The 72,089-nt window shown below is 41.6% G+C and overlaps 1 protein-coding gene and 1 long non-coding RNA gene across 3 annotated transcripts; both read right to left on the bottom strand.

Annotated features, from left to right (window-relative positions):
* Positions 1–12,138: 12,138 nt before the first annotated feature.
* LOC116691960 (ephrin type-B receptor 2) lies at positions 12,139–68,781 on the bottom strand. Of its 2 annotated transcripts, none has more exons than XM_032519895.1 (16): positions 68,567–68,781; positions 45,203–45,267; positions 40,560–41,244; positions 35,317–35,472; positions 30,119–30,454; positions 27,289–27,413; positions 27,028–27,190; positions 26,803–26,911; positions 21,055–21,122; positions 20,811–20,936; positions 20,203–20,450; positions 18,936–19,151; positions 18,561–18,710; positions 15,694–15,887; positions 15,439–15,594; positions 12,139–12,508 (listed from the first exon to the last, which is right to left on the bottom strand). In XM_032519895.1, the coding sequence occupies exons 1-16, from the start codon at positions 68,721–68,723 to the stop codon at positions 12,400–12,402; spliced, it is 3,063 nt and encodes a 1,020-aa protein (XP_032375786.1). In that variant the 5' UTR covers positions 68,724–68,781; the 3' UTR covers positions 12,139–12,399. The 2 variants fall into 2 exon arrangements, with proteins under 2 accessions (XP_032375786.1, XP_032375787.1); XM_032519896.1 differs by having other exon boundaries at positions 20,811–20,933.
* On the bottom strand, positions 57,833–64,279 carry LOC116691979 (uncharacterized). The gene is made up of 3 exons (XR_004332601.1): positions 64,230–64,279; positions 62,992–62,998; positions 57,833–57,844 (listed from the first exon to the last, which is right to left on the bottom strand). It is a non-coding gene; the product is annotated as an uncharacterized LOC116691979 (long non-coding RNA).
* Positions 68,782–72,089: the final 3,308 nt, after the last annotated feature.

The raw sequence follows: 72,089 nt of genomic DNA, 5'->3' as shown, positions 1-72,089 counted from the left end.
AGACCTATGCTCTGACCACAGGCAATGACAACACAGAGACCAAAGACACAAGGTAACGAGGGTGAAACAAGGGACAGGTGACACAAGGGCTCAGGAACAGGTGGAACACATCAGGACGGGGCAGACAATCACAGAGGCGGAAATAACACAAGGCAGGAACTAAAACAAGACATGACATGGGAGAACACCAACTACAAAATTAAACAGCAACATGACATCATCCACAAACAATCACAAATGAATAACGCTTTCAGAGACTTTTATTCTAAATATCAGACAGTCCCATAAACGAGAAGGATATGGAATATTTCCTTCAGGATATCTCCCTACCAAAAGAAGAACAGGGGGAGAAAGGTATAGAGGCACCTGTTACAGAACCAGAAATATCTAATTTATGCCGTTAGTAGGCCTATGTTAAACAATGACTATAAGCTAAACATTGATCAAGTAGGGTTTAGTAAACTTCGACTTGCCTCTAACAATATGAGTATGAGAAGACTCCTCCAGGTAATGGCGACAGCATCCAGCCATAGCCTGACTATGGATGCTGAGGATGCCTTTAACGGGGTAGAATGGCAATAACGGTTTTATGTTCTGTTTCAATTAGGTTTTGGACCCGCTATTATCAGCTGGGTGAAGACACTCTGTAACAATCCTATTGATTAAATTAAAACTAACAGCATTATATCGGAACCTTTCCAACTTCCAAGATCTACCCGGCAGGGTTGTCCCGCCTCACCATCCCTCTTCATTTTGGCCCTAGAACATCTAGCATGTACAATCCGAGCAGAGAGGAAAACCCCTGGCATCAAAATTGGGGGCTGCGGTTTTAAAGCCAATTTCTTTGCTGATGATTTGTCAATAACCTTATCCCAACCACAGCCAATTACGCAAGTGAGGAAATTAGCTGAGGAGTTTGGAAAGCTTTTAGGATATGAGGTAAATTTAATTAATTCAGTGAAGCCATCCCATTAAACAACCTATCCAACATGCCAAAGTGTTATAATGAACATTGTAGCTGACTGTTGATGTCAATAGCGCTAGTTTGTGTTGTCGTAGCAACATGCTCGTTCATGAGCTTCTTTCTTGTGTCTCTTACAAGTATAGCTAGTTGGTTCTCTTAATACAGCTATACCATGAACTCGCCGTTTCATTGTGTAAATTTTTTCCAAGTAAACATTGTTTTAATTGTTCCTGATCATTTACATACGTATCAAAATAAACAATGGATGTATTTAGACAGACCAAGTCAATATCTCGCAAAAGTATTTGTCCCCAGTGCATTTTTTTTTCTCATTTTTTCCCCCTCCATGTCACCTCCGGGGCTCCGTACATAACTGGTACAAGCATAACTCCTGAACTAATGAATTATATACACAATAAACACTGTGACTACCATCACTGTCCCCCTCATAAGGGACTGGTTCATGCAGGGTGCCACACATCTTTGTGGACATAATTCAATTCAATTCAATTCTATTTATAGTATCAATTCATAACAAGAGTTATCTTGAGACACTTTACAGATAGAGTAGGTCTAGACCACACTCCAAAATTTACAAGGACCCAACAGTTCTAGTAGTTTCCTCCAGAGCAAGCAACAGTGCGACAGTGGCGAGGAAAAACTTCCTTTTAGGCAGAAACCTCGGACAGACCCAGGCTCTTGGTAGTCGGCGTCTGGCGGGCTGGTTGGGGTTAGTGGAAATAACAAAAATAGAAAAAATAGTAGTTTGTAGCAGTTCTTTGTAGTAGTTCATGGCATAGCAGGGCACTGTGCGGCATTACAAGACACAGCAGGACGTAGCTGGGCACCGCAGAGTGTAGCAGATGGACCTGGCACCGCAGAACGTGTAGCGGGACCATGGCAACAGCTGCTACCATGATTTTGGAGCATCCCTATATCCGAGGGAACATGCTGGGGAAAAAAGAACATAAGGACTCCGGGGAATGACTCCCCAGAGCTAGGTTAGTAACACGCATTTCTGGGACATGGATGCACATAAATTAAAAGATTGGAAGATAGAGGAGAGAGGAACTCAGTGTGTCAAAGGAAGTCCCCAGCTGTCTAAAACTATTACAGCAAAACCAAGAGAGACAGGGTAAAGAGAGGAGCCTGGTCGGGCTAGAACTCTCCCCAACCGGATTGGGCTGTATGCCAAGTCTCCCTTTAGTTTTATTATATGCCTGATTATATGTTAGATAAATCTGACAACTATGACAAGAAGCAGGTGGGCCAGGTTAGGCGGACGCTGCGACTCCTCACTCCCTAACAATATTCAATTTTATGCCCTAACAATAAGCTTTATCAAAGAGTAAAGTCTTAAGCCTACTCTTAAATATGGAGACGGTGTCTGCCTCCCGAACCCCAACTGGAACCTGGTTCCACAGGAGAGGAGCCTGATAGGTGAACGCTCTGGCTCCCGTTCTACTTTTAGAGACTTGAGGAACCACAAGTAACCCTGCATTCTGGGAGCATAGTGCTCTTGTAGGGTTGTAAGGTACTATGAGCTCTTTAAGATAAGATGGTGCCTGACCATGAAGAGCTTTGTAGGTGAGAAGAAGGATTTTAAATTCTATTCTAGATTTTACAGGAAGCCAATGCAGAGAAGCTAAAACAGGAGAGATGTGATCTATTTTCCTGGTTCCTGTCAGAACACGTGCTGCAGCATTCTGGATCAGCTGTAGAGTCTTTATGGATTTTTTCGAGCAGCCTGATAACAAAGAATTGCAGTAATCCAGCCTAGAAGTAACAAATGCATGGACTAGTTTTTCTGCATCATTTTTAGACAGGATATTCCAGATTTTTGCAATATTATGTAGGTGAAAAAAGGCAATCCTTGAAATTTGCTTTATGTGGGAATTAAAGGACAGGTCCTGATCAAAGATAACTCCAAGATTCCTCACAGTGGTGCTGGAGGCCAGGGTGATGCCATCCAGAGTAACTATCTCTTTTGATATTGTGCGTCACGGAGGTGCTTGGGCCCCAGAGCAATAACTTCAGTTTTATCTGAGTTTAACATTAGAAAATTACAGGTCATCCAGGTTTTAATATCCTGAAGGCATAGACCTCAAACATACTATATGCTCGGGTTGTTGGGTTACATTAAAATACCTTTTTAATGACCCTGTTTCATGAGTCATTTACAGTAATTTGGTTTAAATATGCATGTGAATTTGGTCAATCAATTTATTCCTAATTCTAAATCCCTCAATCTTCTTTTAAAAAATGACGTCAGTCAAGCAGAAAAAAGAAAGGAAATATTACATAAATATCCCTAGAGTCTTACCAAATCATAGTCTCTGCTCTGAGAAAAGATGACAACAGAAATGCATGCACAACGTGCTCCCACTCTGATCTCTATCATGTAACTAGGTCACACCCGTGGCCACATTAGGAAGAGGCAGATGACTACAGTGAAGTCAATCTAGTCACGATAACTGTCATTTCATTGGCTGGCTCAGGAACAGCGTAAAAGGTGTAAAATGGTGAATACATTTTTCACAGGCACTCAGATTCCATTCCTTCTTTCTCCTGTTGCTGGCAAGGTGTTCTCTGGTGTCTTCTACATCCACACATCGGCCAAATCGTTGCTTTATCACCTTCTCCATTGTTGGCCAACTAGTTTGCTCATTCTGCAGTTGTAGGGATCTACTATGCTCTTCCTTCCGGGGAGAGAGAGACATGGACCACTGAGCTTTAGCTCGTAACTGCTGAGAAACCATCAGAAAATAAGGTTTTTATTTATTTTATTTAAAACACAGAAAGAACGAGATCCAGGGTACAAACGGCCGAAATGGGTTACCTCAGGAGGGTGGCTGGCGTCTCCCTTAGAAATAGGGTGAGAAGCTCAGTCATCCGAGAGGAGCTTGGGGTAGAACTGCTTCTTTGCGTCGACAAGAGCCAGTTTAGGTAGTTTGGGCATCTGGTAAGGACGCCCCTGGGCGCCTCCCTAGGGAGGTGTTCCAGGCATGCCCAGCTGGGAGGAGGCCTCGGGGAAGACCCAGGACTAGGTGGAGGGATTATATCTCCATACTGGCCTGGGAACACCTTGGGATCCCCCAGTCGGAGTTGGTTGATGTGGCTCGGGAAAGGGAAGTTTGGGGTCCCCTTCTGGAGCTGCTGCCCCCGCGACCCGACACCGGATAAGCGGACGAAGATCGATGGATTGAAAGCAACGCCATGCTCTTTCTCTCTCTCTCACTCTCTCTCTCCCCGAAAAACATGTCTGCAAGGCGTTGTCTCGCCCAGTCTCTAGCTCTCTTTCTCTCTCTCTTTTTTCAGAAGGCCGACAGCAAAGCCTATCTTTACTTTAAAATTCTTTATAAATCGAGATGAGCGTACATGAGCGTGCTTCCTTGTTTTAGGAATGAAGGGTTGGCGAGTTGTAGCAGCCATGCCTGTGTGTGTTTCACCAATCAGCATCAGCAACAGGTTATTATTGAACGCGTGAAACTTCGAGGAAAGGCCCTCCCTTCAATAGCATTGACAAACTACTATTGGCCAGATGTCCATGCTTACGCAAGGTAACGTAACCCGATTTATTCAGTTCCTACCCCCTGACCAATCAGCTGCCCCAACCATTAACCACTTGAAGTCAGTGCCTAACCCCAACCAATCGGGCTGCTTCATAGGGCAAGCCTTTCCTATAAATTACGTGGGTTCCATGACAACACATCAGTGACGGTCTGCAACCCCATCCTGAAGGTTCCTGCACTTTCAGAAAAACAATACGTTTCTCAGAGGTTTCCTCGGCCACCAGTGTGAGTGTGTGTGTGTGAATAGTGGTCATCTGGTTCTATGCCCTGGAGTCCATAAAGAGTCCATATATTTTGTGGACATTAAGCTTGTAGTTTTGATACACATAAGAATTTTAGTAGACAAATGGTAGGAGGACATTTGAAAAACGATCATGTCACATTCATTGAGTAATGTGTAAATGGAATTCACCTCTTCAACAGATTCATATGTATAAAATGTTTTATAGTTTGTATATCATATGTATATTGTCATTAGGTCAATGTGAGTTGTGTGTGCATGTTTTCATATGGGCCGCTGGGAGAATAGCTGCACACGGGGATCCACATGAACAAGCATGCAGCCATGTTGTCTTACCACTGCTGTTATGAACAAAGCAGAATAAAGTGAAAAACATTATAAAATGGGCTTCATAAAAGTTGTTACACAGGGACTCAAGAGATGAATCTTGCTTGATCTTTCTAACTGTGACCATATAGACTTAACCCATGAATATAGTTTGCATGTTTTAATGTTAAACATCTTTTTTTTTAAACTTTTTTTTTTACATAATTTGGCGGCCCCCCTGCACTAACTCTGAGGGCCCCCTAAGGGTCCCGGACGACCTGTTGAAGATCTCTGGTCTGTTGCATTTCTGTGACAATGAAACAGGCCTTTTGTTTCTCTACTTCCCTCTGGTGTCCAAAGCATGCATCACAGTGCAAAACCCACAATGTGGTGAATGCATCTGGGTGTTCAATCAGTTACAGTTTATCTGTGTATCTATGCATTTGAATTGCACAGCCCTAAAGAACATATAGAGTGTAGAATGGAATATGCCATCTTGTGTTGTGGGGTATTGCGTTTGATCACCACCATCTCTGGGAGGATTTGTTTTATCATAATCTGCTCATAATCCAAGCAGAACTCCATGAAGTCAGCTCATGTTAAAGAATGAAATACTGCATTTACTACAGGTCACCATTGTTTGTTTGTTTTTTATTGAAGACAGTGGCTACAAAACTCAGTTTGTTGTGTTTTCTTTTCTTTCTTTCCTTTTCTTACTTTTTTACAAAATAAACCAATTAACAGTATTACAAGTAATTAAAACTAATACATCATTCACAGGTATACCATCAAATATACATTTATACAGAAAAACATAAAATAGAAAAAAACACAAGTCCCAGTGAAATCACAGTGGTAAGGGCTGAGAAGAGAGGTGCGTTTGGCTGTCAGGGACACCTCTGGAATCTAACATTGACCCCTGTGTCCCATGTGCTTTGGACCAAAAAGGGTCCAGGAAATATATTTAAAATTCCTTTCCACACAGAATAGAAATGTTTTCAGGCAAAAAGGAAGGTTGTGCAGTAAAGGGAACAGGTACTCCATAAAGCTGAAATATTGGACTTGACACATAGCCATCACCTTGAAGACTGTAGACCAACTGCTCTCCACTGTATACAGAGTTGTGGAAGCCGCCAATTTGCTTTCAGTTGTTAAGTATGACACTTTTTTACCCTACCACTAGGGGTGCCATAGTTGCACATTTTTTTTTCAATTGTGCACATAGTGGATTAAAGTGCTCATATTATGCTTTTTGTTTTTTTCCCTTTTTCCTTTATTGTGTAACACACACACACACATATATATATATATATATATATATATATATAGTTGTGCACATTATAGGTTTAGAAACAGCTCTACAGTAGTCCAGCCTTTACTTCCTGGACAAACGTGCGTCACTTTGTAACACACATTATAATGCTCGCCTAGCTGCTAGTATGGCCCTCATACACCTTACCTAAGAACTGTCAGGGCACACCCTCATTCTTTGCTTCTGACTGGCTGGTAGTCCTTACCTAGTTACTGTCAGGGCACGCCCTCACACTCTCCTTTTGACTGGCTAGTCCTTACCTAGCTACTGCGCATGTGCGACTCCTAATAAAGATGGAACAGAAGTGAGATATATATATGGTATTATATATATAACACAAATATATGGTGTTTTTTGAAAATTAAACCATGAAAACCTATTCTGATATAACCTCTAAATACAATTATGAACCTGAAAATGAGCATAATATGGGCACTTTGAGTTCAACATTATGTAAAAAAGCTTATTCCCTTTCTTTTAGAGAGTGAGATGAAATGATGGATATCTCTCAATCAAAGAAAACTATTTACCAACACCCAATCCAAACGACCCCTTTAACATGTTGTATCTTGTTCAGGGGCGTAGCACAAACGTCTGGGCCCAGTAGAAAGGCATTCTCTATGGGCCCCTCCCTACATCCACACCTATTTATTCTAGCACCTTTTTGGGCCCTCATTACATGTGGGTACTCTGTCCCCTTCCCACCCCCAGTCCAACACACTGAATCTGTGTACAGACAGAAATGTGAAAGCGTCAATTTCAGGTGGCTGGGATCTATTTCTTGATGAACAACAGCGGGACCAGCTTACAGAAGTTGTATTGTCACATCGTGGTTGCCAGGTGTTTAGTTTTGGGGGACATTACCAGTTTAAAAAAAATCTGATAATGCTATCTATATTACATATTAGCTGACATACGTTGCAACACTGATATATATCTGTGGTAAGTTTATTTATCAGTTGGTTTCTATGTTGTACCATGGTGGCTGTACAGGGACCGACACCATGTGCTAACTGATAACATCTGGAAACATGCACTCTACCGGACAGATGGATGAACTATTTTTTATTGATATGACATTGTGGGTTTGAATCCATCTGAACACCTCACTCCCACCGAGAATGAAAACAAGCAAATTTCTCATCATGTTCCTCAAAAATCTAAATGTGAATGGTTTCAACTTGTACAGGAAAAATACAAAGGAAAGCTGCTGACTGACCTAGAAACAGGCCCATTTCAGCTCTATGTGAGTACTGAGAAGCTGCCACAGTGCAGCTCAGACATGGGCCAGCATATGGACGGAGCACAGCACACACACACATTGATTCACTTACAAAAAGAAAACTGTACATAGAGAGGTCATATTCAAGTGAGGTCATTCCTGTTCTCTCTGTTTGTGAATGAGCGCACATACATGATGAGACAGCCCGTGCTCATAGCAGTGCATCTGTGGTGGGCTCCAAACTCGCATGGTCATTTAATAATAATAAAAAACAACTATAAATGATATTGAGTAGAAGAAATACAACTCCATTAAGAGAGAATGTGTTGTGCAGTATCGTCTCTCACTGCTACCCTGAAAATCCAGAGTTCTAGCAAGAGCACAATTTTAATTTGCTCAGCGAGTTGCTCTGGCATCAAATAATGCTGCTCATTAACCATGCACTTGTAGCCAAGCTGCACCAATCACATTGGTGTATCTGATATAGGCGGGGCCAAAGGCGAGCTAAACAGATGACGGCAGTTTAATCTACCAGTTAGCTCTGCGGGTAGCTAAGCGTATGGGGCTCTGGATACGTCATCCCGTGTGTTGTTGGGATTGTTATTTAACTGCGTGCAGTGAGATTTTCAAATGTACGCTTGGTACTGCCCCTCGAGATGGACAACTTTCATTACTCAATGCCAGACCCTTAATCTTTCGGCTTTGGGTCTGGATTTCCAGGCTATCTCACTGCTACATAATAAGGAAATAAGGATCACATGCGCTGTCACTGAGGGCCACTTTGACTTTTATTGATTCTATTTTTTCCCCATAAGACCTGATTGTTTGGCTACTCTTATCAACAAAAGATAGTATATAAAATATGGGATAAAAGGTGCTTATGTACTATTTTAAAATGTTTTCATGTATTTAGACGGAAGATCACAAAGTTTACAATCCTGGCCACTAAGCCATCCTGATTATTGGCTCAGATTTGTAAAATAGACAGGAAGTACAGGAACTGAAACCAAACTGTTTTTCATACTAACTGGATTTCTCTAAAATAGATCAAACAGGGCCAATTTTAACAGGGTCAGCTGAAAACACTGCAATGTGCATACCATGCATATATACGGTGTAGTACAGTGTCTTTCTGCATCTGCAATACACCATTCAAAAAACGGCTACAGAGGAATATCGCTACCCTCGATGGAGAAGCGCGACCATGCGGTCATCTTGTTGAGGTCAAAGTAAGTAAACAAACTACGGCGTGTGCCCCCAGTGATACGTGAGGTCAGGAAACGGTCAAGCAAATCAGAGGCCACCCTACAGTCTACACTACACAACGCAGTCTGGAGCACGTTCCAGGACACCACTGTCAACATCAACAATGGATTCACTGAGTCTGTTGTAGATTATATTTGTGAACCAACAGAAATTACAAAACTACAGTTCAATCATTCCACAACAAGAAACAATGGATTGCCATAACCATCCGTAATGCCATAAACACACACACTGCAGCCTAGAAATTAGGACTGCAATCTGAAAACATGGTCAATTATAAAGAAGCAGCCTACAATGTAAGCAGAGCAGTAAAGGATGCAAAAAAGAATTACAGGAAGGGAAACCCCAGAAGGTTGTGTTAATTTGGGCCTGGGTGACTACTGGCAGACCATGAGGAGAAGAAATCCTTTACCATAGCACGTTTCCCTAAAGAAAAAAAAATTGTTTCAAGAGTAATAGAGAAGAGAGGTAAGCTTATGCTGTTAGTGCGCAATTGCCGTAAAGGACTCTTCCGCAATACTAGACCAATTTAAAAAAATGGTCCCATTAGTCACTAAGACATAAAAAAATGGGAAAATAGAGTCCAGGTTGAAAAAAAACCAAATTCCCCTTTAACATCATAGTTCCTCTGGGCTGGTCACAAAGTTCAAGGACTTGGGCTTAAACACCTCACTGTGCATGTGGATCCTTGACTTCCCAACAGGCAGAGCCATCTGGTAAGGGTGGGCGGACACACCTCTTCGACCCTCATCCTTAACACCGGAGCACCCCAGGGTTATGTTCCCTCTGCCAATCAACTCCAATACCATCATTAAGTGTGTTGACAACACAGCTGTGGTGGGCCTGATCACAGACAACATGAAAGGCCCACCTGAAAGAAGTGAAAAAAGAGGACAACAACCTGCTTGTGAATGTCAGTGAGACTAAAGAGATGATAGTGGACTTTGGGAAGAAACATGGAAGGAACTGCACCTCCCTAAGGTCTGACCTGTAAACTGACTCAGTGGTGATAAAAGCAAGGCAGAGACTGTTTCATCATCAACAGCATGCTGAGTGGGAACATCACCTGGATACCGGCCCTGACGGGGCGGCTGTGGCTCAGTGGTAGAGTGGTTACCTGCCAATCGGAAGGTTGGCAGGCATTTGCAGTATTTGTAAGTTGCTTTGGATAAAATTATCAGGTAAATGACATGTAATGTAATGGAACTCAACTGTCCACTGGAAGCTAATGTGATGGATTTAGGGGTTCTATTGGAGTGTTGTACCTCATCTGCATTGAGGCCATTCTGATCACTCACAAACAGGAGCAGGTACTACAGGTTTTGACTTGTGCACAGTCGGCCGACATCAGATTGAGTGGGTAAACCTGTGCTTTGTACTAGTAAAGTAGAAGGAAATGGTGTAACATGTCAAATGCCTCGACACCAAACAAGACTCACTTAGACATGACATGGCCCGAGGTGAGAATTGATTGCTATGTCCTGTGAAGTACACATTATTGTCATACCATTTTAAAAAAAAAGTAGTTTTATCAAAATGTACCTTTTTAAAAACAACATAGGGGCAGCTGTGGTAGAATGGTCGCCTGCCAATTGAAACGTTGGTGGTTTGATCCCTGGCCCAATCCCTTTACTATGTAAAAGCGCTTTGAGTAGTCATTGAGACTAGACAAGCGCTATATAAGAACAGTCCATTTACATTTAACATAATAGAGTTCTCAAAATGTACCTTTTAGAATCCCCACCCAGTCATACGGCACTCAGCCTCTCACCTCAGTTGATGAAGGACGTTGACGGATAATCCGAACAGTGTGTCCTACAGATAACCTGAGAGAATAAACACTCATTTTGAAGTAGGTCATAATGCCTTCTTTCCTGTAAAGACTGTCTCTGTTTACAGCTCTAATGGTCCTGTTAGTTGTGATGTCTGTCACAAGCAGAGGAGTTAGTACCATAACACTGTTCGGGAACCGCAGACCCTAAACAAAACCCTAAGCCAAGCACCTTTAGCTGCGCAAACCTAATCAAACCTAAACCACAGCAGTCCAACAGTCACACAGTCACACCAACAGTCACATAGGTTGTAAAAGTGATGTTGATGTGTAATGGGTTTGGAAGCTACTGGCAAACAATGTCACCCTTCCCATTGAGGTATTAGTCATTTTGCACAAAAAAAGATGTGCAGTGATTGATTTGAAAGAGATACGCAGATGAGCCAGGATCAGACAAATGAGCATCAGGTGAGATACCAATTTTGTAAATATGAGATTGTATCTACAGTGAGTGCAATTCTGTGAAATCTTAAAAACACACAATTGAGCTGGGAGATAATTGGAAATATTTTGAAACTCTCAAAGATTGCACATTAGAGGTGGAGTGGTAACTAGACAGTAATAAACCCCATTGAAGCTTTTGATGGGGTCTATGACAAAATAAAGTAAAGTCTGTTTATCTGTGCAAGTTGATGACCAAACAACAAGGAATTGTCCCTTTTTCCTCACACACCCACAGGATTAAGAAGACTTTGTTTCCTGACTTGGCTATAGCAACTCTACACAGCCTCAGTGAAGTCACAGTAATCGACCGACAGCGTGGGCCAGTCAACATTTGCATATGGTCCTTTTCAGGCGGCTGAAGTATATTTCCTCGCCGATTGGCTTTTTAAAAATGTCAATAGTCATGGCATTTTCAGATGAGCAGCTACCACAGGATTTAAGTTTAAAAGTCCCATGGCATTAAAATGTAACTTTATGAGGTTTTTTAACAGTAATATGAGTTTCCCCAGCCTGCCTATGGTCCCCCAATGGCTAGAAATGGTGATAGTTGTAAACTGAGCCCTGGGTATCCTGCTCTGCCTTTGAGAAAATGAAAGCTCAGATGGGCCAATCTGGAATCAAGGTTACCTCCCCTTTATCTGCTTTGCCCGCCTCCCTCATGGACATCATCAAACATCATGGCTTTCAAACAAGCAAATTGGAAGTTGGTCAAGGGCACACCCCCAGCCTACACCTTGCCCCCCCCCCTTCTCCTCAAAAGCTACAGACTCAGAAATGGCACATACTAAGGAAAGCGCATTGTGGGACTGGCTCTAGGGGCTGTAACTCTGAACCAAGGCTGGATTTTGGGAAAGAGACTTCAGATACAGTATTAGGGGACCACCAAGGCCTATATAAAAGAGACTTCTGATACAGTATTAGGGGGCCACTTAGGTCTATATAAAAGCATCCAAAGAGCACCATGTCATGGGACCTTTAAAGTCTCTGGTTTAAGAGATTGGTTGTTCTGTGATTCAGATGTCTTGCAGCTTGTAACAACACTGACATTGCTATATATGTTGACCGTTTAAAGGGCAAATCTCTTCACTTCAGTTCAGCCTGAGAGCCAATAAACAGAATCAGCAAAGACCCAATGCAACGCTGGTTGCGTTGGGTCTATGCTCTGTTGGGGTTGGGGCTCCGTTGGTGTCCTCACAGGGTTCCTAATGTAAACAGAGCATGTGGGCTCCTGGGCTACCGGATCACACCTCCACTGAAGTGATCTGGTTCATCTGGGCCCTCATGGACTGGATGCTGTTGAGGATCTTCTTCTGGTGGCCGGCTAACGTCACTCCCACTCTGACGATGTCCCTGAGGAGAAATTGTTTATCAGTTCCACGTCAGTATTCTGCAAGACTAACATTTGACTGACTGTTTTCTGGATGCCGAAACTTTAAAAATATAATGTTAGAGCAGATACAAAACAGAGATTGGCCTCCCCCGGAAAAACAACCTGGTAAGTCGTTCCAGCACCACTCTGGTGAATGATGCTGAAAGGTGAAGTATACGAGCGTCAAACTAAGTTTTTTTTTTAACTTTATGGTGGGAAAAAAACGTTCTGTGTCACGTTCTGCGTCACGCATGTGAAGTAACAAATGTACTGATTTTTACCCAAATAACCTACTAAATAATTTTGGTGACTAAACCTAATCAAACTTTGACCGTTTCACAACGTTAACGGCGTGTTTAAAACCACAGCCCTTGCCTTCTCTGGTTTAAACATGTTGACTCTGTGGGTCGTATTAGAGGGCAGGGATAAACAACCTATGTGGCTGTAAGGTTTGCAGGACTGCTTGACAAGGCAGCAGCAAGTGGACGCCGAGAGATTTTTGCCCCTAGTTTTGCCACTTACCCATAATTGTAAAATACTCCGGACTGAAGTCACCTGCATATAAATACCCCTCTACTCCTCCCCCCCAATCTATGTTTGCACGTAAAGTTACTGTGTAATTATAATGTTCAGTATTGACTCTCGATCACAGCAGTCCAGGTTAGTCTGTACTAGAGGCTGACATTTTTTCGGGAATCCCACGGGTCACGGGATTCCCGTGGGATTCCTGCAGGATGGGAGTCATATTTACTATTAATCACGGGATTTGGACGGTACAGGATAAATGGTTAACGGGAGCAGACGGGAGCGGGAATCAACCGATAGCAAAGACGACAAAATAATCTAAATGCAAAAAAACGTAAATGCACCATTTTGTAGTTTCCTTTTAATACACCTACAATGTAACGCAATTAAAAAATAACTACACAGCCCAGCCGTCCCAGAAGCCATCAGTGCTTTTTGTCACGGCCGTAGTTCAAAGAGCAGTGATGGAGGGAGCTAACAGCCGCGGAGAAATCGATGTGGCAAAAAATGATTTACAGCGCAAAGTCAGAAGTAAGGACATGTCTATTAAGTTCACAGAACTGGTCGGAAAGTCTGAAATATTTAAGTTTATGAGAGTAGAATGTGACGGTGATAGCACGATGTACGCTGCTTGTAAGACATGCTTAGTCTGAGTCCAGTACGCAAGTGATTCAGGGACGAGCGGTCTGAAGAGGCACACCTGCAAGGCAAATTCGGGAAAGAATCAGCCAAGCATCGCTTCGTTCATCAAGCGAAAATTGCCGTCAGGTGTCAAGTCTCGTCTGACCGACAAAATTGCTTGCATGTAAATGGGAGCGGTACAGGAGCGTGAGTCAGTTTAAACAGGAGCGGGATGGGAGTGGGACTCAATTTACCAGGAGCGGGATGGGATGGGATTAGTTTTTAAACTTTGGTCTGGGAGTGGGACGGGACAAGATTTCTTTCTATGGGAGTGGGACGGGACAGGAGTGAAAATCCACTCCCGTGTCATCCTCTAGTCTGTACCACAGCCCTGCCGTTCCTTTTCTAACAAGATAAGGCAGAAATGCCAAAAGAATAAAACAGTCTTAAAAGATAAGGCCGTAAAGGACATCTAGACGCACCCTTGCGGCAGCAAATGTAATTTGTAGCTAGGGTCAGTCTAGCAACTCTCTGTTGGCTTGCAAGGTGGAAAAACCTTCTGGTCAGGCCAATTACATCGTGTATAGAGTCGGTGGGCGGGCTTAACGTAATGACGGCAGAGTTGCGACGGTTCAGCGTGAATTCCCTGCTACTTGAAAACACAGAAGATGGCTGCTGCTGCTGGAGAACAGCAGCCTTTTGAATCAGCTTAGTCTGCAACTCTGGAAGACTTGGAGTTAAGCACTGAAGTCATTCCTAAAAAATGAAGACGTGCTCGGAGTTTTGCCAACAAAATACGGCAAACGTTTAATCTATCAACCAGCGCTGCTCTGGTTGGTTGTAGGGCTATCCTATTGCGTGCAGAGGGAACTTGAAAGACAACAGTCTATCCCGCCCCTTGCATTGAGCCCTGCCAATGGTGAGTTCCCAGACCCAACATCTGGATGTGGGTCTGGCTTGTCAGGCTACAGTAGAGTAAAGTTTATTACTCAAACTTTTTATTCTACAGAAAAGAGCAATATAAAGAATTTCTAATGCTGGGTGTGGGGGTCATACCATTTCATTATTTATACAGTTACAAGTAACAAAGATGGCAGACCTGGTTCATATTAAGACAGTCCAATTCATGTATAAAGCAAAAATAATCAACTACTGATAAATGACAATTTCAAATCTGTAAAGGTGTGTTTTTGTGTTTCTGTCTGTGGTGTAAAATGTAGTTTTTATACAGAGACGGGTATCATTTATTTATTTAGATATTTATTCTTTCTTAGTTTCCATTTTTCATTTTATTTAATTTACTTAATGAGTATTATCATTTTGGAGAAAATTAAAGAAATATGCATGAAATAACAATATAAATATTTGATATAAATATATGAGAAAGAAACTGTATTCTTTAAGATACTTTGTATGTAAAAAAGGCCAAAAAAACAACAAAGAGTTTGTTATTAATGTAGCCTAATGCTTTCCATGCTGTGTAATATTATTTTCTGTATGACCTTTTCTGTTTTATTTTACATTTCAATCAATCTATGTCTTCGCGCTGAAATAGGTTGGACGGAAATAGGAGGAAATTAGTGGTTCCAATGTTATTTTATAATTTGAAGATATGGATATAAGATATTTGGTTCTACTACAAAGTAATGCATCTGCATTAGGTTTGAAATCACATGTAACTAACTACCAATGACCATGGTGATATCATCAGCAAATCTGTGTCATATGTCTAGTCTACAGGAAATATTGGAAGTAAGCAACATACTCCATAGTCATTTTAGACACAACATCAAAGCTGCTGAAGTCTTCGTTGGCAAAGTTCTCCTTGTACTGGCCCATCTTAATGGCATCCAGCCACTCCTCCACGGTGCTGAAAGAGGAGAAGTCTGGAGTGGTGCGATCCAGTAGAGGTAGGTGAACACTGGTGGACACAACAAAGACAAAACAAGAACACAAAGTTGGTCAGTGAGGCGGTGGGCCAGTCCCAGTGGTAGTGTTGGAGGGGCTTTCCTCCCCCTACCTTGATGACAGCGGCGTCATGGCCTTGAGGCTGCTGGGGTTGCGGATCATCTTGTCCAGGGTGCTGACTATCTGGCTGAATTTGGGCCGGCTGCTGCGGTCCTTCTGCCAGCAGTCCAGCATAAGCTGATGCAGCGCACTGGGACAATCCATAGGGGGGGGCAACCTGTAGTCCTGCTCTATGGCGTTGATAACCTACAAGAAGGTACAACGTGGAGTCTCAGAACATGAGTCAGTCCAGAACCACACACAGACCCACACACACAGCAGTTCACATGTGGACATCATCTGGACACGCTAAATGTCTCTGACAAATAAGGCTGATATTAATATTCTCATCTGGTACACCTGCACACAGGGCTATTTTCATAACGATGCACTATTGCTTGAACACCAATTATGATATTTCTTTCATTTGATGTAATTTTCATCTAATTCAATTAATTAGTATTATAAATAACATACTATACATTGTTTGGAAATTTAATTTAATTTTTATTTTATATAACTACATTTATAATATGATAACGTTTAATTGATTTCATTTTGCTAGTTTAAATTTAATTTAATTTTAATTCCCATAATAAAAAAATTGAATGTTTGAAATAAATGATGTAGACTTAATAAACTGTTAAACTAAAGTGCATGTTAAGAGGGTGGAGTATTTGTCACTGCCAGCTCATCAGCACTGCAAACTGCCTTTTTAATTATTTTTTTAAAGATGATTTTTCTTCTTTTTTTAAAGAGTATTTTTGGGGGCTTTATTATAGTCATAGCAGACAGTAAAGGGGAGAGAGATGACACGCAGCAAAGGACAGCAGGTTGGATTCGAACCTGGGCCGCTGCAGGACTCAGCCGACATATAAAGACATGAACGACGGGCAGCAAAGGGCTTTTCTTTGCTTTGTTTAAAATATATACAGTGCTTCTCATGAGTATAGGAACCCCTGCTTAAGTTGACTAAAAAGAGGAATTAAAAAAATTAATCTTTTTTTGGAAATTGATCTTAATGCCTTTTTTAAAAAATGAAAAAAAGAAATCCAACCTTTAAGTACACCAATTTTCTTTCTTTGTGAATGACTAATATGTCATGATTAAATAAATGTTCTTCCTTAAAATACATAGGGCATAAGTATGTACACACAAATGTTAAATTCCCATAGAGGGAGGCAGAAGGCCAGTTATTTCATGGATCAGGATACTATGCATCCTGATAAACTTCCCTAGGCCTTTGGAATTAAAATAAGTGGAAGGTAAACGCAGGACAATATCAGAAGAACGTTGCATATTGTAGATGAAGCACAACAGAAAAAGCATTAAATTAGTAAGCATCTACGCGGAGAAAGAATTTGACTGTGTGAACTGATATTTTTGTACAAGTGCTAGAATTATTTGGTCTTAACAGTAAATCAGAACAAGCGTAAAGACTTTATATCAACAACCCACTGCCTAAGTTAAAGTAAATGGAAGTCTGACTGATAAAATCAACTTGAAAAGGTCTACCAGACAGGGTTGTTGCCCCACCCACTTTGTTCGCTCTTTTTTGTAACACAAGCAGTTCGTCAAAACGAAGAACTGGAGGGAGTAATGGTGAATGGAACAGAAAAAAAAATAGGACTTTTTGCTGACAATGTCATAGCCTTCTTAGAAAAACCAAATAAATTCCTCTCTGCACTAATACAACTTTTAAAAACCAACAGGCACCTCTCAGGATATAAAGTTAATGTCAACACAGATACTACCATTTAACTACACTCCATCAAAAGAGATTCAGGATTGATATCATCTTGATTGGAACCCAAAAATAAAAATATCTGGGGGTCTCCATCACTAAAGGATTGTCTAAATTACATAAAGAAAATTATTATTAAATTATTAAGCGATACAAAAAGACATGGGAAGATGGGCTACTCTACCGATAGATTTTAATTTGAAAATTGAAATAATCAAAATGAATGTGCTACCTAAGCTCCTCTATTTATTTAACTCCCTACCAGTAGAGGTCCCTCAAACCCAGTTCTTGACCTGGAACAAAATAATATCAAGGTTTATCTGGGCAGGTAAACAACCTAGAATTAGGTTAGAAACTATCCAGCTGCCGAAAGGCAGAGGGGGGATGGGTCTACCAAGACTCAAAGAATACTACTGGATACAGCGACAAAGACGACTGAACGAACATTGGATACAGTGGACAAAATTTCAGTTCCAAAGGCCAAGGGAACTTTATCAGGATGCATAGTATCCTGATCCATGAAATAACTGGCCTTTAATAATAAACATCTGCCTGCTTCTATGGAAATTTAACATAGGGGGTGTATACTCATCCCCCCTGTATTTTAAGGAAGAATATTTACTTATTTATTTATTTATTTATGATACATTATTTATTCACAAAGAAAATGTGTGTCCTTAAAGCTTGGATTTTTCCTCATTTTTTAATTAAGATCATTGAGATCAATTTCCAAAAGAGGATTTTTTTTATTCCTCCTTTTAGTAAGCAGGGGTTCCTACACTCATGAGCAGCACTGTATATATTGAGGGTGGCAGTAGCTCAGTACATAGGGACGCTGGGTCAAATCCCCGTACGGACTGAAGTATTGAGTGTGGACTGGTAGCTGGAGAGAAGCCAGTTCACCTTCTGGACGCTTGAGCAAGGCACCAAACCCCCTCCCCCAATCGTGTGTGTATTTCAGGCATATGTGTAGTGTGTAATTACAAAAGGTTGTAAATTGCTATTTCCCCATTTGGGATCAATAAAGAGTATAAAGGAAAATAGAAACGGTGTTGGCTCTGAAGCTCTTCCTTCTGGTCGATAGTGCTTAAAACTAGATGTCATGGGGCTCCATGACCTTTCTATGCTTTACTCACATCTTGATTGCTCATGTCCCAGTAGGGCCTCTCTCCGTATGACATCACCTCCCACATGACGATACCATAGCTCCAGCAATCACTGGACCAGGTGAACTTCCTGTATTGGATGGCCTCTGGAGCCGTCCAGCGGATGGGAATCTTCCCTCCCTGAAAAAAACAAGTGGGAGGTCAGGAGGGAACTTTGAGCGCCTTTCAGAGGACTCATGACGGTTTTACGGTTGGATCACACACTTGAATACAGATACTGTGCTTGTTAACTACTTTTGATAGCCATTTTAATACTTTGGCTAGCATAGTTGGTATATCCAGCGTGTGGTTTCCAACATAATGGTGCCTCTGCGTGAGAGTCCACCAGTCCTGATGCAGACTCACCAGAGCGCTGGTGTACGTGGGGTCCGAAGTATCGTCCTCCAGGAAGCGGGACAGGCCGAAGTCCGACACCTTGCACACCAGGTTGCTGTTGACCAAGATGTTCCTAGCTGCCAGGTCTCGATGGACGTAGTTCATGTCACACAGGTACTTCATGCCTGCTGCTATGCCCCGCAGCATTCCCACCAGCTGGATCACTGTGAACTGCCCATCATTTTGCTGGAAGATAATAAAAAACAAACATGAAATGACTTAGTGCTGAACAATAGAAATAGGATAATATATTACAATGGTATTGTGGTGTTGACTATTGGTGCTTTCACAAAACATTTACACAATGAGATTTTTGATGAATAATCATCAGTAACATGGATATAATGGCTAAGTGGGTAAATGCAAAAAACAGAACAGATCGAACAGTCGGGTAAGTTAAGAAAATTACATCACTTTACTGAAATGCATTCTGTAAAACCCGGAAAAGACACCACTTATGCCATATTATGATATTAGGAAATCCAAAAACTAAGATGATATCTAGTCTCATGTCACAATATCAATATTATATCAATATATGCCCAGCTCTACCTTAACATTTCAATTTCACATCTCCAGGAACTCTTTTTTGCCTCAATAAATTTCCATGAAATTTGCTGTGATCATTTATGAAAGATGACCTTTGCTTGAGCACCAGAATCAGGCCACATTGTTTACTTAAATGTTTGTTGAATATGAAATGTATGATTCGTGACTGCAGATGGGAATGATGTTGCAAGACGGCTACAGGAAGGATGTGCCATGGCGCCTGGGCTCAGCTGACCCCCGCAAAGCCTTCCCAAAGACACAGAGAACACTGAGCATTGTTGATTTTGAGACAACAGACAAACAACGGTGCCTTGTCCCTGGTAAATATGAAAATAATTATCCGCAGCCAGATGACAGAGCCCAACAGGTGTGCCAGTGGCAGCCGATAATACCATTAATTTAACAGCTCATGTTCCAAACAGAGCAGCTGGAATATGTTCAAAACCGCAAAATAACGTAATGTAACAGTACTAATAGTAGTAACTGTTTTTTCATATATCACTTATTAATATTGCAATTCGCAGCCACTTAGACCCATTAGCAGAACGTCACACATGTTCAAAACTGTCTAGTCTGTGCTTTGCAACAAACAAATGTCAGTATTGCATCAGGTGCAGTGAAATGCAAAAGATGCTCATGACCAGTGGCTGGGAGACAACTTTATCATTCTTCAGCATGTCTCCTTTACCCTGAGGAAGGAGTCGAGGGAGCCGTTCTCCATGAACTCGGTGATGATCATCACAGGGGTGCTCTTGGTCACCACCCCCTCCAAATGGATGATGTTAGGGTGGTCGAACTGGCCCATGATGGATGCCTCGCTCAGGAAGTCCCGCCTCTGGCGTTCGGTGTAGCCCGCCTTCAGCGCCTTAATAGCCACCAGGACCTCTCTCTTCCCAGGCTGCCGGAGGTTTCCACTGCACACCTCACCAAACTCACCTGACAGCAACATGACAGCAATCAGTGGAAAGTGAATGAATGAGTGAACACACCTCTTCAAAAATGACTCAAGTAACCAACGTAATTAAACAACTATCACTGTCTCTTTGACAAAATCTTCCCAGGAATTATAGATATTCTATGTTCTTATCTTATTAGGCAGTGATACGACATGTTGAATGGATAGGGCAAGGCATTCCCTGATCTAGTCCCCTGCGGAAGACTTCCAACTAGTGAAATAGGAGTTCCTTAAAATGTCCGCTTGTGACAACTGAACAGGACAGAATAGAGTTCCCCTCCTCACTTGCTTCAATGAAACCTGACATCCTTTCCTTTTTTTTATGCAAGGTCAGTCTTTACCTGCACCGATAACTTGTTCAATCTTGACACAGGAAATGTCAATCTCCTTGGCAAACTCTCTGACCGCTTCATTAGGGTCTTCATACGTGAAGGGATCGATGTAGATCTTCATTCCTGGTGACACTTCAACAGAGAGACAGAGGAGACAGCAACAGCTACACACAACACAAACAAGAGCTGCCACATGGAACATCAGCGATAATGGCTGCCAGTCTATCCGATAACAACATGCTGTGTTACTTACTGTGACCACTGGTGTAATGTTGGAGTTTGTCTGTGTACTCCGACTCTGGTCTTTCGGGACTTCTCCTGCTGCGGACAAATACACAGAAGCTTGCGTGTCAACAGATCAATCTCCATCCACTGATAAAGACCAGCTGCTGTGGGTGAAAGCTGCTCAGTGGACCTTGAGTTGGGAATGTTTTTTGTGAGAACACATCAACAGTGCGCTTTCATACCAGTAAATATGTTTTGTTCTTGCCTTGTGTGGTTGTGCACTCTTGTGATTTTCACTGTAAAAGGCGATGTGCAATAGGGACCTATACACATGATGGAGAGACGGCGAACCCTCCACTTTCTAAGCCCAGTGCCTACACACTGAATTCCGGCTGCCCAGTTCCACGGATTTGAACAAGATGTGCATATGAACAGATCCTGATGTGATGAGGGTCTGGTAATTACTAGCTACATTTCGAGGAGGGGCTACACCTGCCTCCCCTCCACTCCTGCACACAAGGCTCTGGATTTTGGAACACTACCTCTGGACACACACTGGATGTCTGGATCCAACTGGATATATATATATATACATCCATCCATCTTCGACCGCTTATCCGGTGTCGGGTCGCGGGGGCAGCAGCTCCAGTAGGGGACCCCAAACTTCCCTTTCCCGAGCAACATCAACCAGCTCCGACTGGGGGATCCCGAGGCGTTCCCAGGCCAGGTTGGAGATATAATCTCTCCACCTAGTCCTAGGTCTTCCCCGGGGCCTCCTCCCAGCTGGACGTGCCTGGAACACCTCCCTAGGGAGGCGCCCAGGAGGCATCCTTACCAGATGCCCGAACAACCTCAACTGGCTCCTTTCAACGCGAAGGAGCAGCGGCTCTACTCCGAGCTCCTCTCGGATGACTGTGCTTCTCACCCTATCTCTAAGGGAGACGCCAGCCACCCTCCTGAGGAAACCCATTTCGGCCGCTTGTACCCTGGATCTCGTTCTTTCGGTCATGACCCAGCCTTCATGACCATAGGTGAGGGTAGGAACGAAAATTGCCCGGTAGATCGAGAGCTTTGCCTTCTGGCTCAGCTCCCTTTTCGTCACAACGGTGCGATAAACAGAATGTAATACCGCTCCGATTCTCCGACCAATCTCACGCTCCATAGTCCCCTCACTCGCGAACAAGACCCCAAGGTACTTAAACTCCTTCACTTGAGGTAAGGACTCACTCCCTTCCCGGAGAAAGCACTCCATCGGTTTCCTGCTGAGAACCATGGCCTCAGATTTAGAGGTGCTGATCCTCATCCCAGCCGCTTCACACTTGGCCACAAACCGATCCAGTGAGTGCTGAAGGTCACAGACCGATGACGCCATCAGGACCACATCATCTGCAAAAAGCAGCGATGAGATCCTGAGCCCACCAAACTGCAACCCCTCCCCGCCCCGACTACGCCTCGATATCCTGTCCATATATATTACAAACAGGATTGGTGACAAAGTGCAGCCCTGGCGGAGGCCAACCCTCACCTGGAACGAGTCCAACTTACTGCCGAGAACCCGGACACAGCTCTCGCTTTGGTCATACAGAGATTGGATGGCCCTGAGAAGGGACCCCCTCACCCCATACTCCCGCAGCACCTCCCACAATTTCTCCCGGGGGACCTGGTCATAAGCCTTCTCCAGATCCACTAAACACATGTAGACTGGTTGGGCATACTCCCAGGCCCCCTCCAAGATCCTTGCGAGAGTGAAGATCTGATCCGTTGTTCCACGGCCAGGACGGAATCCGCATTGTTCCTCTTCAATCTGAGGTTCAACTATCGGCCGAACCCTCCTTTTCAGCACCTTGGAGTAGACTTTACCAGGGAGGCTGAGAAGTGTGATACCCCTGTAATTGGCACACACACTCTGGTCCCCCTTTTTGAAGAGGGGAACCACCACCCTGGTCTGCCACTCCTTAGGCACCGTCCCAGACTTCCACGCAATGTTGAAGAGGCGTGTCAACCAAGACATCCCCTCCACACCCAGAGCTTTTAGCATTATGTAATTAACAAAAAAGTGTGACATAATTGAAAACATGTCTTATATCCTAGTTTCTTCAAAGTAGCCACCCTTTGCTTTTTTGATAGCGCTGCAAACCCTCGGTGTTCTCTCAATGAGCTTCATGAGGTAGTCACCTGAAATGGTTTTCACTTCACAGGTGTGCCTTGTCAGGGTGAATTAGAGGAATTTCTTTCCTTATTAATGGAGTTGGGACAATCAGTTGTGTTGTGCAGAAGTCAGGTTGATTCACAGCCGACAGCCCTATTGGACAACTGTTAGAATTGAAATTATGGCAAGAACCAATCAGTTAAGTAAAGAGAAACGAGTGGCCATCAGTACTTTAAGAAGTGAGGGTCAGTCAGTCCAGACAATTGCAAAAACTTTGAATAAGTCCCCAAGTGCAGTCGCAAAAACCATCAAACACTTCAACGAAAATGCCTCACATGAGGACCCCCCCAGGAAAAGAAGACCAAGAGTCACCTCTGCTGCTGATGATAAGTTCATCTGAGTCACCAGCCTCAGAAATTACAAGTTAACAGCAGCTCAGATTAGAGACCAGATGAATACCACACAGAGTTCTGGCAGCATACACATCTCTAGAACAACTGTTAAGAAGAGACTGCGCAAATCAGGCCTTCATGGTCAAATAGCAGCTAGAAAACCACTGCTAAAGAGAGGCAACAAGCAGAAGAGATTTGTTTGGGCCAAGAAACACAAGGAATGGACATTAGACCAATGGAAATCTGTGCTTTGGTCTGATGAGTCCAAGTTTGAGATCTTTTGGTTCCAACCACCGTGTCTTTGTGCGACGGAGAAAAGGTGACCGGATGGATTCTACATGCCTGGTTCCCACCATGAAGCATGGAGGAGGAGGAGTGATGGTGTGGGGGTGGTTTGCTGGTGACACTGTTGGGGATTGTTTCAAAATTGAAGGCATACTGAACCAGCATGGCTACCACAGCATCCTGCTGCAACATGCCATCTCATCCGGTTTGCGTTTAGTTGGACCATCATTTATTTTTCAACAGGACAATGACCACAAACACACCTCCAGGCTGTTTGTTGACCAAGAAGGAGAGTGATGGAGTGCTGCACCTCCACAGTCACCGGACCTGAACCCAATCAAGATGGTTTGGGGAGAGCTGGACCGCAGAGTGAAGGCAAAAGGGCCAACAAGTGCTGAGCATCTCTGGGAACGCCTTCAAGACTGTTGGAAAACCATTTCAGGTGAGTACCTCTTGAAGCTCATCAAGAGAATGCCAAGAGTGTGCAAAGCAGTAATCAGAGCAAAGGGTCGCTACTCTGAAGTTGGACAATGAAACTGAAACACCTGGTTTTAGACCACAATAATTTATTAGTATGGTGTAGGGCCTCCTTTTGCAGCCAATACAGCGTCAATTCGTCTTGGGAATGACATATACAAGTCCTGCACAGTGGTCAGAGGGATTTTAAGCCATTCTTCTTGCAGGATAGTGGCCAGATCACGACGTGATGCTGGTGGAGGAAAATGTTTCTTGACTCGCTCCTCCAAAACACCCCAAAGTGGCTCAATAATATTTAGATCTGGTGACTGTGCAGGCCATGGGAGATGTTCAACTTCACTTTCATGTTCATCAAACCAATCTTTCCCCAGTCTTGCTGTGTGTATTGGTGCATTGTCATCCTGATACACGGCACCTCCTTCAGGATACAATGTTTGAACCATTGGATGCACATGGTCCTCCAGAATGGATCGGTAGTCCTTGGCAGTGACGCGCCCATCTAGCACAAGTATGGGGCCAAGGGAATGCCATGATATGGCAGCCCAAACCATCACTGATCCACCCCCATGCTTCACTCTGGGCATACAACAGTCTGGGTGGTACGCTTCTTTGGGGCTTCTCCACACCGTAACTCTCCCGGATGTGGGGAAAACAGTAAAGGCGGACTCATCAGAGAACAATACATGTTTCACATTGTCCACATCCCAAGATTTGCGCTCCTTGCATCATTGAAACCGACGTTTGGCATTGGCACGAGTGACCAAAGGTTTGGCTATAGCAGCCCGGCCGTGTATATTGATCCTGTGGAGCTCCTGACGGACAGTTTTGGTGGAAACAGGAGAGTTGAGGTGCACATTTAATTCTGCCGTGATTTGGGCAGCCGTGGTTTTAAGTTTTTTGGATACAATCCGGGTTAGCACCCGAACATCCCTTTCAGACAGCTTCCTCTTGCGTCCACAGTTAATCCTGTTGGATGTGGTTTGTCCTTTTTGGTGGTATGCTGACATTACCCTGGATACCGTGGCTCTTGATACATCACAAAGACTTGCTGTCTTGGTCACAGATGCGCCAGCAAGACGTGCACCAACAATTTGTCCTCTTTTGAACTCTGGTATGTCACCCATAATGTTGTGTGCATTGCAATATTTTGAGCAAAACTGTGCTCTTACCATGCTAATTGGCCATTCACATCCTGCTCTTATTGGTTCAATGTGCAATTAAAGAAGATTGGCCACCAGGCTGGTCCAATTTAGCCATGAAACCTCCCACACTAAAATGAGAGGCGTTTCAGTTTCATTGTCCAACCCCTGTACATGTTATTTCACAGTTTTTTGTGAAGTACATAATTCCACATGTGTTCATTCATAGTTGTGATGCCTTCAGTGAGAATTTACAATGTAAATAGTCATGAAAATAAAGGAAACGCATTGAATGAGAAGGTGTGTCCAAACTTTTGTCCTGTATGTATGTATATATATATATATATATATATATATATGAAAAAGTGCACCTTGTTCAATTGTATTTGTCTGTCCTGTTTGTTAAAAAAAAACAATACAATAAAAACTTGATTTAAAAAAAAGGAGCACAAAACGGCGAAAACAACCACTGCGAAAAGGGTATTTGACAACAACTTTGAATGGACCACGAGGCTGGCGAGGCAAGGCTGAGTCTGTATTTTTCAGACAACCGCAGCTACAGACTGTAGTTGGAATCCTCTCCAGTGAAATACAGTCACACTTTACACCGTTTAGTTGTCAGCAGCATTTTAACCGTGTTTACTCCAGCTGCTAGCTAACGCTAGGCTAACGTTACCTGCTGCTAAGTGTAGTGTTGAATAGCGTCAACAATGCATGCATTGCCTGCGTCAATAATTATTACCTCGGTCAATTAATTATTCGGTTGAATTAATCTTGTTTAGTCACATTCACTTCCCCGTCTCTGAGTTCTGCATTTGAGTGCAAGCCAGCTAACCTTAAAGCGCCCATATTATGCTAATTTTCACGATCATAATTGTATTTTGAGGTTGTGCTAGAATAGGTTTACATGGTTTCATCTTCAAAAAACACCATATTTTTGTTGTACATTGCTGCAGATCCTGTTTTCACCCTGTATTTATGAGTCTCTGTTTTAGCTACAGAGTGAGACATCTCACTTCTATACTATCTTTGTTGGGAGTCACACATGCTCAGTATTTCGATATTAGCATTAACTGACTGACTACTACCGGTACTGTAACAGAGGTTAATCGCAGTCATAAACCAACAGATAATTGTCATCATATCTTCATTTTTCTCAAAGCTCTTTTAGCTCATTGTTTTATGGCCCATTCATTGTGTTTTAGTTTATTGTAGACAGTTTACTTGGTGACCGCTAACAGCTAGCAATGTTAACAAGCCAGCAATAAGTGATACTCTTTTATCAGTGCAGAAATTATTCTATTGCTTCATGGCTTGTAACATTGTTGACTCACCTGCGGCAGACAATGATTAGGACAGTGATGGCAATGATGAAGACTAGTCCTGCAGCAGTGGAACCTATGATGAGGGGGAGCTTCTCCTGGATACTGGAATTATATTCCTCTGCAGGTAAAAAGACAGAAAACCCAAGAAATGTAACTCTTTTTCAAATATGGAAGTGATCCAGGCCTTGATTAGCTACCTATGCTACAGAGCAGACATATGACTGTCATTCCTACCTTCCGTCATGGTTTGGAAGTACATTTTGCCACTAAAGCGTCCAAATCCAGCAACAGTCCGAGCCCGAACCTGAAAGACGTAGATGGTTCCAGGCTTTAAGCCTCGTATGACTGCAGTGTTGGTCTGACTCCTCGTCAGAGAGGAGTTCCAATCTGCCTGGTTCTAAAAAAAAAAACAGGGATCAGAAAATTACACATCATAAAATAATTAGACAAACACTGTAATTAATGATGAATTACTCATCATCAGCACTGATGTACCTTCTCATAGTACTGCAGTTCATAGTCCAGGATGAGTCCATTGGGCTGATCAGGCTGGGACCAGGACAAGGTGATGCTGTTAGGGCTTCTGTTGACCTGGTGGATGATGGACACTGCTGATGGCGCTGAGAACAAAACCAGGGAAAGCAAAGTTAGAGCTGGAGAGTAAATACTGACAAGTAGACAGGCTACTAAAACGGAAACTATTAGTGAAATTATAAGGGAAACTGTTGGACCGACTCATGATCAATCAAAGTGAATTTCTTTCATTTAGCTGTAGCTTTTATCCAAAGTGACTTCCAATAGTGCATTCTATGGAGCCCCGGGGGGACATGGAAGGGGAAAAAAAGAAATAAGAAAAATAAATAAATAAATACAAATTAACAAACAAAAAAACATGTACTGGGGACAAACATGTTTGCAAGATTTTGACTTTGTTTTGCGAGATCTTGACTTTGTTTTGCGAGATAGTTTAATTTGCGAGATCTTGCAAATCCAACAAACAATAAGGCTGACCTAGCTAGTTAGCGCGCTGCACGCTAGCTAGTAGCACGACATGTTTACATCTTCTTGGTAGTTTAAATACATTTGTTCATTTTGATACGTATGCAAACGATCAGGAACAATTAAAACACAATGTTTACCATTGAGTAAATATTTTATACATTGAAATGGTGAGTTCATGAGTTTGCCACATAGCTACCTAGCTATACCATGGATGTATTAAGAGAACCAACTAGCTATATTTAGAGCCAAACAATCAAGCATGTTCTACAAAACCTTAGGCACTGCAATGGGGCACAACGTCCATTATACACTTCACTTGGCATTATATAGCTAATGTTATCAATACATGGTATTTACTACCTACAGGGTGTATTAATTGTCATGCTATAGCTACTACGTGCAGCAGGTAGGTGTAGCTTATGCTGCGGTTGCGAGATCTCGCAAGTTGCCCCAGATTTTTTTTTCTTTTTTTTTCATTTATTTCCCATGAACCTCCTTGGCACCGTAGCATTCGACTGGTAGGTAGGTTCAACTTGACAGCAAGATACAGATAGACATTAGCTCAAATCACTAAGTCCACCTGATAAGTGCAGATTATCCATGTAAGGTTATGAGCTCACCCTGTTGTGTGTGTTGAAGTGTATGCAAAACGGACATGTTAGCACTCCATTGACAGTTATTTCAAAGTGTACTGTTGACCAGGTGCTGATAGGCCCGGCGCGGATCAGTCCAGCTACGTGATACAAACTGCACGTGTCCACAGCGGTGCAGCACCGTCCACTGTCCAAGCCTAACATGTTGTAGAACATTTCGGCCGTCTGTGGGGGTCACCCAGCCCAGGGTTTTCTGGTGGTAGCGGAACAGGGACCAAAGTAAAAGAATTGAGGATCATACTCAAAAGCGCTGAATTCGTAGAAGTAAGAACATCATTGAGTTCATAGTTTATCTTTCCTTAACCTTTGTGCCAAGCTCAGTAATGTGTTGGTTGCTTATGCTCTGTGCGCCCACTTATGTATTTACGTTTTTGGGAAATAAAGACTATTTGTTCTTTTATAAACATAAAATTAATTATTTACAGTTACATTTAGAGATGCACCGAGGTTAGAGAAGCCAATAGTGGCCCAACGTTGCAGTATATTAGTATATATGTATAGTATATACTGTATAGTATAGATAGCTCAGATGTGTTTCATCAGATTTTGCTCATGTTTACAACTTGTGCACATCAAAATATAACTCCTCCATCTCTGTTGTCCGACATTGGAGAGTTGTAATCTAGTTGCTGTGCATGTTATTGCTCCGCTGATATGGGGATTCATTCAGACCGTCGCACAGACACAGACGCCCATTTGGGTCTCTGGTCTCTGACAAAGTTTAGAGGAGGCTGTACGCTCTCTTCATCGGAGGTCTGCACGGATGCAACGCCTCACTGCCCACAGCAGAGCGAGTCCACAGCCGCGCTGCTCACCTCTATTTTTACAGAGAGAGTGGTCACGAAGCGACGGTCGGGTCTGTGATACTCAGAGCTCATACCTGGAGCCGGGGAAATGCACCTGAGATGGATCGTAAAAAAAATGTTCTCAGTTTGCGACAATTCGAAACTTCCACAGACAGGGAGCGCTCTTGAACCCCTCACAGTCTCTGAAAACACAACTAGTCAATCACGAGTGGCAGTGGCACAACAGGTAGATCTATAGATAAACTCATCTTTCAGAAATTTGACCGACCGGGTTGACACTTCAGCGTGAGAAATCGGGAGTGTGGGATCTGTGCGCGTGTGAAAACCAGTCAAATGCGTGTGTCTCACGGCCAATGCGTGAGAGGTTGGCAGCCCTGCTATACTTGTAAGAGACACAAGAAAGAAGCTCATGAATGAGCATGTTGCTACAACAACACAAATTAGCACTGTCAACAGTCAACAACAATGTTCATTATAACACTTCACTTTGGCATGTATTTATTAGTAATGCTTATCAAAATAAACAATGGATATATTTAGCTAGACAACTAAGGAGATGTAATTATGTCATGCTACTAGCTAACTAACGTGCAGCAAGCTAGATAGGTAGGTTAGCCTTATTGCTTGCTGGATTTGCGAGATCTCGCAAAAGTGTGTGTCCCCAGTACGTTTTTTTTTCTTTTTTTTCCTCTCATTTATTTCCCCTCCATGAGACCTCCTGGGCTCCGTAGCATTCGACCATGGTAGGGTAAGGTACAAACTCCGAACAGCAAAGATCACAGATAAGTACATTAGCTTCAAATACAACTAAGAGCCACCGATAAGTGCAGAGTTATGCCATGTAAAAGGTTGAGTGAGCCTCACCAGCCTGGTTGGTGGTGATGTTGACAGACGTGTACTGTGGCGAATAAGGACTCTGTTCAGACACTCCATTGACAGCTTGTATTTCAAAGGTGTACTGGGTGTGAGCCAGGAGGTCGCTGATGTGGACGCGGGCGTCGGTCAGTCCCAGCTGACGTGGTACAAACTGCACGTTGTCCCCACAGCGGGTGCAGCCACCCCGTCCACTGCCACAGCTCTTACATATGATGTTGTAGACAACATCTTCTCGGCCACCGGTCTCCTGTGGTGGGCTCCACTCCAGCCTCAGAGACGTCTCATTTACCATGGAGATGACGTTAAGTGGAGCTGAAGGAACAGCTGGAAGAAAAAGGAGAGAAGAAAATAATACGTATACTATACTTCAAAAAGCGCTTTTTGTAATTGTAAGGAAGGCTTGCAACAATTCATGATTCCTTATTTGTTTCTATTTTCCTTTACTACAGCTGCAAGAAACTGTATATGTTGTTGTTTTTTTGCATTCATTGAAACGTAAGTAGATGTTCTGTACTATCATTCACAAAAGCCTGTATGAGAAAATAGGTATACAAAGTACAAAAGAGAGCAGTGTTTTGTATAAAGTACATCAGTGTGTTGTTCCTGCTTTGAAAGAGAAATTCATGGGTGTCATGTGACCTAATGGCGGCATAGTCGGTCTAAGGTTGAGCTCTATATAGTGACCTGCTGTATTAATCTTTTTCAAGATTCTGACCAGAGATTTTTTTACTAAACCAGGACGAGAAACATCCTGATTTCCCAACCTGTTGTAGATGAGTTATTAGCCAGTGGACATATCACAGTTTTCTCAGTCTCCTTTTTTTAAAACTCTACACAAAAAAACAACAAAACTGCACACACAAAATGCTAAATGCCTAACATCTCCTTCAAAATGAAGCATTTTTCGTTATAGTACTTTTTTTGGATATACCATGTACACACTGTTCTAAATCTGAAGCTCTTTTGTCTTTCCTAAGCTTATATCTCCATTTACATGTTCTAGAGTGAAAGTATCTTTGGTAATCTTATAGTAAAAACTGAATTTATTTATTGGGCAAAACGTTACTTTTTTAAGAGTTGCACAGTGTTGTATACAGTAGCATTAAACATGAAAACAAAAGCAGTTTTTCTCAATTGCCAAAACACTAAAACCCATTGGCTGAACAAAGTTCTCAGTTAGCTGAACTCATTTAACTAACTGTGCAGTCTGTTGTCAATACCTCAAACCATTTCACCTGTTAAAACACAATTTGCAGATCTCACCCAAAACTCTAAATACATAAGAAAAACTTTAATGTAGGAGTAGCATTTTTACAAGAAACTCACTTAACCATAGCGGATCAAGTAAGGCTCCAGAAAAACTGTGTTGGACAGATTTTCTATTCTACTTTTAACACTAAGGCACAGGGAGTGCCAATATTGATCCATAAACCTGTATTGTTTACGCCTTCAAAAACAATCTGATCCTCAAGGACGCTTGACCCTGCTATAGATAGCTCAAATCCTACAACTTTACCACATTCCAAAATGTCACAGGCTCTTTGTGATTTCATGGATCAAACTGGCTGTGTGGACCTTTTTCTACTCACATAAAAAATAATTATCTTTCTTTTCACACGTCCATCATAAATACAGTAGAAAAGATTATTTTTATTGACAGCACATTCCTTCTTTCTGTAAACAACGTAGAGTATACTGCCACAGTGGAATCAGACCATGCACCCGTCATTCTTGATCTAGTTTTCTCTCAAAATCCAACACAACGCAATAACTGGAGATTGAATACAGCCTTATTGGCAGACAAACAGTTTTGTGAATTTGTATCTAAGGCAATTTATATGAGTTTTTGTTATTCAACAGATCAGACCTAAGATTACCATGTACTTCATGGGAGACACTGAAACCCTTGCCAAAGAAATCTTTGATTCCATCCAGAAAATGCAAAGTGGTAAAACCCCATGGCCGGACGGCTATCCTGTGGAATTTTACAAGAAATTTTAAATCTTGACTAGCTCCCATTCTTCTTGAAATGTTCAATCATTCATCAAACCTACCACAGAGCCAAACAGAGGCATCTATCTTACTGATTTTGAAACCCGGTAAAGACCGGCTTGAGTGTGGGTCATATCGGCCAATTTTACTTCTAAACACAGATATAAAGATATTAGCCAAACTCCTTGCCTCAAGATTAGATACTGTAATGCCCCGTATAATCTAAATGGACGAAACAGGATTCATGAATGACCACTGCTCTTTCACAAATATTCGTGAACTCTTAAATGTTGTGCACTCTCCAGCGTCCGGGTGGATTCCAGAAGTGCTTGTCTCCCTGGATGCAGAGAAGGCATTTGATAGAATCCAGTGGGGTTATCTTTTTGCCGTATTAGAAAGATTTGGCTTTGGTTCTAATTTTATTTCTTATATCCTGCCTGCCTATCCTGCCTTCCCCAAAAGCATCAGTAATAACTAACAAATTAGCTTCCCAACTTTTCCCTTTGTCAATGGGCACTAGACAGGCTGTCCCCTCAGCCCACTTCTGTTGTCATTAGCTATAGAGCCTCTGTCAATTAAGTTGAAAACATCACGTCATACATGGGCTTCTCAGGATGGGAGTTGAACATATAATTTCTCTATATGCAGACAATTTATTGCTCTATGTATCTGATCCAGTGTCCTGTGTCCCTAATACTGTAGAAATGTATTTGGGCTTTTCCCTGGTTACAAATTGAACCTATACAAAAGTGAATGTTTTCCACTCCATAATTTGGCTCTTCAGATTTTGGACAATGAACTCCCTTTCCGTATTTCCAAAATTGGCTTTAAATGCTTAGGCATTCAGGTCACCCGTAACTTCTCTGATCTTTATAAAAAGAATTTCAAACCCCTCATGAGAAAGCTTGATTCAGACTTTCAGAGATGGTCAGCCCTATACTTATCTCTTACAGGTGGAGTTAACTGTTTACAAATGAAAGTTCTACCTAGATTTTTGTATTTGTTTCAGTGTCTCCAAGTATTTTTGCCCAAATCCTTTTTTCAGTCTTTAAGTAAGTTCATCTTTTCATTTCTGTGGGATGGTAACAATCGTAGAATCCGGAAGGAATTCCTAGTGAGACCCAAGAGCCAGGCTGGTCTAGCGCTTCCCAATCTAAGGAATTATTTTTGGGTGTCAAACATACAAAAGTGTGTATGTACTGGTTTTTAGTCTTGAGAAAGGGAATTGTGCCAAGTTGAAGCAAACCCCTGCATATCAACATCTCTCTTTGCTTTGATTACAGCAAAATTACCATTTTCTCCATCACAGTATACTTCAAACCTAGTACATTCTACTCTCAAAATATGGGCACAATTTAGGCAACACTTCCAACTTCTTGACTTCTCTATGTGTAGCCCTATTTCTAAAAAACACCTATTTCCTGCAGCCAGATGATCATACCTTTACATCACAAAGTTGGTTTTATTAGATGTAGTGACTTTTATATCGATTTTTTTTTGCAGCTTTAGTGATCTTACTAAAAAACGGTCAGATTTATTTAGATATTTTCAGGTCCATCACTTTATTCAAACATGGAGCTCAACCTTTCCAGCCTTACCAGTAAATTCAGAGTGGGACAAAATCCTGTACAAAGGCCAGATTTCAATTATATCCAACACAATCTTTTCTCTTCAAAAGGTGTCATTAATTAAAATCAGAACTAATTGGGCTGAACAGAATGCGGATACAACTGCACTGCCCAACAAAATTGTATGCAGGTTGGTTCATATAACTGCCGCGGTTAATGTGGCACCGTAAGGTTAAACTGGATTGGTCTAAGGTCAATTGACAAAGTGGGAAATGTGGGGAGTGTGGATAAGTATATACCTATTGCTTTAGCTAGTGTATTATCAAAAGTGCTAACTGCTGCTAATTTTACAACAAGCTAACTGCTTGTTGTAAAATTAAGTATTTGGGTCACATCTTAACGGATCACATGTCAGATGATGAGGACATGTGTAGGCAGCATCTCATGTTATACATACAAGCTCACATGCTCGCCAGGAAGTTCTCTTGGTGTTCTGATATTGTCAAGATAAACCTCTTTAAAAGCTTATTGTACTGCTTTTTACACTGTCCCCTTGTGGGTCAAGTTCAAAAAGACAAGCTTTAATAAGCTAAGGGTCGCTTATAAGAATGTTTACACATTCTACTCAGAAAACCAAGATGGTGTAGTGCAAGTGCATTTTTTTTTGCCAAGCAGGAGTTATTACATTCTTTGCTTTACTGAGGAATCTAATGTATAAATGTATAGGTCGCCTGAATTCTTCTTGTCATTTTACTAATGATTGACCCAAGGTTCGGGGCTTTGCGATACCAGTCACCCTAATGGGATTACTGGTAAAGCTGTCTTGTTTAATTGGTGTCTGTTCTGTTGTATCTGTCTTTTTTTCAGATTGTGTTTTTTTTTTATAACAAAAATGCAAAATGCGGCAGATTATTACATAATAAGGGTGTTATTAATATAATGAAGGAACATTTTATTAGATTTTAATGTTTTATTAGATTATGTGTAGTTATTACATAATGTGTTGCTATAGTCCGTTTTCCAAAATGAACCATAACATAGGCCACTTTGCCAATCTAATTTCTTTGTGGTGGTGTGATTACTGTTCACTGTAAATGGTTCTGAAGTTTCTGTTTCTAACAGTACTTGGTAGTGTGTACGCTGCCATGATGTGTAGATACAGGAGATGCTGTTGGTTTGTGTGGTAGAGGGTTTGTGTGGTATTTATAAGGAGGATTTGCATTTTGCTTTAGAAATTAGCTGTTGTTTTGTTTGTTTTGCTCATTATATTGCTGAAGTAAAACTAGCATCTTATTTTTCTTTCAATTTTTGCTGGCATGATGATAAATATAACTTTGACTGGACTATAACAGAGGACACAATATCCCCCAATGAGTGAAGTTGGGTTCAGAGGGCTGAGGTTTAAGAGTCCCAGTGTGTAAATGATCTGCATGACATCATCACACAACACAATAGCAAGTTTAATGACTGTGTTTCTTGCCGATAGAATAAGCTAAGTGCTTTGAGATAAGTGTAAGCAGCCTAATGTTTTGTAGCGTTAGGTGTTCATATCAAATGATTTGAGCTGCTGTATGCAGCAGGCACACTGCTCTCCATGAATGTGCTCTCATTTCTGTGCATACATACTTGTGCAGGGCATCTGTGGAGGGTCAGAGTCAGCGCGGTAATAGCTGTTGCGACAGACACAGTTGGTGGCTCCCTCACTGGTGGTTCGGCTGTTAATGGGGCACTGAAGACATTGGTGGTCTCCCTGTGCAGCCTTGAAGAACCCTGATAAACAAGCTGTATGGAGAAATACAACAGTGGGGGAGGGGCAGGGTGCACAGAGGAAAGAAGAAGGACAGGGGGGGGGAAATTAGACTAGCAAGCTTATGAACAAAGTGCATGTAAATATACATGGTACAAGAGAAAAAGATCCAAAGAAAAACGGTCCAAAATGTCAACTTCATAGTAAATTGGCTATTGGCTGCTGAGTATCAGAACCATCAATATTAGTAGTCACATTCTAAAATCCTAAGTTCGGAGGGTTTTCATCTCTACATTTTCCCCACAGAGCATACGATTAGCCGTGATAGCCTATACACCTGCATCTCAAAAAGGTCAGCTCATTGAAGTGACATGTACTGGGTCTCGTTCAGATGATGTCAGTTCTGCTTTCCACAGGTTTGTAAATCATTTCAGAGCATGTGGAGCTGAGGACACGGTCTGGGATTACAAAAGACAAGAAAGAAAGAATAGGAGAAAGCAAGAAAGCTGTAGTATTCTATTAGTATTTTTGTTTTGTATTCCTCTGTGAATGTATGATACTACTTTATTGGATTTTGGGTTGATTTATCAGGCACAGTGCACACTTGTTATGAACCAGAATTAGCCTGGAGGATATTTTAAATCCACTGTCCCTGGACTGGGGGTAAGAGGTCAGGTTAAAAAGAGAGAGTATTCAGGATTAAGCTATAAATAATATATATCGCTTTGTCCATAAAATAAAAGTTTATTATACCAATACTAAAAGACAACAAGTAAGAGCTAAGCCAACACTCCTGTGCCTGGCTCTCCTCGTCTCAGTGCTTTTCTTCATTTCTCAAGGCTTCAAATATTCACATGATAACTATTAAACAATATAATTTTGTTTAGTTCCCACACCTGCCTGCCTGCCTGCTCGCCCCTAGATTCACCTGCCTGTTTGCTCTTTGCCCGCCAGCCTGTCTGTCCGCCCTGCTCCCTGACAGACTATCGTCTGATTCTCTTCAAGCCTGGAATTCACGGCAACCTCCCCAATCCTTTGGCTCTCCCTGTCACTCAAATAAATTCTGCCTGTTCCCTTAACCGTTGGTGTCCGCATCTGAATCCTTCCTGTGTACCAGAACAACTTGCAGCTTTCCACGGCGGTGGGGGTCTCCCAGCAGTTCTTTGACTGAGCTGCCCTGTGGCACAGAGACAGATTAAAATCTGGCAAAATCTGCCCCTAAGAGTCTGAATTTTTGTTCAGTTGCAAATGTCCCTTGCGCCAGAGTTTTATCAAGAAGCATATGCACCCCGGCAAAGACGCGGCTTTGTCGGACCAAGATGGCCGTGCTGCGATGCCTGGACCAGATGTGCAACTAATTTGGACTGATATATGCACCTAATGTAGATGATCATGCATTTTCTATAGCTATAGAAAGAATATTATAAGCAATGTTGTTGTAAAGGGCCATTTTAACTTAATAGTGGATCCAGTTTGGGACTAAATTGAGATGGAAACACACAGGGTCCCCAGAGCTTCTCTCACATTACAGAGGATGAGTAAGATTTTAGGCTTGGAATTGGAATTGCAGAATTTTGAACCCAGAGACTATACTTTTTTTTTGTCAGTGCACAAGACATATTCTTGGATAGATGTTTTTTTTTTTAAATGTCCAAATCTCTGGCTACCTCTGCTATAGGATGTGTGCGCATTTTAGCTCATTGAATATTAATGAGAACTTCCTGCAGGCTTTCTATAGCACGCTACAATGTCTTGAAACAAGGTAACCAAGGTAGTTTTTCCACAAAAATGTTACAGGGTCCACGGTAGAACTTATAGATTACCACAAAGGAATAAAATACATGTGGCAAGGCACCTTTAAGAGAAGGAAATGTTAAAGTATGTGTTTCTGATACATACAAGTGAGGCATGTTTGAATAACATTATTTGACTTTGAAACCATGATACTTTAATTCTTTGAATGAATTTCATGATTTGATGTCATGGTTGAGGCATATGAACAAAGATGTATGTTGGTCTATTGTTTGCTTAATATCAGTTTTAGGCAGTTTTTTTTATCTGTATAAATTTAAACTGTAGGGCTGCCAACTCTCACGCATTGGCCGTGAGACACACGCATTTGACTGGTTTCACACGCTCACACGCCACACCCCCGATTTCTCACGCTGAAGTGTCAACGCGGTCGGTCAAATTTCTGAAAGATGAGTTTATCTATAGATCTAGCGGTTGAGCCACTTATGATCGAATAGTTGTGCTTTCAGAGACTGTGAGGGGGTTCAAGAGCGTTCCCTGTTTGTGGAATTTTCGAATCGTAGCAAACTGAAAACATTTTTTTTCACGAGCCATCCCAAGTGCATTTCCCGGGCTTCAGGTATGTGCTCTGAGTATTACAGGCCCGTCCGTCGCTCCGTGACCACTCTCCCTGTAACAATAGAGGTGAGGAGCGCGGCTGGTGGCGTAGCAACTTCAGTTCATTTTAGTGGACTCGCTCTGCTGTGGACAGTGACGCGTTGCATCTGTGCATAGACCTCTTTTAATGAGCGGCATACAGCCACCTCTAAACTTTGTCAGAGACCCAAATGGGCCTCTGTGTCTGTCAGACGGTCTGAATGAGATCCATCATATCAGCGGAGCGATGGCATGCACAGCAGACTATACTACAACTCTCCATATCTCCGACAACAGAGATGGGAGGAGTTATATTTTGAATGTGCATAAAGTTGTAAACATGAGCAGAAATCTGATGAAACACATCTGACCTATACTATACTATATACACAACACTGCAACGTTGGGCCACTATTGTGCTTCTCTAACCTCGGTGCATCTCTAAATGTAACTGTAAATAATTCATTCAATGTTTTATAAAATGAACAAATAGTCTTTATTTTCCCAAAAAAGTAAATTCAGTAAGTGGGGCACAGAGGATGAGGGCCAAACATTACTGAGCCTTGGCACAAAGGTTAAAGGATTAGAATTTATGTAAATCAGTGGTTCTTATTCTTTAGAATGTCAGTGGTCTTAATTGATCCCTCAACATTAATTTAACTTTGGGTCCCTGGTCCCTACACCAGGGACCTCTGGACCTGTTCACCACAGACCCAAATCTTCTCAGCTGTTGCTGACTTATGGTACTGTCTCTTCATGTGGTTCATTATGTTTGGCACATTGTCTGGGTCAGTTCTTATATCATAAGAAGTTAATAATTTAAATGCTAAATGCCCTAATACCTGTTGATACTACAACAATGCTAAGGCTCTTAACCCTACAGTTTTGCAAATATTATGTAAGACTTGATTTTTTCCATTTTTTTGCACAAAATTCTCCAGAAAGTGCCATTTTATGGTTTATTTTTCAAAAGAAATTCCTGGGAGGGCATACCCCTAGACCCCCCTAGAGAGAGACCCCCATCCCCCCATACACAACAAATCACAATTTAAACCCTGAGGGATAAAGATGCTGAAAGAGCCAAAGAAATTGCTTTGTACGCGGCAAAATATGGGTTGCCCCCCCAAATCTCACTCCAAGGTTTTGGGAAAAGTTGGCAGCTCTGAAACTGTTCAGATGTATGTGACTTGGACGCAATGTATTTTGAATATTGAGTAGGAAAAAAGGCAAATAAATCTCCAGCAGTTCATAACCACTTTCACCTAATATTTCAAGATAAAGTCTTAATATTTCAAGATAGAAAGTCCTAATATTTCAAGATAGAAAGTCTTAATATTTCAAGATAGAAAGTCTTAATATTTCAAGATAGAAAGTCTTAATATTTCATAATGTTGTAATGTACTGAACTACTGACAGCTTTTGCTTTATTGCTTAAGGCTTGTTTCTGCAACAGCTCATTGAGTATCAGATACAATGAAAACTATTGAGGAAATATTTTCCTTTGACATTGATGCAGTATTAAACGAGATCGCTGCAGTCGGGAGTAGAGAAACAAGCTGCAGCGTGAGTTAATAGGATATTTGTCCAGCTTGTATTTACGTTCAGAAAAGTGCTTGTTATGCTACTGACAGACTCAGATTAATATTCTAAGTGTCTGACAACATTATAGAAAGGATTTCTAAGGAGGTCGACCTTTCTGTTAAAGATTAAGATTGTTTTTAAAACAAATTTATTGCGTAATAGCGTTCGCTGAACCCACCAGACTCCATGTAAATAATCAGTGATTTTAGCATCGTAAAATACGGCTTCTAAAACATCTCTGAGCTCTGAGCAGTGCTGGCTCTGGCGGTCTGGAGCTTGCGTGTGTATGGTGTGCAACTATCGGCTACGTTTGGTCAATGTTTTCTTTCTTTCATTCCAATTTTGGGTCTGTCAGTCACAGTGAAAACTGGGGACATTTCCGGGGACAGATCCAGCCGGGGACAGGTCACCAAAACCGGGGACGTCTGGTCACCCTATCATAGGATGCCAGGTTGAGGTGACAAACGGGTTGAACGTTGTATATGGTGTGTGGGTTGTGCCAATAGGATGCGTTTCATACAAGATCTGGCAACTGGTCAACATTACAAAAACATATTGGTCCAATTATTTATAAAGGAGTTTGGGCTATGCAAATTACGCGAGTTTCCCGGGAGAGATAGGGCTAAAAAACGGGAGAAACCTGGGAAAAAACGGAGTGTTGGCAGGTATGCTCTCCGTTGATCTATTCCACAGACAGTTCAGAATGCTCTCTCTACCAATATAAGCTGCTCTATTTTAGGCTACAAAACGTGCATCCAGGCTAAAACTGAACTGTGCGATGTTGTCAGGAGTAAGCTGTAAGCAAAACGGAAGTTCGGCTAGCTGCTAGGCCAATGTGCAAACTCCATAGAGTAAATGTGCCCACCTCAGCTGAGAATATAACGGTGCATTATATTAACCATTACATGTAGATATCACAAGTACCCACACCTAGAAATAATTCATAAAAATTGGACACAAAAGAAATCCCCCATATATTTAATGGGCTGTCCATCCTCTTGTGCAAAGCTGAAGTGACAAGAAACGTAAGTTTTTTTCCTGGATAATCTCTTGAATATAGAAAAGAAGACAGCTAATGATGATAAAACAATAATTACTGTTTTCATTATGCTACATTTCATGTGGTAGTAGAGCAGCACTGCAGGCTCCTTACCTCTGCAAACTGTACCGTTCTCTATCGCCTCATACCCGGCTTTGCACATGCAGCGCCCGATGGGTACCATCCACTCGCCATCCCCGTTACAGTACAGCTTGATTGGTACATCCACCTCTTCCCCATTAGGAACACACACCCCTCTGGCTGCCACCAGAGAGGTGCTCTCCGCCCCAGACAGAGTCTCGGAGAAGATGGCCCCGTTGTGGATCACACTGAGACATTTCCTGTAGAAGACTCGAACAGCGATGAGTGACATGCAAGCGCCATAATCCTGGAAAGCGAGGTAGAAGCCGTTGCGCGAAACAGGTCCAAAGCTTCGAATTTCACTGTTGATGTTCATGATGCGGCCACCAAGATCAACCTGAGAGAAGCTCTCGTCAGCCGCTATAGTGTCCACTTTCACCCAGGGGTTCTCCATCCAAGGTGGGGACGATTTAGTGGCTGTGTCCGAGTCAGACTCATAATAATATAGGTTGAAGGTCTCCTTGCAAGAGCCAGGGACATTGGGTATGGAACTACAGTCGCGTACTGAGAACTTCATCTGGACATGTATGCGCTGAGCGCCACGGCGCCGGATGTATTTGGTGCGTACCCAGTTGTTCTGACTGCTATCGAAGACGTTGCACACCTGGTATGTTCGGATGGTGTTCATGTTTTCATCATAGCCACTAACTTCTTCCCACTAGAAGAGAGACAAGAAAGAAAACTATGTATTCAGTGACATACAAAAAATGTGCAAAAACAGTCACCCAGTAACAGTTATTCTTAGGAGCAGTACTCCAACCTACACCACAATTACAGCTCGTTGGTCAAAAACATACAGAGACGAGAGAATGGAGGGATAATAGAGAACTGTAAACAAGTACCCCACAACCCCCCCCCCCCCCACCACACACACACACACACACACACACACATCCAAACACACACACACACAGCTTACAGCTAAAGTCTGTACACTTGGTACCCTGCCTATCCGAAGTGGATAAACAGACAGCACAGACATGGATGAATGCAGGACTACTGCCCATGAAAACTTGGCTGTGTGTTTGGCTATGTTCAGACTGCAGCTCTTAATGCTCAATTACGATTCCTTTTTTTTTTTATACAGACTGTTCTAATTAGTTTTTTAAATGTTGCCCCGAACTGGGCACGGCTTGAAAGTGACCTGCATGCACAAAAGATTAATAAAATGTAGAGCTGGGCAATATATCGATATTTTATCGATTATGTAGTATGAGACTAGATATCGTCTTAGATTTCGGAAATTGTAATATGGCATAAGTGTTGTCTTTTCCTGGTTTTAAAGGCTGCATTACAGTCTTTGAACTTACAGACTGTGGTAGCCGTTATATTATTGGCCTTTACCCACTCAGTCATAATATCCACATAACTGATGATTACTTATCAAAAATCTCATTGTGTAAATATTTTGTGACCAATAGTCAACACTACAATGTTGTTGCGGTATTGATATTGAGGTATTTGGTCAAAAATATTTTTGGGTGCAGTCCCGTGGGTCTGCTTGCATTATTACTATTATTATTAGAACTAATTCTAGTTTTTCTACTTAATTTGTATTTGTGTTATTATGATGTGTGTACATTTTCTTTTCTTTTTTGTCTTTTGAGCTGCTGTAGCACAGGAATTTCCCCAGTGTGGGATTAATAAAGGCTATCTTATCTTATCTTATCTTATCATCATGCACGTTCATCATGCCTAGTTAAAGCGCCCATATTCTGCTCATTTTAAGGTTCATAACTGTATTATAAGGTTTTACCATAATAGGTTTACATGGTTTCATTTTCAAAAAACAAAACACCCTTTTTTTGTTGTACCGCACATTGCTGCAGATCCTGTTTTCACCCTGTCTGAGTAGGTCTCTGTTTTAGCTACAGAGTGAGACATCTTACTTCTATACTACTCTCTACTGACTCTTTGTTGGGAGTCACACATGCTCAGTAGCTAGGTAAGATCCCGTCAGCTAGATAACTCTTTCTCCAATTTTGGTCAGTACAAGGCAGGATTAGCGGCACTTGTGAACAAAGTCACCATTGTACATTCCATGTCACCTGCAGAACAGGGACATGGAAGTAGTTCTTTTGGAGATTATGGTCAACTAGTGTGTTTTGTAGCAGTGTTTTACCATTGAGAACAAGCTAGCATGTCACAGTTAGCCACCTTGTCTCGGCTAGTGACGTAGAAAGCCGTGCAGATTTTGAACAGCTCACCCAGAGACTGAGGCAAGGGGACATTTCAGAAAACAGCATGGATAGTTTGTATGCGTGTGGAAGTACCCGAGAAACAAAACAACACCCAAATCCCAGAAAAGTGATTTTCTTTCATAATATGTGCGCTTTAATTAACTCTGGATTCTGTTATTAGTGCATGTCACAACTTTTAAAACACGAGGACTATTTAATAGTTTGGACTGGTAAATTGACATATTTTTTTACCAACATGTGAAGTCTATGGGAAAGCACATAATCACTCTAGAGTGATGTCAGGGTTGCATAAATTCCAATCTGACCATTCAGATTGAGGTCGCATTAAAAGGAAAAAGAAAATCCAACCTTTATTCGATTTGGAACACATATGAAAGTGGCCCAAATTGAAACTGGAAAAGATTGTGTGCCATGTGACTTTGGCTGTTCCACACTGTCATGAAAAAAATCGGATTAACCAAATAATTCAGATTTGGTTACTTTGGCCTGCAGTCTAAATGTAGCCTAAGCCCAATATGAATGAGGAGCGGCCCATGTGTTCCTGTCTCTGGAGATGTTGACAAAATAGTGTTAGTGTAAGTCAGCCTTGGTTTGGACCGTGACTTAATGCCTGAAGAGAAATTTGAATCTAAGGCCAGACCAGTTGGGTAACCAGTGTGTGATATAATGAAGATGGTGATGCACTATTTTTGGCAGTCAATATAAAACAAATTGATATACTGTAGTATATAATCTTGTAGGTAAAAGCAGTTGCACATGGTGTACGACAAATTTTGAGCTTTTGGACAAAATGATCGGTCAATTCACTTCTCAGGCGAAGTCCTAAAAATACTAATATAGTGAAATGTAATCCTGTCCTACCTTTTATGCATCAAAAGAATTGAGTTATCTATGCTCTCTGCCATGTTCACATTTTGGAGAATGTCATTTATATTTCCTCATTAAGATGCATCAGATCCCATCCACTATTGATCAGGATATTGGGATGTTTTTAACGGCCTGACCCACCGAATGGGCAGAATCGCTTCAACCACGTAGCTCGCATGTTGTTTGAATTGTGTAATATATTCAGGATAGGATTTTTACTAGAGCCTGACTGATAAAGGATTAATAATTATGAATTTAAAATGTATGGGATATAGGATTTTTTTTTTTAAATCCAGAAACCCGTAATAAAACAAACATATACCCCTAGCATTATAGTTATTTGTAGTTATTTATGAGTTTCTCACTAAAATAGAAGGATGATAATTTGTTTTATTGTCACAACAGAACAGTGCAACATCAAAATATATTAAAGTTCTGATAAATAAAATGTATAAATACAAAGTTAAGTTATGAGACTTAAAGTCCTTTGAACAAAAACACAATAACAAAAATAATAATCAGTGTTGCCAACAAGTGTAGAGCGCCCTCTGGTGGACAAACTATGCAACGCCAACACTCATAACATGATTGTCCGTCCGTTTTTATTTTAATTTTTAAATATTAATTCATCAGAAACTTTTTTTTGTTTGTTTTATCCTGGATTTTTAATGCACATACCGATAGATAGGGAAATGCTTAATATTGGCCAATAATATCGGCTCTAATGTTTACATTACACACAGAATGCGGTTATTCATATCTTTGTACAGGCTCGCCGACAGCTGTGTGCTCTGACCGCATCCACCACTTTTTCTTTCTCTCTCTCTCTCTCTCTCTCTCTCTCTCTCTCTGTCATGTAAACAGCATATTTATGGTTGGATATTCCGAATAAGGGCTTTTTTCCAAATATTGCATTTTACAATTAAGACTTGTGACATTCCAGTATTACTTAGGTTTTAGAGGCATCCTTTATATGTACATGTATACATTCAGAATATGAGTCTCAATCAGGGTTTTTACCCCAGTTTATGGCCAGTTTACGACCTCTTGCCTGTTTACGGCTTATGGTCAGCTCTGTGCGTTGCTACGGTTGCTGTACACAAAAACAACCAGCCTCCAGATTGCAAGGAGGAAAAACACAGCTACTTTGAAACATTGATAGAAGACTTGGATATCAACAGGCTTTTGGATATATCAAGATGGTGGTTGAATAAATGAAAGAGAGATTGCACGCTCCAACAAGTCTTCCACCGCTCGTAAACTTTGTAAAAGTCCTGTTTTGCATGACTACATATAAACGTAATATTCACTTTCATTAGCCATGGAAACGGCTCAGTCAAAATATTGCCTTTTTTCGGAATAAAGGCAAAAAATCTGTAATATTATGTGCTTGTAAGCGCAATCATTGTTCTTTCATTTCAGGTGTTTCATCCAAAAGAGACTGATGTGTCTGGTTCTCCAATCAGCAGACGCTCATCGTTTGTAGTGAAGTCGACACAGCCCCTGTCACATTAAGTGTTATTGTTCACAGTGGTTTGTTCCACTCACCCCCTGTGATGGGTAGATGGTCCAGCCCAGCTCTGCTGTTGCTGTTGTTGAATCCATCAGTACTTCTGCAGGGGACAAAAATCAAAAGGTCAGTTTAAAGAAGTAGTTGATCTAATAAGAAACTGTCTCAGCTGGCATTCCTTCTGCACAGCATGAAGAGCCTGCTTTCTCAGTAATCAAACCCCTCAACAGCAGCAGGTCAGTGTTATGCTGAGGGTACCCGCCACTGTGTTATCATACTCTCTGCGAATGTTGCCATGCTCTGTTGGTTGCTGTGTCTCACTGTAGAACTGTCCGCTTATTTGTCACTGGCTTTTATCACTGATTGTACTTCCAATGCTTTTATTATTAACTTCTGTGCTTTTTGGCGTAAAGGAGGATGATGGGTAAAATTTAAGCCATCCTAGAACATCCCCTGTCACCCCCTCCATGGCGAGCTGCTCACTCCGGATCATCTCGCCATGGAGCAAACGGAGCGCTGCAGGCTCTGCTATGTCCCTGCTGCATCATCATACAAACACACACACACACACACACACACACACACACACACACACACACAGAGTGAAAAAAGTTGTAATTTTCCTTGTGGGATTAACAAAGTATAATTTTTTATTATTATTATTATTATTATTATTATTATTATTATTATTATTATATGACTTTCCTTGTATTTATGTATGGTTTGCAAATCTAGGAACTGCTGGGTCCGTGAGATGAGAGAAGTGTATGTGCGGTGTGCACACCATTCATTACGGCCAAGCATGCAAAAAAAACAAAACCGCAAAACAGCATCTGAATAACGCGCAGAGGACTTTAAACTAGGTTTTTCCTGGTCTGTGGTGGAATTTGTTCCGAAACTGCAAGCGCAAGTTCATTCCCTAATTTATCAATGTGAGTCTGTGGAGGGAAGCTGTGCTTTGGGTGCAAATTAGGAACGATACATGTGTCGGTGTACAAAGTCAATTGGGCTGGGTGCAAGATAGGGCCCAAAGAGTTATGTCAGTGGGGGTCTGGGGCCTTGTTGGTGAGGCTGACTACAGAGGGGAAGAAACTGTTTGTTGTCTATGTTTATGTCTGAGGTCTGGGTCCTAATGGACTTAGCGTCCTGGAGAGACGGCGGATTGCAGCCAATCACCTTCTTTCTCAGCACAGCAGACGATACGCTGCACTATGCCCTTGTCCTTAGTAGTGGCAGCACGTGAGGATGGACTCGATGATGGCAGTGTAGAAGTGAGCCAGCATTGTTATTGACAGGTTGAACGTCTTCAGCTGCCATAGGAAGTACATCCTCTGCTGGGCTTTTTTGACGAGGGAGCTGATGTTCAGTTGAGATCCTGGGACATGATGGAGTCCTGGAAGCGGAAGGACTCCACAATGTTGACTTTTGACAGCATTTAGCTCTAAGTTGTTATCACTGCACCAGGTCACCAGGTCACCAGGTGGTAAATCTCCCACCTTTAGGCGGCCTCATCATGTAGTTGTGTATCTGTCTGAGCCCCAGAGTTATTGGCTGAAATCTGCTAATGGTGTGGTTAGAGGGACCTCGTATGAAATCTGTCTCTGTCACTACATCCTGAAGCCACTGAGCGAGGTCCATAATCTCTGTGCCATCTCCCCAACACCAAGTTTAAACCATGTCAAGTGAAATCAGGCTGCTAGCACAGTGTATGTAACACATCTTTAATTATTCACCATTTCCTGACAGTCTGCTGCTGCTGAGCAAAGCCTCTTGCTGAAGTAAGAGATTATTCCAGATGTGAGTGGCTACAAATCACAGCGCACGGATTATCACGGGCGGCTTCCATCTTCATAAATCTAATTTGAAAAGACTTTTAGGTGACAGTTGTTTCATTGTGGCGCTTGTATTGCCTGCCTATCCACTCCTTAGATGCACAAATGCACAAACACAATTTTCACAGTTCAATGAGCCTATGCATAACTGTAACTGTTAGGCCACAAACAGAGCAGAAGGAATTCACAACACGCTGAGAACAGAAACCACAAGTGTAGCATTCACACTTAACGTGGTGGGTCATTGGTCGACACAAAATGGCAATTGCCATTATTTGCCTGGAGGAGCTGAAAATGTTAGTTGGTGAATCAATTAGTCGACCAACAGGAAATGAATGGCAACTATTTAATAATTGGTTATTCAATTCAATGACCAAACATTCTCTGGTTTCAGTTTTTTTTTTCAATTTTCAAATGAATAAGTAGAAAAAAATAAGCCCTATGCTGTCATGACTTTCATACTGAACCCATCTTGATCAAAGGGGTACTCCAGTGATTTAGTATTCTACTTCCACGAGATGAAAGGACTCAGATGAGTGTTTATAGTGAAGGAGCAGAGGCAGAGACATCTTTCTATTTCCTAGTCAATTCTCAAAACACTAGATCCAATATTTCCAATAGAAAAAAGGTTTTATTAGGTCATCTCTGCCACAGTATGTTGAAAACAAACCGCTTGTTGTATACCAGCTTCTGCAACATCCTTTCTGATTGTCTAACCCATGCTGCATCCACAAGTTGTGTACGTTTTCTGAAAACAACCACTTCACACAGTGGTTGGCCAGGGCCCTGTTTCAGAAAGCAAGTTTAGTGAAAACTCTGAGTTTGTTAACCCTGAGATGAGGGAAACTCAGGAAAAGGGTTTTCTGTTTCAGAAAGAAAGGTACCTTCACCTCAGAGTCAGTTACTATGGTAACTGAGTCTGGGAACCTAACCTGGTCAGAAGCAGGTTTTCTTCTCTCAGTCTCCTCCCGCTGACTCAGCGCTCTTTCATATCCTCATTCATTCATTCAGTCTGTATCAGGTCTGTATTTTGGATTACATATTATTTGAGCGGTATCATTTTTCTTCCCAGTCTGTTATGCAGCCTATAGGCTACATTACCTCATATCACTAATAGAGCCCAACCGATGTTTAAGTCCAATACAGTTACAAATATTTGGTTATTTAAAAATCCAATATTCCAATAAATAAAAAGAACTTCAGAAACGCGTAAAAAATCATAAACAGATTTCCCTAGCATTAGTTATTTGTAGTTATTTATGAGTTCTCACTAAAATAATATGATAATTGGTTTTACTGTCACAACAGAACAGAGGAACATCAAAATATATTAAAGTTCTGATAAATAAAATGTATAATTGGGAAACTTAAAGTCTTTTGAACAAAAACACTATAACAAAAAAAATAATAATCAGAGTGTTGCCAACAAGGGACATTGTAGAGCATCCTCTGGTGGACAAACTATGCAACGGCAACACTCAACATGGTTGACCGTCCGTTCTTATTTTATTTTTTATATATTCATGAATGAATGAATAAGTTAAAAAAATCAGCCATCGTGAATGCTGATACCAATAGTTCGGGAAATGCCTAATATACCCCAATAATATCGGCCCGCCGATATATTGGTTGGGCTCTAATTACTAATGCCACCCATCTTGGACATACTCTCCCAGCAGATTATTTGTGACACATTATACACATGATACAATAATTTTTTTGCAAATGGCAGATTTCTTTACAACATTGGTGATGCGGAGCATATTAGTAACTCGCTCTGAAACTTGTTCTAAACGTTTTTGTACAGTTTCCCGGACACAAACCTGTAAGAGCCATTAAAGGAGTTCCACAGTTGGCTATTATTGCAGGTGAATGATGTAAACCCTTTGGAATAAAAATTATGAATTATAATTCTGTTAATGATGGTGCTGCAGCCCCAGAATGGGATTAGTAGGCATAGTACTTTATTTTACCCACAGTATTGCACCTAAATTAAATAAATTATAGGTTTAATACCATTTCACCAGTAATATTAGGCTATACTTATGATTAAACATGATATACACTATATTGGAATATACACATTAACTCGCAGCAGCAATTTTCTCCCACGCAAATTCTCTCCTCTACAACAGCCTACCAGTTTGTTTGTGGATGTTGCCATGGTGAATCATAGTATCATGGCTCCATTCATGCTGTCTTTTTATTGAGGTGGTGCACGCGTGCAGAGATCAGGGTTAAAGGGGGACTTAGAGTTTGTTAAAGGTCCCATGGCATGAAAATGTCACTTTATGAGGTTTTTTAATATTAATGTGTGTTCCCCCAGCCTGCCTATGGTCCCCCAGTGGCTAGAAATGGTGATAGCTGTCGCACTAAATGCTATCTCTTGAGGAAATTACTAGAATTGTTGGGTCTTTGTAAATTGTGGAGTGTGGTCTAGAGCTACTCTATCTGTAAAGTGTCTTAAGATAGCTCTTGTTATGACTTTATTCTATAAATAACGTTGAATTAATTAGTATTGTCTCCTACTGAAACGATATTGGACAAATAGTCACAGACATGATATTTATACACTATAGATTTCTGTTTACATTATATATCTACTATATATATTTGTAGTTGACTGCAGTGTAAATGTATTTATTACTGCAATATTCCAGTGTGTGGAGACAGATTATATTTTCTGTAAGTTTTATATAGGCAGGATGATACAATAAATATTGACACCTTGTACCTTTTATACAAATATGCATGTATTGATACTCAGCACTGCACAGTCTTTCTGCTTTTTTATTCAATAGTGAGAGACAGACAGGAAACACAGTCTTAACAGTACACTCTCTACCTGGCAAGCTATCAACTCTGCAGACAATACTGAGATCAAATAGACCTGAGAATTGAATTTACCACCTTTCTGCCTGTATTCTGATGGATTTTGCAAACAGCAGGTGAACAGCAAACATGATGAAATATAACATGATCAGAGAGAGGAGAGCTTAAAAGACACAAGTTAAGATATGTGTTAATAATGAAAGGCAGTGCTGCAGTTGTGCATTTAAAATGCATTGGTTGGAGCTGCTAATGGGAGTTGGAGCAGGGAAATGGGGACAGTGTAGGCTGGCGAGGGTGGGGGTCCATGAGTTTATGTTGCCCTGCTTTCATGACTAGACACTGGTCATGGCAGCTCCTGAGTTTCTGCAGTTTGACCACAACTGACTGGACACAATATGTTGCTGTGACCTAAAATGCTATGAAGGTTTTGAATCCAGTTGTGTTCTCAATTCAGCTCAAGATTATGCATTGCATCTATTGGACTACCACCAGATTGCTTAGAATTGGTCTGAAAGACACAGCACATTGTTAGAAATGTAAGAAAGAGGACGGCCAATTACTTCATGTCCTCTGGTCCTGTGATAAGGTCCAGGAGTTTTGGACCGGGATACATGATAACCTACAGTATGTCAGATTGGAGGGACCCAGGTTCCATCCAGCCCAAGATGATTTGTTCTGGAAGATGGGTCAATCCTAAACAGGATTGATAAACAGAAGGAGCTGTCCAGGGTCCAGAATCGTTTGATGATAGCCACAGAAATATGATTTTATGAGGATGGAATAACGAAGGAGTGCCGTCAATCCAGGAGTAGTTTTGTGAGATGGCTAAGGTGGTGGTGTTTGAAATAGTGTCATAGAAACGGTTTGACAGATTGAATGTCTACACTATGAAATGGGGAAAGGACTTAAGCCTTCTGTAGAGCTCCTAGGAAGCTATGTGCTGTGGAGAGACATGTACATGTTGTCACATAAACACATGTTTATTTGATTTACAGTTTACTGTCTTTTCTGTTTCTGTTGTGTTGTTTGAATGTTAAGATAATTGTCATCTTTTCTCTATTTTTGTCTGAGTAGGAGGTGAGGACAACAGGGGGTTTGGGGCGGGGTATGTGTTAATGTTGTAAATTGTATGTTTGGTATACTGTTAAAAAATCAATACAAATTGTTAATCATTAAAAATGGCTTGGAGGACGTACTGAACAGCAACACAAATGACAAAAAGCACTTAATAATTCTATATATATAGATATGTAGAGAGAGCAAGAGAGAGCTCTTGTTCTGCCTTTCTCTGCATGATTCAATGAAAAGTAGGCCAAAGAGGAGGAGAGAGTGGGCCAAGTCCAGCAAACATAATCCTTGTAGGCTGAGCCACACTCTGTACTCCACCCACAGGGATACATCAGTGAAATTCACTTGGCTTTATGTCACAGGGCTGCCGCCATGCTGCTTTCAGCATCAGCTTTAGTACATAAACACAGTTTCTTGCTTTATTCTGATTATTGTTTCTTAATGAGGTATCCTAAACTACATCCTAATCATAACCTCACTTTGAAATTTAAAGTGACAAATTCATAATAGATGTTAGATTGATTTCCAATCTACAATGTAGAGATCATATTCCATTTTTACAGCCTCACTGGTTAGTGCAACATCATGTGTGCAACTGCCCCGAGATCTCAGAAACTTCTTAACACCCCAGGTTTACTGACAATTAATTACAGTTTGATTACTTGAGTTAGAGCCCGACTGATATATCGGTGGGTCGATATTATCGGCTGATATTAAGCATTTTCCAAACTATCGGTATTTGCATATATAATGGCAGATTTATTTTTTAACTACATCAATAGTGAGAAATCATAAAAAACTACAAATAACTTTATTGGTCGGGCTGTAACTTGAGGATTGGTTTAAGAATTTGTACCACGTACAATGTCAAATATCAGTTCCTGAATAGTAGCTAATCTTGTGGCCCTGTGTTGCCTGGGTTAAATCTATTTTAAACAGGTTTTAGTTTACAGTATGTTGTAATCACATGGTGCATTAAATAAAGTTGTGTAAACACAACCTGTGTGGGGCTTTTGATAGTTTTGATGTTGTACCAGAATAGGTTTACATGGTTTCATATACAAAAAAACACCATATTTTTGCTGTCCTGCACATTGCTGCAGAGTGTGTGTTGTAGAGAACGAGCTAGCATGTTAGCGCTAGCATGCTACGTTTAGCCACCTCGTCTCGGCTAGTGACGTAGAAAGCCGTGCAGATGTTGAACAGCTCACCCGGAGGCTGAAGACAGAGGACATTAAGAAATCGTATCTCACTCAGAACAGCACGGATATTTTTTTCCCAAGTTTGTATGCGTATGGAAGCATCAGAGACATAAAATAATCCATCGTCTCATGTATGCCTCATTTCCAATGAAACCATGCTGTTGCAAAATAATACAAACAGCATCATCTTCAAGAATGAAGAATAATGACATCAGTCAGGCGCATATTAAGTAGTATAATACATCTGTAGATTTAGCACTCCAGCAGAGAGGATGGTTAGTTCAGCCAGGAGTTAAGTTTACAAGAATTTGTCCACATTTCAAGATTTGTGGCAAACTAAGATAAACGGTTAGGCTACAAATCAACATCTTTTGTTTCAGCTTGTTTGTAAAAAATCAGGTATTTGCAGAGTAGAGCTGTGTTTGCGTAAAACAGCACGGTGGACAAGAGTGCCCAGACAGAGCAGATTGAAATATAGCTTCCTACAAGCAGCCAATGGAAATCCTCTCTGTATTGTTCCCAGTAATACACCGTGGGGGGGGGGGGGGAATGAGCTACACATGCTGTGAAATTAAAGACGTGCGTCTCTGTGTGGGGACAGAGGAGCAGCAGACTGGAGAGACTGAAACTAGACTTGAGTACTACGGCCTTGTCATATTAACTCAGAGCACACAGGTTGGAGGTGAGGTAGGTCAGTAGAGGCCCATTGACACATGTTTGCCCCAGATCTCCTAACTGCTTAATCCACTCAACTCTCAGTTGATATAATGGAAATGTTTCACGTTTAGTGCACTTCTATACTCTTTAGATCATTCCTCCTGCTAATGACTGGAGCCAATACCAGTCTGCACTGGGAGTATGGCACTGGGAGTATGTTACCAAACAGGCCCAGAGAACCACAGGGGCCAGAACCTCTGTGTTAAGTCACTACTTATTATTAAGTAATGCCAGAAAACCATCATGATAACATACATTTATGAGTGTTTATCCCCTCAGTTTATAGGATTTTAGAAGGTCTGAGTAGTCCATAAATGTGGGCCCTTAAACTCTGTGGGGAGAACTCCAGGAGCAAGTGCTAAAAAACAGCATTAGAAGCTCTGTGTAATGGGCCTGATCTGTCTGAATGGGGGGCCCTCCATCATCATCAAAAATATCTAATAAGACTTAATATGCTCAACTTACATGGAAATGTAGAAGACTGGGTGCTGGATCCTTAATATGGAAAATAATATACAAAAGGTACTTTGGACAGCAATCCAATAAATACTTAATACTATTGCCACACAGACGTTTTGGGTAGTTTTTATACACTACCAACACTAAACAGGTGGGATACTAAAACACAACCTGCGTCAACCTGCTGTCTAATGCCAATGTCAACTACTGATAACTCATCTATTGAGTCATGGCATTGGACTACTGACAGCACAGTCAGATGTTACATGGGCTGAGTCAAGGGATCTCATTGGAACATGCATCAGTGCATTTATGCTTTAAAATGTTCTACTTCGGTGGATTCACAGTCTCTGTGTGTTGTTGGGAAATGCACTGAAGTCATGATTACCTTTGGGGAAATGTAATGCCCGCCAAAGGTGTGACTAAAGTCAAGCCCATTTTACAAATAATGTTGAAAGGGGAAATCAAGGTTGAAATCAGGAGGTGGCACTTCTGGGAGCAAGAATGTGCTCTACAAATGTAAGAGCATTGCTTATTGGATTATGGAAACATGACGTGTACGTAGATGTGTCGGAAAGTCTTTGTCATGCTGTCTTATTGTTGAACGCATTATGAACAGATCCAATCCTCAGTGGGATTACATGTCCCAAAGTAACTTAATTAATAACATTTAGACTGATATCATTCCTTCTAGATGATCTTTAAATGTGTTGCAGCAATCACATCAAATAATATGTTATTTTATGAAGTGCATTTCTGTAAAATGATATTGTATTCACCATATCAGTGTAAGGATAAGGATTTGTCCATCCTACCAGCTGGGGCATTGGGAAGAAGACGCAGTGCATTATGGGAGGAGCTCTGGAGCTAAATGCTGCAAGATGACAGATTCAACAAGAAATAGGTAAGGTTAGCGTTAAAGGTCCCATGACATGAGGCTTTTTGGATGCTTTTATATAGACCTTAGTGGTCCCCTAATACTGTATCTGAAGTATCTTTTATGTAGACCTCAGTGGTCCTCTAATACTGTATCTGAAGTCTCTTTTATATAGACCTTAGTGGTCCCTTTCATACAGACCTTAGTGGTCCCCTAATACTGTATATGAAGTCTCTTTTATATAGACCTTAGTGGTCCCCTAATACTGTATCTGAAGTCTCTTTTATATAGACCTTAGTGGTCCCCTAATACTGTATCTGAAGTCTCTTTTATATAGACCTTAGTGGTCCCCTAATACTGTACCTGAAGTCTCTTTTATATAGGCCTTAGTGGTCCCCCACTACTGTACCTGAAGTCTCTTTTATATAAACCTTAGTGGTCCCCTAATATTGTATCTGAAGTCTCTTTCCCAAAATTCAGCCTTGGTACAGAATTACAGCCACTAGAGCCAGTCCCACAACGAGCTTTCCTTAGGACGTGCCATTTCTGAGTCTGTAGCTTTTGAGGAAAGGAAGAAGGGGGCAAGATGGGGGCTGGGGTTGTGGCCTTGACCAACTTTGCTCATTTGAAAGCCATGATGTCTCTCTCTCATGGGTGGGCCAAATTCTCTGGGCGGGCAAAGCAAAAAAAGGGGAGGTAACTTCCAGATCGGCCCATCTGAGCTTTCATTTTCTCGCAGACAGAGCAGGATACCCTTGGGCTCGGTTTACACCTATCACTATTTCTAGCCACTGTGGGACAATAGGCAGGCTGGGGGAACGCGTATTAATGTTAAAAACCTCATAAAGTGGCATTTTCATGCCATGGGACCTTTTTAAGAAAAGAAAACATGGTAACAGGACTAGCATGTGGTACCATCCACCACCTTGTTTAAAACAAATAGTAGATGGCATGTGTTATCTTTGAAACATAGACGTACTAATGTGAAATGTTCCTTGAGACTTGCTGCTCCACAGTGGACACAGTCTGGCCATCTTCAAGATCAAATTCCCAAGTTTTGGTGACGCGCCAGTGGGCCAGGGAAGAACTGGGTCATAGGCGGTTTGATGCTCAATGTTTTCTGTCACTGCTCCCAGAGGCTAGAGAGCACGTTGCTGATTATGGATTTGCTTAGATAACTGACTTCCACTGAGAAGCAAAGGGCACTGAGTCCGAGCTGCACTCCAAGAACAAAAAAAAATCAGAAACACCAGGCTAAATAGTTTTAAAGGTATAATATGCAGTAGGTTTGGACCGATGGACAATGTCATCATGATGTTGGCCAGCCATCACGATGGAGAGCCACCATCGTGATGCCCCCCCCAACCTGTCAGACACACGCTAATCCTAGTCTGGAAATTGACAACTGTGTCGGTCTTAAACTAGCAAAGACACTTGCATCAGGCTTTGCAAGATTGGGCCCCTTAAGTGGAAGATCTTTTTCCCCCTTAGATGCAACCTATTTGTGAAAAAAGACCATTGCTTTGAGCGGACTGTATTGGCTGTAGTGATACAGTCTCTCTCTCCCTGTCAGTTGTAGCTCACTCTACCTGCTAGTAACGTTGGAGACAGCGGTCTCGAGCGAGAGAGACAAGGCGTTAACGTTGAACGCTATCACACTTTCCTTTCTCCCGTCATTGTACTAAGTTTGTCGACATTACAGTGTGCATCCATCAATAAGTACGTCTCATGACGATGTTATGTAGGATTTATGAATGCACGTTAGGAACAGTAGGCTAATTCACGAGGGTGCTCACATGATCTCTTATTCAAGTGCTTTACGCAAACATTTTACAACAATGGCGTACTTCAATTCAACTGTAACGTACTTTTAATGAAGTATTTTCATTTTCTCCTACTTGCCTATTGTACGTTGTACTTCACTATTTGTCAAAGCTTTAGTTATTTTGCGTATTCATATTAATTATACAAAATATTATGATAAAGAGGAGACGTTGTTGATCTAATAGTGAAATTTGCACGCTGGATGCCAAGTCAAACTTCCGGTCTTATTTTGGTGAAAGTGACTCAAAAGTAATGTAACGCGTTACAGTTCAGGGACAGTAATGCTGTAACATAAGTAATTACTCTCAAAATAACTTGTATGTAATCACTAATAATCTGTAATGTATTACATTTTGGAAGTAACTTGCCCAACACTGTGTGTGTGTGTGTGTTGTGTGTGTGTGTGCGTGTGTGCGTGTGTGCGTGTGTGTGTTTTGTGCTTTTGCGACGTGATGTTTTAATCCTCTGATTCGCTCCTGCTCCCTCTCTTCCTTCACTCTTTAGCTTGCTTAACCACGGCTGCAATCTCTCTCTCTCTCGCTCCATCTCTCTATGTCTCTTCGTTTCCCTCTATCTGTCTCTCTCCATCTCTCTATGTCTCTTCGTTTCCCTCTCTCTGTCTCTCTCCATCTCTCTATGTCTCTTATTTTTAGGGGTGTACGATTCAGAAAATGTCACAATTCAGTTACGATTCGATTCCGATTTTTAGGGTTACGATTCGATTTTTGTTTAAAAAACGATTCACAGTATGTGAATGTAGTTACTTTTCCCATGTATGTATGAATTCATGTATGCATGTATGTATGTATGCATGTATGAGTGTATGTATGCTTGTATGTATGTCTGCAGGCATGTATACATGCAAAGAGTGTTAAGAGATTGTTAGAGATTAATAATGTTTGGCTAATTGTGAATTTGGGAGAGCTACCGTTATTTATTTTTTGGACAGCAAGTGGGACAGGGTCAGGTGTGCCCTATTGAGGCTAAAGTTACTGCTGGAAGCGATTGTCCCATCCCTAAAACACTTAAAGGGTTGCGACAGGTCTTAGGGATAGCTGGTTATTCTAGGATTTACTGTCGTAACTTCTCCAGTGTTGTACATCCGCTAACCAGTCTAGTTAGTCCAAAAGTAAACTTCTCATGGACCCAGGAATGTCAGGTTGCATTCGACAGCGTTAAAGCGTTACTTATTCATTCTCCTGGGCACCTGACTTTTCCAAACCTTTTAAGCTTGAGGTGGATGCTAAACTTAAATAGAGACGAGCCTGGTCGTAACAGTGACGTCTGTAAGCTACTGGGACCTTGAATTTCCCCTTGGGAATCAATAAAGTATCTATCTAGCTAGCTAGCTAGCTAGCTGATTTTTGGAATTCTATGAATCAATTTTGAATCGGTAAGCTTGATTCGTGATTTGAATACAATTTTTATTTTTTTTGCACACCCCTAGTTATTTTTTGTAAAAGTTACCAAAATAAGTTTTAAAGCAGAACTGAAATTTGAAGTTTTTTCACTTTTTGTGTAGGGAAATACCAATTATACTGAAAATATGTAAATAGCGTCTGATGCTGAACTTCTAAATGTGAATAACAACAGCTGAGAGCCAATGTTGCCCTAAATTCCATGGTGTGCCTCTGGCTGAAGAATGTCATTTTGTATAGAATACAGAATAGAAGCTGGTTTAACTATATACAGCAGAGCAGGGGTCTCAACAGGGGGTCTGCGACCACTACCGGTCACTATTTTGTTTTCTTTAAAAATTAAAATGTAGGAAAATATACATTAGCTTAAATCCAGAAGCTCTGTGTTCTCTGTTAACTCACTTTACATCCTCTTTGCTGTCTCTTCTCCCTCACACCGCCGCTATGCTAACTCCAGCCCAACAGCGCTCACTGGCAGCCCCTCGCTCTCCTCTCTTCACCACTCAGCGTCTGGCGTTGTCTCTCTCACTGATGCCTGCTTTGAAGGTTCTGTGGGGAATCTGCCCTCTGAATAACGCCTCCCCATGGCTGTATTAAGCGCTACCGTGGTAACAAAGTCCCTGAAGACAACCACTGGGAAGTCAGTGTGTGTGGTGTACAGTCACGTGACTATCAGAAGTGTTGGGGGGAGCATACAGACAACAGATGTACAAAGTATATTTTGTAACTTAATCACTAGTTATATAGTTCCCCCAGCCTGCCTATGGTCCCCCAGTGGCTAAAAATGGCGATGGGTGTAAACCAAGCCCTGAGTATCCTACTCTGCCTTTGAGAAAATGAGATGAGAAAATGAGAAATGAGAACATTTGGCCCACACATGAGAGAGAGACATCTTGGCTTTCAAATAAGCAACGCGGCAGTTGGTCAAGGCCACACCCCCTGCCTCCACCTTGATTCCACTTCTAAAGCTACAGACTCAGACATGGTACGTACTAAGGTAGGCTCATTGTGGGAACCGGCTCTAGTGGCTGTAATTCTGCACCAAGGTTTGAGGGAAAAGGACTTCAGATATGGTATCACTTTGATTTGATTAAATATAATTCAGTGATGTGTGTTGTACCCTTGTGTTTTGTGGCTTTGTTTTTGAGCTTGTAGTAGGCCTATTCTGTATCATTGTCGCAGCTTTGGGTCTATAACCTGTGTTACTAGGGGTGGGAATCACCAGAGGCACCACGATACGATATTATCACGATACTTGGGTCACGATACGATATTATTGCGATTTTAAACATATTGTGATATTCTGCGATATATTGTACTTTATTACTTTTTCCAACTTCATTATTTTGTCCCCAAAGGAAAATATCGTCAACATCTGTTTGTTCATCTCACATGGATTTTATTGCTGTAAAATGTGACTGTCAAGCTGACTAACAACAAACACTTTCATGAATGTGTTATAAATGTTATACAACTGGCAAACTGAACTGTTTGCATTTAATTAAGGTGGACTAGACTTTAATACAAACAGTTATGCACTGCTGTGCTACTACAGGTATATTTTTCCAAGCAACTTCAGCCCTTAGGGAATTAGAAAGGCAATAACTGTTCAATTTAAAATAAAACATGTAGCCTTACATTAAAATTAAATGTTAAAATTAAATAAAATGGAACATGTACTCTTTAAGTAAACAAAATATGCTACTGTTTGCTGCCAACCTTGGTATTAACAAAAGTTCAAAAACATTTGGACAGTGAAGGAATGTCAGCATTCTTGCTCAGAAAGAGGAGCTGATCAACATGCTCTGAGCTCAGAGCGCTCCTTTGTGCTGTGACAATGTCTCCAGCCGTCGAGAAGACTCTTTCGGCTGAGACACTAGTACCTGGGATACAAAGGTATCTTTTTGCCAGCTTGGCCAGGAAAGGATAGGCTTGCTCATGTGATTTCCACCAGCTTAGTGGATCTTCTGTGAGTGACAGTGATTTGACCTCCTGGTAGACTTTTACTTCCTCCTCAGCAATGGCAGTTAATGATTTTGTTGGGGCTCCAACATCACCTTAAGTCTGACCAAGTAAGTCTGTTAGCCCACATGACTTCCTCATCTTGGCTGGTCCAGGTTCATCTTCATTATAGACAGGTTCCTCCTGATGCTCCTGGACTTCTGGCTCAGAGATGGTCTGCTGTCTAATTTCTTCCTGTAGAATATACACACACACACACAGAGAGAAGGGTCTCTCCTGTCTCTCCTCGGGGGACAGGAATGGCAGGGTTTTAAACAGGGGGTCAAGGGATGATGCTGTGTAGAGGGTGTTCTTCTCTGCAGCACTGGCATATCTCTTTTTAAGATCTTGACTGATGCTTTGTTTGACGCTTCTGATCAGCGCGGTGTTACCAATGTTGTCCTGTGTATCATGCAACAACTGTGCGAGCAGCGGTGCTACGAGTGACAGAGTAGGATTCTTTTCCTCAGACATCACAGTGGTCGCCACTTGCATCGACTTCAATGCCCGCACAATTTCTTCAGCGTTCCCAATATCAGACTCATTTAATGTGAAGACATCTGTGCTGCTCTTTCTTACTTCGGGAGACAACAACGCTGCACAAACGGCTGGCTGCTGTTCAAGAAACCGCAGTAGCATTTCATAAGCACTGTTCCATCTCGTGCTGACATCAGTCTTCAGTTTATGGGTCGGGAGCTGTAACATGATCTGTTTTTTCTCCAATGCGTGGTGTGCCACCGTGCTTCTGTTGAAAAAGCTGGTTATTCGCCGTACTCTCCCCATGAGCCTGGCCACTGTTGGGAGATTTAAGGCCCGCCTGCGACGCCAGATTCAGCATGTGCGCAAAACACTTGATGTGGAGGTGTCCCGCTAACTGAACGGCAACGGCCATATCAGAAGCGTTGTCGGTGACAACCACCAGGTTTTTGTCTGCAATCCCCCATTCTCGTGCTGCATTTTGCAGAAGGTGTGCTATGTTCGCCCCGGTGTGACTTTCGTGTACTGCTCTGGTTTGGAGAACGTGAGACAGCAGTTGCCAGTCTTCTGTAAGATAATGAGCTGTAATAGTCACATAGGAATCCACTGCCCGTGACGTCCATGCATCACAAGTCAATGCAACACGTTCTCCTGTTTTTAAACTTTCCTGAACTTTGAGTTTAACTTCTCTGTAGAGCTTGGGTACGGCTGTATCCGTGAAAAAGCGGCGCGACGGAGTTACGTACCTTGGTTCCAGTGTTTTTAGCAAGTGACAAAATCCCTCATTTTCCACAACGTTGTATGGACGCAGGTCTTTGCACATGAAGCAGGCGATGGCTTGAGTTATTTTCTTCGCTCGCTCTGAATTTGGAGGTAGCTTTGTCAAGCTAAGTGTGTCCAGTGTTGGTTGGTTTTTCGGCGGAGCTGGTTTAGCATTAGCTTTACCGTCCTCGGCTAACGCTAACTCTGGATGGTGGCGTGTAAGATGAGCCCTTATGTTGGTGGTATTCCCTGAGTATTTTATTTGCATACGACACTCCTTGCAAATCGCATGTCTCATATCCATCTCAGTTGTCCCCTCCTTGTTAAAAAATCCGAAAAAGTTCCAAACACTTGATTTAAATGCAGACGGTGCATTTCTGATTTCTCTCTCAGATGCTGCCATGTTTATTTTATCTACATCCTCTTGCACGCTGACAGTCACCCCGCTGACCTCACCAGAAAACAAACAGCGCCATCTGGTGGACTGAAGAAGCAACTGATTTGATTATTCTACTACCAAAAAGTTAAATTCTCATGTGCAGTTTAAATAATAAAAAAATCGATACTTGGCGTTTGTGTATCGATACAGTATCGCCACGGGAAATATTGCGATACTATGCTGTATCGATTTTTTCCCCCACCCCTATGTGTTACCCGTGCCTGGTTGTTTCAGTCTTGGATTTTGGACTTTATTCTTGTTTTAGTTTTTTTCGCTTGTTGAGCTGTGTTCTAGTTTTATTACCAAAGCTTTTGTTTTAAAGTGCTTATATTATGAAAAAATAATAATGTGTCTCTGGTGCTTCCAGACACATAAAAACTTGGAAAAAACTCACTTTGAGTGAGATCTGGTTTCTGAATGTCCTCTGCCTTCAGTCTCCGGGTGAGCTGTTCAAATTCTGCACGGCTTTCTATGTCACTAGCCGTGAGGTGGCTAACAGTAGCACATGCTAGCTCTATGCTAGCCTGCTAGCTCGTTCAGAATTGCAAAACACTGCTACAACACACACTAGTTGACCATAATCTCCAAAAGAACTACTTCCTGTCCCTGTTCGGCAGGCAGTGGCCCTCGTCTAGAAGAAGTCTCCCAGCTAATCCTGCCATGTACTGACCAAAGTTGGAAAAAGAGTTATCTAGCTGATGGGATCTTACCTAGCCACTGAGGGGGGTGGCAGTAGCTCAGTCCATAGGGAGTTGGGTTAGGAACCGGAGGGTCACTGGTTCAAATCCCCGTATGGACCCAAAAAGTTGGGAGTGTGGATTGGTGGCTGGAGAGATGCCACTTCACCTCCTGGGCACCGTACCCCCCCGACCGCTCAGGGCGCTGGTTCAGCTGGCAGCCCACTCACTCTGACATCTCTCCATGTATAGTGCATGTATAGGTCCTGAGCATGTGTGTGTATTTCAGGCCTGTGTGTGAGTACTAACAAAAAGTGTGTACACAGAGTGCAGTACAGTAATTTCCCCATTGGGGACTAATAAACAAATTATCTTATCTTATCTTATCTTATCATGTGTGACTCCCAACAAAGATAGTATAGAAGTGAGATGTACTTTAAGAACAAATTTTGATTCAACATTTGAGTTGGTGTTTATGGAGCAATTATCACTCAATAGGCTTTAATCTTCACAATAACATGGATGATATGGAGTGAAGAAACGTGTGTGAGGCATCAATACTTAAACATATTACAATGTACTATATCTACTTTCTGCAGTCTGACTTCAGTTTACCACCTCACCATCTGAGTTGCTGATTACCATTGTCTCGAAAATGTGCGTACGCATGGGTCAGAGTTTGCGTGGAGGACGGCACATTGTCACGTCAACTTTTTTTTTTTTTTATAAATCACAACCTTTGCATGGGAAGTGGCATACGCACTACTTCAGCCTTGCTTTGTGCCTGCAGGAAATGGAACTTGACTCAAAAGAGAACCACACCGTATCATCCTCAGACAAACCTGACAGAAAGAGTAAACAGAAACTTGACAAACTGTCACAGTACGCCACGTTTATAAATGAGCCCCCTGGACAGCATGAAAGAAGAGAGAGAGAGGGAAGACATGCAGAAAATCTCCTGCAGGTCAGATTCAAAACCTGGACCTCTAGGTAGGTGTGGGTACTTTTTTGAGTGCTGACCAAATTACGTCGGCACTACCGAGGACCAATTCATCTTAAATCATGCCACATTTTGGTAAGGTTACCTCAGAGCGCATATAAGCACAAGAATGTCTGTCCTCTCTGCTTGTTGACAGAGAGTGGAGCAACAACAGACACACACACACACACACATTTAGAGATGCGGTGCAAACAGAGCAAAACTACGTGGACCCTGCAGTTTGTTAAAGTCACAGTTATCACGGTTACACTTTTCAAAACTCCATGCAGATATTTTACTTCCTCTGTGGCAGGCAGGCACCACCCCAGGGTTCACTATGCCCTGTTGAATGACTGACAGGCTGAAGGGTCTAAGGCAAAGCGACTTCATTTCTACAGCACCTTTGAGCCACAGGGCAATTCAGATTGCTTTTTCAAAAAACATGAAAGAGCAATTAAAAAGGAGACAATAAAAACAGGCTCAAATAAAAATAGATACTGTTGGAGCTAAATCCTGCTCCATTCTCAGGGTTCCTTCAATTAGTAGTCAAAATCTCAGATGTGGATGTGTGAATCCATTTTATTACATAGGATATCCTAGAGACAAATACAGAGTCAACCTAACATGGCTCTCCTCCAAATTTGTCTGACTCTCTGCTCCTGGACCCCCTGGTCTTATTCACAAAGGGTGGGGTCTCTTGGGGTCACAGTGAGGTGATGTGTTTGTGTGCTTAATCGTTATCTTTTAGATTGAAATGTGACTGAAGGTTTATGACCCTCACTTCAGGACTGGCAAAGCAAAAGATCAGTGGGCCATTAAGAAGGACTGGAACCAGAGACAGAATGTGTCTCTCTAACGTCATCAATTCAACTTCTGACACATTTGTAGAGCTGGATTATAACAAAATGTAACAGAACATCTTATATTATAAAACAGAATTATTGCAAAACATCTTAATGTAACAAACAACAAACTATATACTTATGACAACAAACTTGATGCATGACCAACATGTCTTCATTTATGCTGAAATAATGCTTTTACCTTTTGACTTGAATGTATAGTGCAATCACCCACAATGTTTAAGCACATATAACATTTTAAATTCCAACAATACAAATAGAAGAATAAAGTTGAATCTCATTTCTCTGTCTTACCCCTTCCCCTGGGTTTTGCGCGTTCACACGAGGCTGTCCCAATACTCATTTTGATCGAGGGGTAGGGGTGTATGGCCCTTGAAACCATAGACAGTTAAAGAAAAAACCTAGGGAGGACACAAGCTTACTTGAAACCGAGGGGTATCGATATACACTGCGCAACAGGCAACAGTGGCTGCCAGATTGACCTGAGACACCCATAAATGTAAGTATTTTTGTCTTAAATAATTGATTTAAAAATTACAACAGTCTTGTTTTGTGCTCTATACAGTTCTTTACATATATACTTACAACCATGTTCTTAATTGAAACTTTTTTTAAATTGCTTAATCGCTTATTAAAACATTGCTGATATGCACAACAGTCCCGCAGTTCTGTGCCTTGAATGGACTCCATGCATGTCTACCGTTTTAACCATTAGCAGAGAATTTCGTTTTGACATTGCTTTATTTTGTACCATATATTGTCCTGTATCACACAGGGACGCAGGAGGACACACAGCAGCTGATCCACTTTATACTATATATGCACCGTCCTGTATCACATAGGGACGCTGGAGGACACACAGCAGTTGATCACCTTTATACCGTCTTGTATCACACAAGGACACAGGAGGACACACAGCAGCTGATCCACTTTATACTACATATACCATCCTGTGTCACACAAGGACGCAGGAGGACACACAGCAGCTGATCACCTTTATACTATATATACCGTCCTGTATCACACAAGGACGCAGGAGGACACACAGCAGCTGATCCACTTTATACTACATATACCATCCTGTGTCACACAAGGTCACAGGAGGACACACAGCAGCTGATCACCTTTATACTATATATACCGTCCTGTATCACACAAGGACGCAGGAGGACACACAGCAGCTGATACACTTTATACTATATATACCATCCTGTATCACACAGGGACGCAGGAGGACACAGCAGCTGATCCAATTTATACTATATATACCGTCCTGTATCACACAGGGACGCAGGAGGACACACAGCAGCTGATTCACTTTATACTATATATACCGTCCTGTATCACACAGGGACGCAGGAGGACACAGCAGCTGATCCACTTTCGGGCTGAAAACAAGCATAAGTTTCTTAAATCATGTTTTCATTATTGTGTTGGTACTGTATTATTGTAATCATTTGTAATTAATTCCTGTTCATGCACTTGTACATTGTTGTTGGTTATGATACAGGACACTTATGAAGAGAAATGTGAGGGAAGGGTAACTGGCCAACCGGCATCACCCTACTGCGGGTAGGGTCAGACCCTAACCCTAACCCTAATTATTAAATAACAATGATTTAAAAATATATATATTTACATTTTTTTTATGACTTTGATTCTCATTTAATTTTAAGTACAAATGCTACCATTTTCTTCTGTGAGTTTTAAACATGCTCTCTCTTCTCTTCATTGAAGCCTCTATGTTTGCAGGCTTGTTGTGAGGCGTGATGTGCTACAGGTGCCAAAAAAAAAATTGTTTTGTTTTGTCATGGTCAAAAAAAACAGAGGCAGAGAATCGTGATTTCAATTCTAAGCGAAAATATATTGTGATTCATATTTTTCCCTTGAATTGTGCAGGCCTAGTCTGCAGGTGAAGTCGTGAAAGCCGCTGCTATAACAGTCTGTATCCCCTTGTTCTGACTCTTCATTAAAGTGACACACAAAATGGCCAAACGTGTGTGGACACCCCAACATGGCAGCCATGGGTGGGAGCTGACCGTCTTTCCCCCAGGCGTTGAGCCTGCTGCAGCGCTTTGCTCCCATTCGGACACCAGAGCATCAGTGAGCTCCCTCACAGATGGTCGAATCATCTGGCTCCACTTTGAACTCGTCTCAAAACACCCATGTACATCAGAGGAATCATACTCCATGTCACTGGACCTAGACCCAGATCCAAGGTGCCACGCGGCCAGAGATGGAGGTGTGGGACAATTCCAGAGAACAGGCTTCTGGCAGGGGAATGGAGATCAAGTTTGTGGACGACAGGACGTTACGAAAGCTAACAAGCGTATGATAACATTTAACTGACTCAACACTGTTAGCTACACTAAAAAAAGATTGAAAAAACGTTTCAGCCCTGGAGCATTTGGTCACAACCGCAGCAGCAGCAGTCCTCTGATGATGGCTTCCAGCCTAAGAGAGACGCCTTAAATAATCACATCGCCCTCCACACTCCCTTCTTACAAAGTTGTTGTCTTAAATGCGCTCTTAAAGATATTTTATTTTTATGCAGCTATGTTTTGTTTTCTGTCAAATGATAAAGTGCCATTGAGAGTTTGAAAACAAGGTAAACAAATTAAGTTAAGTTCTATATGGAAACCCAGCACTAATCAAAGTGGCATTTTGTCTCATTTAATATTACAGTATTTCACTTTCAGTTATTCACATGTGAGTCACATGCATGTTCACTGATGCAGAGCAGGCTCATGTGTCTTAGTATGACATGCATGTTGAACATCTAAAAAATAACAGTGGCCTAATCCTAAAGTGAGCCCTGGGGACTAAAGACTCACAAACTTAATTGCTGTGCTACAGGTGCTAAGTGACTGAGTGTGTGAGGCCATATGGGTTCAGGTAGATATAAATGGAATTGGGACAGCACTTCACCAGATCACATGTTACCTTGGCGACGTTTAATAACAAAGACACTTGCCGGTTTGGGTATTTTCATTTTAAGTTTGTTGCTTTCCACACGGCCAACAGGAGATGGCTGTAAACAATTTTCTAGCTCTTGTTCTTACTATCTGGACAACAAGTCCGCTCCGTGGTCGTGTGGCGTGCTGTTGTTTACCTTTGTAATTTCCGGATTTCCCTATGGCCTTCACAATAAATGTCACAACGCTTTGAACTGTGGGTATTCTGCATTGATGCAGACTCAAGGAAAGGGCTTGGTAAGCATGTACTCACACCCTCACGCCCTTTGAAATCCCTTTGAGATCTTGATTCACCCTGTTTACGATTATATTTTTAAATAATTTTGATTAAAAAAAGAAAGAAAGCTTTAGGTGCCAAAAAAACCTGTTTGGTACTGCCTTTGTGTTTTGTTTTGTCATGGTTTTGTTTTGTCATGATTCATGTGTGCAAGGAAAACAATCTTGGTGGAGATTCGTGATTTCAATTCTAAACTAAATAAAGTCGTGAATTATGTTTTTCCCCGAATCGTGCAGGCCTAATTGGGACAACGCTTAGCCCTTATGAATTTCGCGAGAACGCACACAAAGTCTGTGAGTCTGTGATTCATGACTTTGGGATTGGGCCAGTGTCCTGTTTCTTATCCTGCTAGCCGGTTCTTATGTGTCTTAAGTTTCTTCAATTTGTAAATCATTAGTATGTTTATTTGTAAATGTACTATGTACACATTCTTGGCCAAAAAACTGATTTTGATTCCCCATAAACGGATCTTCATGTGTAATTGTTACTGGTGATGCAGTGTTTGAATTCACTCTCAGTGGTTTAAAATATGTTTTTAATCTGAGATTGAGCTTTTTCAGTCATGTGTGCCTGCTAAATGGACAAAACCAACAGCTGCAGTGTGCACTGGGATTAGATACTGGTACTGTCAGCTCAGGTTTTCTCGTGCAATGATTTGCTAGTCAAGGGCTAGCACTCCACCAATCAGGTTGATCATTGAGTCCAATTCAACAAGTCAAAAATGAAGGCCAACGGCTCCTCCTCCCACTGACAACGGCACGGAACACACCGAACAGGCTCGAGTCACCGACCATGCCAGACTGTCCGACAGTGTCCGGCGGCCAATAATCAGGCTGGGGTGTCAATGCCTTGAAGTGGCTCCAGATCCCTGAGCCACAGGTGTTTGACTGCAACACTTCAACTTCTATGTGACTTTGACATGGGAATCATCAGTCAGCACATCTCACATCCATTCTGCTGTTTAGTCACCTCGTGTCACCATTACACTTCCTTCCCAGGCGCTGTGTCTAACCTTTATGGTTATAGTCAAATTTGTTTAGCTGCATCCTGCCATCAAATGGAGCTATCCTTATTGTGCCCCCTTTCGAAACTTTGCAATCTCCACTGTAGTAAATGTTGGCTGACCCACAGCAGCTCTGCCAGGCTCCAGGTTACATGCTTTGTCATTTTGTAAGATATTCCATCTAAAGCAAATAATAATAACAATAATAATAAATACTAGGCCAATATATTGTATGAGGTTGTGCATGTATATATATATATATATATATATATATATATATATATATATATATATACACATATATATATACATATATCTGTATAGTAAATGCCTGTGTTAAATATTCATCAGTTCTCCAGGCTCTGTGCCTGGTGTTGGTCCCGGACTCCCTCTCTCTGCTCCCATAACTGGTAACCTGCTCAAAGTGAGCAATAACAGTACGAACATATATCATAATAATAATTCTAAACCATGAAATTGAGGCCAGCCGAGACAGCACGGCAGTTTAATCCGGCCTAGCCTACAAACCGTCTCTCCCATCCATCCATCCCAGCCCTGACCTACTTCACTGCTCCACAGGACTCTACAGCTCTGGGATCGCGGTTCAGACATACTGGAGTCTGTGCATTTTTTTTCCATTCATGGCGGAGCTGTGTCGCTGTGCGCGCGCTGCACCCGTCCCCACACATGCAAACAAACAAGAGTTGAACAGCAGCTTACCTTCGACAGCCCATACCGTTGGCAGTATCCATAGAATGCGAATCATATCCATAAAAATATCCATAATCAGAGGCAGTGCAGCCTCGGGACTGCAGAGAGCCGCGATGCGTTTATCGCGCAGCCGTCCAGCAGCGAGCCATTGGCTGGGGGGGTTCATTCAGCTGCAGAGCATCATCATCATCATCATCACCACCATCATCATCATCAGCAGCAGCAGAAACAGCAGCAGCAGCAGAACAAGAATAGGGATACAGGCTGAGGAGCTGCTGTCAGGCCAGTTTGGGCGAAACCAAAAGGAGGGGGGGTTGCTCTAATTTGTTAACTGTTTGTTTAGGATTCAGCAGATATGATTTGTCAAGCACTAGGCTATAGCTACTGATGTGAGATACTATGCTGAGGTCCTACTCAGCATTTCACTTTGTAGCCCACAGTACCATGCTTTGTCATTTTGTAAGATAGTCAATCAAAAGCAAATAATAATAATAATAATAAAATAATGGGCCTATACATTTGTATGTTTCAACATTAGTATCAGTATTAACAATCTAATGTATAAACCATTTCCAGTCAAAGGCAGTTTTTCTTCTACTTTCTGAACATTTCACTGATAATGGGCTACGTAAGCACTTTTACGTAGTTTATGGTTTATTGGTTGACACACACTATATATACAAATACTACATATTAAATCAAAAAAAGATGTGATGAGGGATGCAACAAAAAAAAACAGAGTGGCTTAATCTGGGCACTCTCCAATGCATACTTCAATTAAAATAGAGAGATTCTAAAAGAGTGGGGGGAGCCAAAACAAAGACATGCCATAGGGATAACATTGCTCACAAACATGTAATTCAGTTCAATTCAATTTTGTTTATAGTATGAAATCATGGCAAGAGTTATCTCAAGACAATTTACAGATGGAGTAGGTCTAGACCGATGGCTGTGGCTCAGCGGTAGAGCAGTTGCCTGCCAATTGGATGTTGGTGGATCTGCAGTCCCATGTTGAAGTGTCCTTGGGCAAGACACTGAACCCCGAGTTTCACCCGATGCTGCGCCATCAGAGTGTAAATGTGTGTGAGTGTGTATCTGATGTGCAGGTGACACCTTGTTCGGCATTCTCGGCCACAGTGTATGAATGTGTGTGAATGGTGAATGGTTCCTGTACTATGTAAAAGCGTTTTGAGTAGTTGTTAAGACTAGAAAAGCGCTATATAAATACAGTACATTTAGACCACTCTCTATAATTTATAAAGTCCCAACAATTCTAGTAATTCCCCCAAGAGCAAGCATAGTGTGACAGTGCTTTTTAACAGCTTTTGTTAAATTGTTCAAGTGTTAGCTTTAAAAAAATCTGATGGCAAAGCATTCAGAATACCCAAACCTCTGTCATGTAAACCAAACTGAAGTTGAGATGTTCAACAGATAGAGTTTGTAATTATTTAGAGTGGCAACAGTAACAGTAAAAAAAAGAATTCATTATAGAATGAAGGACGTATCTTGTTTAGAGATCTGTATACAACTAAAGCAATGTGTAGTTGATCGACCTGATTAACTGTGAGGATGCCTGATCTTTAAACCTGGAGTTGAGAAGAATTATTTTTATTATTATTATTTTTGCATACAGTAGATGATTCGTAATGCTGTTTTCTGAAGAGGAAAAACAGGGACAAGTTTAGTGTGATCAGTAGTTCCCCTTACAGAGTTACAGTAGTATATGTAAGGATTACCCAGAGAATAATTGAAAAGCATGGCAACCTCTGTGTCTGTCATGAACAGACTTTTCCCAAGATTCAAACACTTTTTGCAATTTTAGTTGGGACTGTGCCAATTTGCTTTTTCCATTAAAGAAACTCATCAAGTTGTACACCAAGAAATCTTGTAGTCTGAACGGTATCTACAGTCCCTGACAAAAGTCTTGTCGCTTATCTATTTTGTAGAAACACCTGCTATTAACATGACTTTTAATTAATCAATTGGTGTAAGAAATAGCTCATATGAAAAGCTAAAACCCTCCCAAATGATGTTCAATGCACTGAAATAAATTAGTTTCACTAAAACAAGATTTATCATTTAAACAAGACAGAGAGGTCAAATTTTGGCAAGACAAATGTCGCCTATACAGAAATTGAACAAATTTACTGCAAATACTAAAATATGTCAGCAAATTAAATAGTGGTGCTGTGAGATCCAAATGTAATATCTTGTATGACTTCCATGAGCTTGAAGGACTGCATCCATGCGGTTTGGCAAGGATTCATACAATGTGTTGATGAAGTCATCAGGAATAGCTAGGAAAGCAGTCTTGCATGCCTCCCAGAGTTCATCAGTATTCTTTGGTTTGGTCTTCCATGCTTCCTCTTTCATCCTACCCCACATATGCTCAATGATGTTCATGTCTGGTGACTGTGCCGGCCAATCCTGGAGCATCTTGATCTTCTTTGCCTTGAGGAACTTTGAAGTGGAGATGGAAGTATGCAACGGAGCACCATCCTACTGCAGAATTTGGCCTCTTTTATGGTTGGGAATATAAGAGGTAGCTAAGATTTCTTGGTATTTGAGACTATTGATGTTGCCTTCCACCCTGCAGATCTCTCGCACACCCCATACTGGATGTTACCCCAGAACATGATTTTTCTGCCACCAAACTTCACTGTTTTCTGGGTGAATCTTGGATTCATGCGGGCTCCAGTAGGTGTCCTACAATATTTGCGGCAACTGTGGTGTAATTCAACAGAAGATTAATCTGAAAAATCCACTTTCTTCCACTTTTCCATCGTCCATCCTTTTAGCAGGCTGTGGGCCTTGGCAAATGCCACACAGTTTTTCAATTGTCTTTTGTTTAGTGCTGGCTTCTGGGCACTGACTCAACCATGGAGGCCATTTCAAGACAGAATCCGATAAACTGTTCAGGTTGACACAGGGACTTCAGGTGACCAGGTCTCGTGGAGCTCTGCTGCAGTAGAAAATGGGCTGGCCTTGGATTTTCGAGCCAACAAACGGTCCTCTCGAGCAGTTGTCTTGCGGGGTCTGCCTGACCTGGGCTTGTCAAAAACGTCTCCAGTGTCAGTGGATCTGGTCTTCAGCCTCTTGATAATCAAAACTTTAGTCACAGGGTGAATCTTAGGCATGTTTTCAGAGGTCTAGTTGCAGTTGATGTGAAGGTCTAGTGTACTGGGGTTGTTTTTATACACACCTGAGACCTAATCAATCCATTATTAGTCACAGGTGAAGCTCATATGACAAGGCGACAACACTTACGTCTTTGCAAAAATTGACTCAATGGGCTTTACCAAGCTGTGAATATTAGAATACTTTTTGACAGTTTTGTTTTGCACTGAAACATTATTACAAAAGCTGTTGGGATTAAAATGAGCCATTTCTTGTAAATAAATCTTGATTAGAAATATATTTCAGCGGCACTTCAGGTCAATTTGTACACAAGCGACAAGACTTTTGTCAGGGACTGTATAATAGTATTGTTTATATGTACAGTATATATATATAAAGACTGATCAGCATTCCC

Source organism: Etheostoma spectabile, chromosome 7 (genome assembly GCF_008692095.1).
Source record: "Etheostoma spectabile isolate EspeVRDwgs_2016 chromosome 7, UIUC_Espe_1.0, whole genome shotgun sequence".
NCBI lineage: Eukaryota > Metazoa > Chordata > Actinopteri > Perciformes > Percidae > Etheostoma > Etheostoma spectabile.
The sequence above is the reverse complement of the archived record's forward strand: the minus strand, read 5'-3'. Positions and strand labels throughout refer to the sequence as shown.

Coding starts and splice junctions, on each gene's coding strand:
- LOC116691960 (XM_032519895.1), bottom strand. CDS start 68,723: ATGAACCCCCCCAGCCAATGGCTCGCTGCTGGACGGCTGCGCGATAAA. Junction 45,268..68,566: donor AACGGTATGGGCTGTCGAAG/GTAAGCTGCTGT, acceptor TGTCCCCTGCAG/AAGTACTGATGGATTCAACA. Junction 15,888..18,560: donor GGGACATGAGCAATCAAGAT/GTGAGTAAAGCA, acceptor ACCTTCTTGTAG/GTTATCAACGCCATAGAGCA.